The 72089-nt window shown below is 36.7% G+C and overlaps 2 protein-coding genes across 2 annotated transcripts; one reads left to right on the top strand and one right to left on the bottom strand.

Moving 5' to 3' along the window:
- The first annotated feature begins 7607 nt into the window (after window positions 1-7607).
- Window positions 7608-10944, top strand: LOC143550210 (protein ABIL2-like). The gene is made up of 11 exons (XM_077040906.1): window positions 7608-7741; window positions 8093-8147; window positions 8753-8860; window positions 8927-9012; window positions 9078-9228; window positions 9322-9421; window positions 9504-9596; window positions 9680-9722; window positions 9801-9889; window positions 10059-10204; window positions 10425-10944. The coding sequence occupies exons 1-11, from the start codon at window positions 7608-7610 to the stop codon at window positions 10596-10598; spliced, it is 1179 nt and encodes a 392-aa protein (XP_076897021.1). The 3' UTR covers window positions 10599-10944.
- A 23467-nt stretch (window positions 10945-34411) lies between these two features.
- Window positions 34412-37122, bottom strand: LOC143550211 (importin subunit beta-1-like). Its single transcript, XM_077040907.1, has 2 exons — window positions 34712-37122; window positions 34412-34626 (listed from the first exon to the last, which is right to left on the bottom strand). Exons 1-2 carry the CDS (start codon window positions 37120-37122, stop codon window positions 34428-34430), a joined length of 2610 nt encoding a protein of 869 aa, XP_076897022.1. The 3' UTR covers window positions 34412-34427.
- Between the last annotated feature and the right edge of the window lie 34967 nt (window positions 37123-72089).

Genomic DNA, 72089 nt, shown 5'->3' with positions numbered 1-72089 from the left:
ACCTTGTTGATCATTGAATAAAGTAATTCGACTGAAGATTATCTTATTAATCCTTGACCGAAGTTATTTTACCAAAGTTTACCTTGATAAGTTTTGACCGAAGTAAGACTATTTCGGTTAAGGGCTTTTTCCCTCGTGATCAAAACATTGTGTTCACCATGATTTCGATTACACATTCAATATTATCATCATAGCACTAATCCTCACATAACAGATTTGGATACATTATCCTTGAGTGATTTTTGTCCAAAACAACTTGGATTTATCTTGAAGGATGTTTTCTCATTATTCTGAGGCCATCTTGCTTTTTCTCCAAGATCCTTCATGGAAAAATTAAGCCATGAGTATCAACAGAGAAGCAATTCTCATAAATACATGGATAATCCTCATCCTTGTCGTCTTCTTCTTCGACTGTCTGGACATTTTGGTTGTTGAATTTTGAATAAGGCTTGGATTTGTTGTTTTTGAATGAGGATCTTTTTTTCTTGTCAGGTGACTCTTCTTTAGTTGGAGCTCCTAACCGTTCTGGATCTTCTTAACATCCTCTAGCCTTATAAACCTGAGTGCCTTGTTTCTTACTTCATCTAACGCCCTGCATGGGGTCATCACAAGATCGTCATAAAACGGGAAGCCCTTTTGTAATCCCATCATGAATTCCTCAACAACCATAGCCATATCAAGATTAGGGATCTCCAGGGCTTCCCTTCAAAACTTTGTAACAAAATGCCTTATGGATTCATCACGAAGTTGGATAGCTTTATATAAATTACTAGTTAACTTTTCAAATTTTCTACTACAAGAAAATTGGCTATTGAATAAATTAACTAAGTGCGAGAAAGAAGTAACAGAGTAGAGAGGAAGACTTAGCAACCATTTGAGTGCGGATCCTGTAAAAGTGGATCCGAAGCCCTTGCATAGCCAGGCATCCTTGAGTCTTTCAAGAATGGGGTTGTCCATCCTCTCCCTATACTGAGTCACATGCTCTTCTGGATCGGTTGTTCCATCGTACACCTTCATATTGGGGGTTTGAAACCGTTTCGGGATTTCAGCATCACATATCGGTGGAGCAAATCTAGACAACTTGTGGCTTCCTTCTGGTATCTCAGGAATTGGTCGGACCACTTCTGGCACGTTGGATATCATATCCTTAAGCTTCTGAAGTTCCTTAGCCATGGCCTGATTGATACATGTTTCCTGCATGAAACCAAGGTTAGTGGATATATGATTGTAAGGGTTACCTCTTTGTTGATTGAATGTTGGCATCCCAGAAGAGTAGCCAAGATAAGAAGCATCTTCTATGGTAGTTGGTCCACTAAAGGCAATGGTCTGCATGGGGACGATGTCTCTTTCATGGACCTCTGAAGACCTTTGATGCTGAATTCTCGAGGATCCTTTATTCTGCCAGAAGGATCCTTGAGGTTGGAAGTTGAAGGATCCCTGATGATGCAACCCAGAGGATCCTCGCTGAAGGATGGATGATCCTTGATGAAGAGACGAGGATTCTTGAGCTTGCTGACCCATGAACCCTGGTTGAAGGATAGATGATCCGTGCTGGAATATCGAGGATCCCTGAGCCTGCTGACCCATGGACCCTGGTTGAAGTATAGATGAACTAGCGGGAAGAATGAGGATCCCTGAGTTTGCTGACCCATGGACCCCGGTTGGAAGATAGATTATCCTTGCAAAAAGACCGAGGATCCCTGAGTTTGCAGGACCATGGACCCTGGTTGAAGGATAGACGATCCTTGAGCAAGTTAAGCCAAGGATCCTGGAGTGGTGAAATCCAGCATCCTAGGCACCAATGGAGTCTGATCCTCCACTGGCCTCTTTGTCTTCTTAAGATCCTTTATCTCACGTACGATCTTCTGAATGGTTCTATTTTGCTGCTCCATATACGCCTTAACCTGTGAAAACATAGCAGAAACATTATTGTTAAAGGTTATCACAGAAGTGTAAGCAATGGTCTTTGAGCTCTGGAAGACTAGATTTTGTGTCTTTTTTCCAGCAACGGTGGTCCTCGGTGCTCCTGCGAATGGAGGAGGCATTGGCAGTGAAGATCTTGGTGGGTGAGAAGCTGGTGAAGGCATGGTGGACGAAGCAGAGATTTGTTGAGAGGCCATTGATAGTGATATGGGTAGAAAAGGTTGAAAATAGATAGGAAATAATCTGGATTATAGCACCAATTACCCCACGGTGGGCACCAAATTGTTTTGGTCGAAAATCAATCAAGGATAATGTAACCAAATTTGTAAAGTGAGGTTTAGTGCTTGAATGATAATAATTATTATGAAATGAATGAAGGCAAGAACACAGTAATTTGTTGCGAGGAAAAGCCCTTGATATTGTTCTGATAGGCGGCACAAAAACCCCAGGTGATGACAAATCATCTATCACCTATTTATTAATCAAAAAAGGGTGTTACAAGATTGGAGATTATGATCAGTAATACAATGATTTCTATGTGTGTGTGAATTGCTATAGAGAATTCTGAGTATTGCTTATATGTTATCATTATCTCAATTAATAACAAAAATGAAAAATAACAGCTACTCCTATCTTTGCGCCACTCTCCCACTAGTTGCGTCCAACTCTTTGACCACGTGCTGAATGAGTCCAGTAGCGAAGTAATAGGTAGACTAGGTCTTCCAACCGTTAGACCTGTGGATTATAAACCTACACATGAGAAACAATCATTAGTAACAATAAATACTGAGCATCCCTGATCCTGGCTCAACTCTGGAACCCTTATCAAGGATAATTGATCCAGATGCGTCTCAAGGATAACATATCCTCAGTACATATTATCTGTGCCCTAACAATAGCCATACCTATAATTTATAAAACTCACACATATTTATATCAAACGGGCTAGAAATGCTCTAACCTGCTCAGGAAAGGCCCAAAGCCAATCCTAGGGAGAAGTGGAGCTTCATATATAACATTCATTAACATGATGTTCATACAATTCATATAAAAATTTCATGGATATTCGTAGTATCAATGTCAACGTAATCATACAGAGAAGATGACTCATTGTGTTAATCCTAGACAAATCCGACATCGACCATGATTAAAAGGGGTTCTTAGTTTATAAGGAATGTCATGCCACCTTAATCGCCAATGGTGCTTTAAACTTATGGGGTGTTTGGGATTCCTTATTTTTACCTCCTTATAACTTATAAGGAGAAGTCATAAGTTACAAAGGTGTAAGTTATCAAAATTTCCTCTCACATAATAAGGAAATCCAAATACTTTGTTTTAACTTATTATAAGTTATAAGTTATAAGGAGGTAAAGGTAAGGAATCCCAAACACCCCCTTAGTTGGCTATGAAGCAGATGAAATTTTGAAGGAGGCAAATCCTAAGACGGTAACCTGTAACGCGATTGATGTCTTTGGACACTCTAAAAACGAGAAAACGATGTATGTGTACAGTAGATAAAAACGAATAATCAAACCGAAATCAAGAAACTAATGGTTGGGTTACGAGTTTTTGAAAACTAATTTTATGATTTAATTATGATTATACGTGTATAGATAATCGAATTAATTTAACCACAAAAACAAACTAAGAACCATTCTTATTTTTTTAGTGGGTTGGTAAGGTGGTTTTGGTGGGAATTTAGTGGTTAATGGGTTCAATCCCCAGTGTGTATAATATATTCATCTTTTAAGAAGACCAAGAGAAGTTATGATCAATTATATATACACTAGATTTAGAGTCCGTGTAACACACAGGATGATCTAAATAATAAAGTTAAAAATAAATCAATAGATAATGTATATGGAAATATGTATTGCATCTATGCTTGTATCTATATATATGAATTGATTTTATTTAAATCACAAAATGAGTTTTTTCGAAAAAAAACTTAATAAAAAAAATAACGCACCTGCAAAAACATACCTAAGAACACTCCATCTATTGTAATTTCATTCTCGGTATCATATTTGTATAATTGAAAATTTTTTTGTTATGTATAAATTTCGAAGAATACTTCTCATATAATAATAGTTTTTAGCTAAATCGTGAAAAATATTTATATAAGTTTAAGGGGGCTTCTCGACCTTTCCATAATTACAAAACAAAAAATAACAGGTTAACCCTTTCAATTTTGTGAATGTTTTGCTTCACTTGAGCATATTATATATGGCATGCTTCACATACAACATTATGAATACTGTTCAAGGAAAAGTCAACGTTGACACAAATATTTCAAATTTGATAAAAGTTAGAATCATTGATAGGTTTGGAGGTTGCATGTCGGAAGTGTTGGTTATTTTTTCTTAAATTTTAATAGTGATGAGAAAAATACTCAATATGCAAAATCCCGAATCTTTTGACTATTTTCAAAAATTTTAAGAATATATTTTTAATTTAATTATTAAAAATTTATAAAATGAAAGCATATTAGAGTTTTTGTTTTTATTTTTTTATTTACAGTCTTCAACAATATATATAGTATAATATGTTAGGGTCAAATTATTCTATAAAGAGGAACAAAAATGAGAAAGATGAGAAGGATTTCTATCCACACAAAAAACCCCTCAAAAATATTAAAAATAAATAAATCATAAATCAAAATATAATAAAAAACGAAAAAAAGCAAAAACACAAAAATGTTTCCACCGTCTTTCTCGTTCTCATAAAAAACACACAATGGTAAGTGAAAATATATGTTGTGTCTTTTTGTTTATCATTGTGTTTTGTGCTTATTTTCGTCATTGACTGTGTCTTTTTTCCTTGACATTGTGTTTTTTCTTTATATTATGTTATGTTACTCAACATTGTGTTATATTTTGTTCAGCATTGTGTAATAATTTGTGATCTATTGTGTCATTTTTTAGTTATAATTGTGTATTTTGTTCATTTTCGTCATTGTGTCTTTGATCACACCATTGTGTCTTTTCGTCAATTTTTTTTTTAAGTTTTGAACGGGAAAGATGGCGGAAACATTTTAGTTTTTTTATTTTTTTTTTTGTTTTTTATTTATATTTTGAGTTATGATTTTTTTATTATGTTTTTTTGAATTTATTTTTAAGGGGTTTTTTTGTGTGGTCAAAAATCCTTCTCACACTTCTCATTTTTGTCTCCCTTTGTATTCTAACTTTACCCTAATATGTTAATGATAACATTTAAAATTATATTCGTTTTAATCTTTAACAAACACGGTTTGTTGTTGATTTTTGGATTTCACCAAGCATGTTATGAAATATACTCTTACAACATATAATATATATAATATGTAAATATTTATTTTTATAAAATTGTATAGTTATAATATAAATAGAGTTTAAAGAAAAACGAACAATTTAATATAAATTGAGTGTAAAAGGAAAGTGAATAATTATTTATATATGACATATATTAGTTTTTGAGAGAACAAAATTGTGAGGATTAACCAAAAAGTGACACGTATCTATATTTATTTTACTTTATTAAAATATATATGTAGATATATATTTTTTTTAAAAATCAAATCTATTTTTTAGTATATCCCTATTTTATTGGATTTTCATATCAAATATTTGGCGAGTTTAATTATTAATTTAATAAAATGTTATAACCCGTATAAGGGCTATCTGGGCTTGATGAGACATATACCCGTAAATTCGGGTCAAATGCATGAGAAACTTTCATTTACAAAATAAAACATTTTAGTAGATTGAGTCGTTACTATATATTTAAGATTATATATATATATATATATATATATATATATATATATATATAATATTTTAGTTTTTGCATAGTATCCTTTATATGATATTTGACCTATAATATTATTAGATTTATCAATTGAAAATAACTTTGAATCCATCAACATACAAGTTCTACAATTAACCAAACTATATTATTCAATAACTAAATTATTACTCAAATCATTTATAATCCATACGGACTTATTAGGCCTAGCGTAGTCGAACGTTATGTATGGCTTTTTGGAGGATAACGTCGGAGGCACACTGCCCCCCCCCCCCCCCGGCGTTTTGGTTTTTTTTTCAGCGTTTAATACATAACGCAGGTGAAGGCACGGAAATTAAAAAAAACAAATTCTTCTTCCCAACGGTCATATGACCGTTTAAAAAAATTATATATATTGATCAACTTCATCCCCAATCAAAACTCACCAAATTTATAAATCTTTCTTTCTACTCTATATTTCTTCACACCAACTTTCCTATAAATGGATTCTCCTATTTCTAAATATAATCAGTTTTTCGGGCCCGACCGACAAGCCGAAGACGACGCGAAGTAAGAGGCGGTTACAAGTGAGATTGTGCTCGCGACAACTTATATGAATTCTGTTAGCTCTCCTCCATCCCCCCCCCCCTCGCGTTTCAAAAACAGCATATATTGAACGAGATCGTATCGAAGCCAACAACCGGTTGATGGCGGATTACGTCGACGACTCTCCGAGATACAAGAATCCGAAGACCTTTAGGCGTCTCTTTCGGATGTCTAAAAATTTATTTATGCGCATCACCAATGATTTGGAGCGTGAGTTTGATTACTTTAAACAAAATTCGAACGGTCGAGGGATGCTAGGATTCATGGCTATTCAAAAGGTTACGTCAGTCGTACGCGTGCTCGCCTACAGAAACACGGTCGACATCAACGACGAGTTTTAAAGATGGCCGATAAAACAACTCGGGACACCTTTGAGTATTTTTGTTACGGTACGTTTCATTTTTTTTTAAATAATTATATCACTTGTTTACATTAATCAATTATTTTATAAAAGTTGTGTAAAATATAGGAATATTGAAACTATATGGACCGCATTATCTAAGAGAGCCCAACTGGAACGATCTACAACGTCTTTACGAGGCCCATACAAGGGTGCATGGTTTACCCGACATGATAGGGAGTGTAGATTGCATGCATGGGGAATGGGCTAATTGTCCAACTGCATGGCGAGGTCAATACAGACGAGGTGACCAAAAGGGACCAACGATCAGCCTTCAAGCGATTGCTTCATACGACCTTTGGATTTGGTCGGCATTCTTTGGTGTTCCCGGTTCCAACAATGTCATAACCATCTTAGAACAGTCGCTTGTGATAAAGAGTTACATATCTGAGACCATTCCCGTCGCTTCATTTTGGGCTAACGATAACTTCTACCATCATGGGTACTATCTGGGTGATTGAATATATCCAGAGTATGTGGTTATCGTGAAAACATTCAGAGACCCGTTGGATGAAAAAAGACAGTATTTTAAGAAAGTACAAGAGTCTGCGAGAAAGGATATCGAGAGGTGTTTTGGGGTTCTTCAACAACGTTGGCATTTAGTTAAAAATCCTTGTCGTATATGGTCTTTAGAAAGAATGAAATGTGCTATGTATGCGTATATCATAATGCATAACATGATCATCGAGGACGAGGGAAGAACAATATGTCCAACTTTCATACCGGACTCGGATCCACCACGAACTCCAACAAGTATGGAGCAAAGACTCGAAAAATCGAATTTCGTGTGGTCAAGAGAGATACATAACGCACTAAAGGGGGATTTGGTCAAACATTTTTGGATGAATCGGCGAATTTCGTGTGGTCAAGAGAGATACATAACGCACTAAAGGGGGATTTGGTCAAACATTTTTGGATGAAACGGTGTTTTCCTGGTGAAAATGAGAATCAAAACGAGAGCAACAATGAAGACGATGATGAAGACGACGACGGTGACGACGAGGTAGAAGACGATGAAGACGACGAAGGTGAAGACGATGGAGATGACTAGTTTTTTTTATTTTAATGTATTATTTATTTAATAAAATATTATTGTTATTTGATTATTCTTAATAAAAAATTTAAAAAAAAAACAAAAAATTGTAAAAGTGAGTGGGCACCACATGACGCATTACACCCATGGGTGGAAAGTTATGACTACACCCTGTTTTTTTAAAACCATAACTCTGACTGGGCGCCACGTGACGCATAACGCCCAGAGATGGACCTTATGACTACACATGGTCTTTTTAAAATTTAAAAATCAAAATGTTAGTTATGTAAGATGCCGAAATCACTACAAATACATAAATTATTGAGTCTTGTGACACATGTTATTTTTAATTGTTATAAATGATGCAGTCCTAAACGCATGCTAATTTTGTATTTACCTGATTCAGCCGATAACGAAAGAGACGTAATTTGTAATTTGTTAGTAGTCATATTTAGACGAACTGTTTGTGTAAACTTCTTTATTATAAAGTAGCGAGATTAAATTTGTGTGATGCTACCTAAGTAAAGTTTTGTCGGTTTCAATGTACTCGCTATAGAAAACGAAAAACGGTAATTTAAAAATATAGTCTAAGTAGTATAAATAGATACCGAAAGCGTTCATTTTGTTATTTTTAATTATGTAACGTCAAAATCGCGGCATTAAACCCGAGCTGTAGCAGATACCAATGAAATTTAATATCTAAAAATACAACGTGTTCGGTTAATTGATAACTTAAATATGTGAGTTAATTGAGTAAAGAAGAAAAAAAGTAATAACAAAGTAAAAAGGTAATTCATTATCTTGTAGCGTCCAAATACACTAGTTTGATAAAAAATTCGAGTTTTTGCTTGAAATGGTTCAATTCTTTATCTGTTATCAACCAAATCTTTAAAATAGTGTATTATTAACTAGAAACTGGAAAATGGCCACTAGGAACCTTAACCAACATCAGATGTTGGTTTTTCAACTTTTTTAAATTTGTGTATTTGGTTTGAAATTTGAAAACTCAGTATTTTGTATTGTTTTAGGGAATGGAGACACTAACCTCATCTGATGCGTTGACGGTCCCACGCGAACCAGCCAACTTCGATGAGATAGCGATGCAGCAAAGCTTATTATTTTCTGACAGTCTCAAGGCAATGTCATCATATCATTTTTATCGAGTTATCATAAGATTAATTATATGATTAATTGTGTTACAGGATTTGAAGAATCTGAGAAAAAAATTGTATGCAGCTGCTGAATATTTTGATTATCCTACACTAATGATGACCAAAAACAACTGTAAGTATTTAGTTAAAGAAAGTAATTATTTGGTTTGTACTTGTAATTACATCTTTGTTATTACTGCAGAGTGGTTGATACATTAAAAGACTATGCCATCAAAGCTCTGGTCAACACAGTTGACCATTTAGGAGCAGTGTCCAGTAAAGTTAATGACTTGTTAGGCGAAAAAGTTTATGAAGTATCCCAAACCGAGCATCGCGTGTCATGTATTCAACAGGTGTGGTAGAAACATACAATTCCATTATTATCTAAGTGCGCGTGGCATTTGGATTGTTGTTTTAAAGTATTTACAAGATTATTTGTGTTTCAGAGACTTAGTATATGTCAAGGGTGTTTTGATCACGAAGGTCTTGCACAGCAGTCTTCGTTAATTAATGTTCCCAAGTACCATAAAAGATACATTTTTCCAGGTAATTAACATTGGTTTTTTTATCTTTTTTTATGGTTATGAAACGTGGTAATTAATTAATTATTGTTGAATAAACACTTCAGTTGGAGAGACTGTGCAAGGTGGGATTAGGACTAAATCAAAGTACCAAGGGTGCAGTTTGGATGATGAAGATGATTGGCATGAATTTAAGAATGGTAAATAAATAATTTGGTTTTATAAATTAATTAAATACGTCAAAATGTGTTTATTTTCTCTGTTTTTGGTTGTTGATGTCTAGCTGTTCGGGCTACAATCAAAGAAATACCTCCATCTTCATTTAGGTATATATTTGTTTTTCTTTCATTTGTTTATTGTATTCAAGATTCAACTTATTTTTAATATTTAAAAAAAAAATGTAGAAAAGGGCGGTCCCTGTCACCGTCTCCACGAGGGTCCCACCAACCTGGATCGTTCGCCTTTACAGGCGCAGTGACCAGAAAAGATTTAGGTATGAATGCTTTCATTATTAAGAATTATCATAATAGAATGAATAACAGAATTGGAATATGTTTTATCTAAGTATTAAAAGCTTATTATATTTAATTGGTTTCTAAAGAAAATTCAAATGCCCTTTTACTGATGAATACATAGCTGATATTATTTGGATGATGAATCAGAAAAGAGATCGGTTTCACCACGAAGATTCTCTCTGCTGCGTATTGGATCTCTGTCTAGGCCCACAACGCCCAATTCGCGAGCAAATTCAAGGCCAACAACGCCCAATTCCCGTAGGCCCGTGACGCCTAATTCAGTACAGCAAAAGGTAAGTCTAATACTTTGGTCAAACATTCTAAACTCAACAGTCAACACTCAAATGGATTCGGGTATACTTTGTATAATAAAATAATTTAATCGGTTTCATTAGTCTAGATCATAGTTAGTTTTTGGTAGTTATGAGTTACTAGTTGAAAACTTAAGTAATGCTACTAATTTTGAAATTGGAAAGTAGTAATCTTTTGAATGTAACGGTTGGTTTTGTGTAGTTGTCGGAGTCTCCAAAATCAGTTTCGATGCGTATTATTAGTGATAGAGATAGATATAAAGAGAGCGATCAGAATCAGATACCAAGTAAAAGTAAACGTTTACTCAAGGCATTGCTAAGTAGGCGCAAGTCCAAGAAAGATGACACGCTTTACACTTATTTGGATGAATATTGAATCTTATCTATCATCGCATGAAGAAGAAAGTCGGGTCCCCTTTTCATTATCAGAGGGTAAGTGATGCCCGATCGGTTTTGTAGATGATTTCGTTATGGTTCAATTTACATGTTAAGTTTTCTTGGTTTGTAGACTGTAGAGCATATGTAAGATGTATTTGTTATATTTATATTGCAATTTGTGCATCTTGGTTGTTAGAATAGACATGCACAAACAAATAGTCTCAAATGGAATCTTGAAGCTTTGGTTTACTCAACAAGCATGGGATAAGTATATAATAATTGATAAAATACTTTTTAAGTGGATGTGTTTAATACAAAATAACATTTTAGTTAAATAAACATACAAGTGTAATGCTTGATAGTAGAAATATAAAGAGTGGATTATGTGGTTATAATCACTATACATTCAAACAATAGGTAAAGTGTACATATATAAGTTTCTTATTTAAAATAAATAAATTATAGTTAAAACCATAAAAAAGGTCACTGCAACTCAATTATGACTGTTTTCATTTATGAGGCCAAAATGCCAAATTATTGATCACCCAAATTGTTTACAAATGTGTAAACTTTTCACTAAGGTAGTTGGAAACAAAATGATGACAAATAAAGCAAAGCTTCAAGTACCCTCTTCTTTATATAGAAATAGTGTAATAATACCTCAAGCATGTATTAAACCCAATCATATCTGTTTGATAACAGTATCCTATTAACATAAATACTTTTGGTGTAAGGGAATGTCGGTTCAACATAGCCATGTCTTGACGAACGAGAACATTCAATAAAATTAACCATGTTGGTGATGGTGGTGTTGTATCATGCTAGTTCCACAGTTCAAAACTGCTTTTGAGTGATATTCTATACTATGATGTAAATATTGCAATTATTCAATTGTCTCAGAAGGTCAAAAGAATCGGTGTTATTGTTAGGAATGTTCAGTGGCTTGGTCTAATGGTTCCTACTAATTGATGGACAGAATATTTAATATGTATCCTTAATAATGACATTTAGTGTATGACTGGTTAAAGCTTAACAAAGAAAGCTCACAATTAATTACTTGTTGCCCAATTTAGCTTTACAAGTGTGATTTTTTCAACACAAATTACAACCAAGTGACAACTTCAACTCGAAATAATCTATGGACATCCAACTTATCATGATTAAACACCTAATTGTGGATTTTAGTTTAAACAACTTAATTTGTATTTATAGACAAGACAAGTCGTTATCAAAAAAACTAAAAAAAAACTATTTAGATGTGTCTGTGCATCTTCCCTACCACCTATATAAGTTAACTAAAAGATTACAGGGGAATACCCTAAAAAAACCAACCAACTGTTTACCTTTGCTTATAGAAGTCCTTGCACTTTTTTTTTTCTTTTTCTTTTTTTTTTCATATTAAAATACCTTTACTTAATGTTTTTTAACAAAAATATGAAATGACCTATATAATAGCATGTTTAGTGGACCCACCACAACTCAGGTACTTTATAATAATACATAAATTAAAATACGTTTGACTTTAATGACGTCATTTTTTTCTTTTCTCCCTGGGTCTCTCACTCACTATCACTCAATTTATCTATGCCCACAAAGATATTTAATTTAAATTATTTTTCTCCTCTATATTATCAAGTCAAGAAGCAAAGTACATATGTTAATTTCTGTTGACCAAAACTTTTAGATAGATCCCAAATGCTCCTGGATTGCAAACCCTTTCATGGAATTCACTTCTGCTCAATCATATATATGGGTGATACTTACATTAAAATCACCACTGGGGTTTAACAGGGGGCCCTCTTGGGCCTCTTCTTTTTGCCTTAGTTTTGCACCCACTTGTTCACCATATCAGAGATCGATGCAAGCTTCTCTTTCATACTTGGTACTTGAACGATAGAGCGGTGGCCAATGAATTTGATATTATCAGGTCCGAGGGGCCTCGTTTGGGTCTTGAATTAAATGTTAAGAAAACAGGGTTATTTTGGCCTACATGCAATGGGGTGAAGGTGCAGGATGGGTTGTTCCCTTGCGGGATTGGAAGGCCGGTGCTTGGTGTGAAACTCCTTGGTGGTGCTGTAAGCCGGGATGCGGGGTTTATTAGCAGTTTGGCTATGGAAAGAGCATCTAGCGCTGTGCGACTGATGAGCTGTCTCCCAAGACTTCGGGATCCTCAATGCGAGCTTCTTTTGCTTCGCTCATGTATGGGAGTCGCAAAGCTTTTGTTTGGTTTGAGAACGTGCCAACCTATGTATGTGGGGGAAGCTGTTTCTATATTTGACAATGGCCTTCGAAGGGCGATTGAGGACATCGTGGTTTGTGGGGGTCCGTTCTTCGGGGATCTCCAATGGAGGTTGTCGTCACTTCCGACCCGTTTTGGGGGGTTGGGTCTATGTTCGGCCAAGGATGTATCTACATATGCTTTTGTGGCTTCCAGAGCACAATCGTGGTGTTTGCAAGACCATATTCTTCGGGGTTGTGATATTTATGGGTTGGACTCTGATTATGGGTGTGCAATGGATCGTTTACGTACTTCACTTCCAGATTTTGATCTTAGCGGGTTCTCTAATAAGGACACGCCCCCCCCCCCCCAAGGCCCAACATGTTGTGGCAAATGCCTTATTTAGTGGAATCGTCCAAAGTTTAATAATCCCCTTGCCAAAAGGAGGTGTTTGAATGCCTTCGGGCTCCTCGAGCTTAGGATTTTCTAAAGGCCATCCCCATTGAAGGATTGGGGCAACATATGTCGGGTTTGGAGTATCGGGCTATCCTTAAGTACCGGTTAATGATACCTATGTTCCCGACTGATGAGCCTTGCCCAATTTGTCGCAAGATCTGTTTGGATTCTTTTGGAGACCATGCGGTGCATTGCAAAGAATTGTCTGGCTTTAAGTACAAACATGATTTGGTTAGGGATGTTTTGTGTGATGTTCTTAAACGAGTAGAGATTTCTACTAAAAAAAACGGGTCAACTACGAATAGTTGGTGAGTTTCACTAATTTAAATAAACAGCGACAAGTCATTATAATAATCATATATTAACGATGTAATTATGTTGAGCCCACAAGTGAAACCTCTGACTATCCACATACAACCCCGTGGCATACTCCGCCCACGAACCTGCCCCAAACCGCTATGCCTAACATTACATAGCAAAATAAATAACAACAAAATAGACATGTGCAACTGGCTGGGAAACATCAGCAAATCCATGCCGGACCAGTTGGGTTTGTCAGACCAATAGTACTATTCACACTCTACCGGCTTTTAGCTAATCACTCGTGTTACGGGGCCTTACAATGTTAGCAACTCAGACAATTACCATCTTAGTACATTTCCGTACGATTCCCGTACAATAAAATATATATAAATACACGCAAATCCATGCGTTCAGTATGTACTTAAACATTTTGATAATAACATGCTTCCTGCCCCGAGAAAATATTTAAAAACAATTCAGAAAAAGGGGCTCGTGAAACTCACCTTATCGCAAGCAAGCAGGTAACACAGTACGTGAGCTACTAGTCCGGATCTGTAATACGATCCCTAAGTTCGTTACTATACAATCACTATTAATATAACTTTAACCGTGTTAACCGGTACATCTGGGGACACTGTTAACCCAGTACTGTACCCGTTCCGGGGGCAATGTTAACCCAGAAACACTTCTCCGGACTCAGATTGTGATATCGTTTAGAGTTCAATAGTTAAAATTACTATTAGTTCGTTTTCCCCGTTTTGCGTGCCTAGCACGGTTATCCGTTTTTACGTTTCAAAAATGAGTTTGGTCACACACGACCCCAAAATAGTTGTTGACTGATAATTTAATTAAATTTGTGAAATTAGAGCTCGGTTTAGACGCCCCGATTGGCCGCGGGACCCGTTTCCGTCTTTAGTGCACCGGAAACTGTTAAATCGGATAAAATTACCCAAATCATCCGAATTATTTTCGGATGATTTATTTTTACCTGTTTAACTCAGTTATATGAAAATAGTTCATTTTTAGGGTTTTTATACACCAGTCAGCTCATTTAGGCGAACTTTACCGGTTTACGCGTTTTAAACTTTAAAAGTTTGTTTTTCACAAATAATTATCCGTTTAATCTCGGATCTTGAAATTTTGCACAAATCACTTTTTGACAGTGGGGAATTTTATAAAAATATTTCCAGAATTAATTTTTATATTTAAAATTTATTTATCTATTTTTAAACACCATTTAAACACTAAATATGTCGTAAATACCAAACGACCTTAGAAAAATCCCAAGTTTTTCCTGGATGACCCCTGCCATCCACATAGTCACCTGTAATTTTTCCAGAACCAAAATCTCTTTTTACATGCCATTTTCACTAAAACCGAGCTAGAAAACCCTAGAACTCGTTTAACCGAAATCCTACTTAGACTTCTCCAACTGACCTAAAATTTTGTGTGTGACTTTTACATGTTATAAAAAGCTTATCTGGAATTTTCCAGAATTTATCATGATATTTAAATATTTTTCACCATTTTTAGCCAAAACCGAGCATTAAATTCACCAAATATTCATCCTTTGTCCAAAAATTACCAAATTTTCACAGATCTCATATTTTCATGTGTAGATCATCTCTGTGAAATTTCGTAGCCTAACTCTAAATGTACCACAATCTGTCCAAAACACATACACCATAAAATAAACCGAACTACCTTGTGTTTTTAGCTTCAAATCGCAAGGATCTTGCTTTCTAGCCTTTGTTAACAACTAGATACAACACCTACAAGCACAATAATACCACACCAAGCAAGTTACACCCACAATCAAGCCATTTCTTTCATGGGTTCGGTTATGATTTAAAAACAAAGATTTAAACCGTAAAAATTCGTTTTTGGTTCGTTTAACTCCTTTCTTGGACCAAGATCCCTTGTATAACCCGTATACATCACTTGATCATACAAGAATCAGTTTTCATCTCGGGTTTTCACCCTTTTTCACTTGAAACCTCATTTTCTTGCAAATAAACTCAAGAAAAGAAGATGAAAACGTAAATAACTCGATTTTTACCTTGCTTTTCTTGCTACAAATCTGGGTTTTTAGATCATAATGTGGAGAGAGTAGAAGGATGTTGAAATACTTGTTTACAAAAAAGAAAAATGACAAGGGCAAGGGGTTTATACCCCTGCCGCTGCCGATCGGACAAGGTAAAGGGGAGGTGGGGTGGGACCCACCTTTCCATTTCTAGCCACTCATTTGGATTTTGGAAATCCGGATAATGTTTTGGATAATCTGGTTCAGTTCGTTTTTCGGTTAAATGTTTAATTCAGCTTAAAACGAGGCTAAAACGGTCGTTTTCGGCTTAAAAATGAAATTTATATAAAACCGATTTAAAAACTTTAAAAACCTAAACCATGACATTTATTAACTTAAAACATCATATTATTAATAATTGCGCATCTTTTTCGGCTTGATCGATCGTCTCTTGCTCGGTTTGGTATTAAAGGTTTCGTTTAACGTACCGACGTACCATTAAATCGAAAATTCTTATTCTGTGCTTTAATTCACTTATCCCGAAGCTTTAATACTTCGTAAACATCACTAAATATCATATATCTCATCTATAATGTAATCCTCGATTCGTTCGGGCTTCAATAATCGTTAATCGGTTAATCGTATTTCCAATACGATTAACTGCATAATCGAGTATAATCCGTACTGTGAATCATACATACTCGTATAAATGCATTATAATTCATATATTCATTACAAAATAACACATAAATAGTATATACCGGTTAGGGTATACCTGATTTTGCCGGAATCGTTACATTCTCCCCTCGTAAAAAAAAAATTTCGTCCTCGAAATTTTACGCGTCGACTACTTCCTTATGAGGGAATAGGTAGGGGTATTTCTTCCGGAATTCGTCCTTTCGTTCCCATGTATATTCTGGGCCTCGTTGCGAATTCCATCTAACTTTGACCAACGAAATCTTATTGTGTCTAAGTTGCTTGATTTTCCCGTCTACTATTTCTATGGGTTCCTCTACGAAATTGAGCTTATCACTTATTTGGACACCCTTTAAAGGTAACACCAACGTCTCATCCGCCAGACATCTTTTCAAGTTCAATACGTGAAACACGTTGTGAACTGCACTCAGTTCATCGGGTAGTTCTAATCGGTATGCTACGGGACCGATTTTTGCAGTAATATTGAATGGTCCAATATATCTCGGGGCTAACTTCCCCGCCTTTCCAAATCTGACTACACCCTTCCAAGGTGATACCTTCAAATACACTTTATCACCTTTCTCAAACGACAACGGTTTTCTACGGGTATCGGCATAACTCTTCTGCCGATCCCGCGCGGCCTTCAGATTGTTCCTAATTTCAAGGATTTTGCTGGTCGTTTCCTGGACCAGGTCTGATCTAATAACCTGAGTGTCGCCCACTTCAGTCCAGCAGAGTAGTGATCGGCACTTCCGACCATACAATGCTTCGTATGGCGCTGCCTTTATACTGCTATGGTAACTGTTATTATAGGAAAATTCAACGAGTGGGAGATGTTGATCCCAATTTCCCTTAAAATCCAGTACGCATGCACGAAGCAAATCCTCCAGGGTTTGGATGGTCCTCTCAGACTGACCATCGGTCTGAGGGTGGTAAGCTGTGCTTAGATCAATGCGCATTCCCAGCGCTTCTTGCACAGCTTGCCAAAGATTGGAGGTGAAATGGCTATCCCGATCGGAGATGATTGAGATGGGTATCCCATGACGAGACACAATTTCATTTATATAAATCTGCGCAAGTCTCTCAGTGTTATAATTATTCCTAATCGGGATAAAATGTGCCGATTTGGTTAATCGATCCACGATTACCCAAATTGCATCATGTCCTCGGGACGTCTTAGGGAGATGTGTCACAAAATCCATCGTGATTTGCTCCCACTTCCATTCGGGAATTTCCGGTTGTTGTAACATTCCCGAGGGTTTCTGGTGCTCCGCCTTAACTCTCGCACAAGTCGTACACTTACCGACATACGTTGCTATATCCTTTTTCATACCCGGCCACCAGTAGAACTCCTTCACATCCTTGTACATCTTATCCGATCCCGGATGTATGGAATATTTCGATCTATGCGCTTCGTCCATGATTAATTCACGAAGGTCATGGAGGGTCGGGATCCAAACCCGATTTTTGAAATAGAGAATTTCGTCCACGCGCTGTTCGAAATTCTTCTCATTTCCGTAAAGTCCCTCCTTTTCCAATTGTTCCTCTTTCAACGCCTCACGTTGAGCGACTCGAATCAGGTCCGAAAGGTTCGACTGGACTATCACCCCCAGCGCTCGCACTCGCAATGGCTTAACCCGATCTTTCCTACTCAAGGCATCGGCTACGACGTTAGCCTTGCCGGGGTGATAACGGATGTCACAGTCATAATCGCTTAACAACTCGACCCATCTTCGTTGCCTCATATTCAGTTCTTTCTGATCGAATATGTGCTGCAAACTTTTATGATCGGTGAAGATGGTGCACTTCGTACCGTAGAGATAATGTCTCCAGATTTTAAGTGCGAAGATAACCGCTCCCAGTTCTAAGTCATGAGTAGTGTAATTTTTCTCGTGTACTTTTAACTGTCGGGAAGCATAGGCTATAACCTTATTATTCTGCATCAACACGCATCCTAACCCTCTACGCGATGCGTCACAATACGCGACAAAACCATCGTCTCCATCGGGGAGACTTAAAATCGGCGCTTGGCACAATTTTTGCTTTAACATTTGAAACGCCGTTTCATGCTCTTCTCCCCATTCATACTTTCGATCCTTTTGAGTCAGGAGAGTTAAAGGTTGGGCGATGCTGGAAAAGTTCTTTTTAAATCGACGATAATATCCAGCTAAGCCTAAGAATTGGCGGATTTCCTTTGGCGATTTAGGCGCTTGCCAATTCTTAATTGCTTCAACCTTACTCGGATCAACGTGTATTCCTTGATGGTTTACAACGTGACCGAGGAATTGCACTTCTTGTAACCAGAAGTTACACTTGGAGAATTTTGCATACAACTTCTCCTGATTCAGAAGTTCTAAAATTATTCTTAAGTGTTGCTCGTGCTCTTCTTTACTTTTCGAGTAGATCAAAATATCGTCAATAAACACGATGACGAATTTTTCGAGGTAGGGTTTACAGACTCGATTCCTGAGGTCCATGAACACTGCCGGCGCATTTGTTAGCCCGAAAGGCATAACTAAGAACTCGTAATGGCCGTAGCGAGTCCGGAATGCGGTTTTTGGGATATCTTCTTCCTGAATTCTAACCTGATGGTATCCCGATCTAAGATCAATTTTTAAGAAATAGCTCGCACCTTGCAGCTGGTCAAACAGATCATCGATTCGGGGAAGAGGGTACCTATTTTTGATTGTTAACTTGTTCAACTCCCTGTAATCGATGCACATTCTAAGGCTCCTGTCCTTCTTTTTCACGAATAATACAGGTGCACCCACGGGGAATGACTAGGACGTATAAATCCTTTATCCAACACTTCTTGCAACTGATTGGATAATTCTTGCATCTCGGACGGTGCAAGTCGGTAGGGTGCTTTAGCAACAGGGCTAGCTTGAGGTATTAAATCGATTCTGAATTCGACCTGTCGGGTTGGCGGTAATCCAGGAAGTTCTTCTGGGAAAACTTGTTGAAATTCGCGTACCACCGGGATATCATCCACCCGTTTTTCATCAGAATCTGTGGCCGTCAAGCTCGCTAGATACGCCACGCATCCCTGGCGTATATATTTTAACACCTTGAGGTGGGATATAAATGGTATTATTGTGCCCGACTTCTCTCCTTGCACTAACACCTCTTCGTCATCCGACACCCGGATCTTGACGATTTTCTTTTCACAGTTTATTTCCACTTTGTTACGTGCTAACCAATCCATTCCCACTATTACGTCAAAACTACCTAATTCTACCGGTAATAAGTCAATCAGGAAGGATTGATCGTTCAGAATAAAAGGGCAATTCCGAACTATCTGATTAACTATCATGGTTTTACCGTTAGCGACTTCTACGGTATAAGGTTCTATGGTTTCACTAATCGGAAGGTTTGCTATCGATAGGAACTTAACGGAGACAAAACTTTTATCGGCGCCCGTATCAAATAATACAGAAGCGTAATGATCAGAGACGAGGAATGTACCTGTCACTACGCTGGGGTCCTGGTGTGCTTCGTTCGCCCCCATCACAAATGCTCGGCCTCTCGCCGGATTGGACGACGATGCCTGACCCACGGTTTGCCTCCCATTTCCTCCCTGGTTCGGTTTCGGACAGTATCTCTTGAAGTGATCTGTGCTGCCGCATTCAAAGCAAGCACGGCTGGTGGTCATCATTTGGTTTCCTTGTGGGTTTTGTTGTCGGGCTGGTTGGGTCCTAGGTGGCTGCGCACGGATAGGTTGCGGTTGTCGATTCAGATTGTTTAGGTTTGTCCTACAACTCGGTGCGTAATGCCCATTCCTGCCACACCGGTGGCACACTACCCCCTTGCACTCGCCACCATGCTGGTAACCGCATCTCCCACACTTAGGGAACGTCCCTTTCTGCGATTCCTGCCTTCCGCCTGAACTAGTCATGGCGTAGTTCTGGGCAGCGGGCCGAGCACGTTTATTTTGCTGCTTCTCTTGGATCCTATTGTCATACGTACCTCGCTTTCCCCCAGCAGACTCTCCTGCCACCTTCAGTGACCCACTCCTCACGAAATCGTATGTGACGATACCAGCTTGCGTCACCGCACCCTCAAACGTCTTATGTCCCCCAGAGTTGACTATACTCCTTACTACTGGAGTTAGTCCCCATATATAACGCTCAATCCTCTTTGACTCTGGGGTGACCAACCATGGCACCAATCGCGACAACTCGTTAAATCGGTTCGTATAACCCAAGTGGTCTGCCCCCTGCATCTCCAGGTTCCACAATTCGTTTTCTAACTTCTGCAGTTCGTTCTTCGGGCAGAAATGTTCCAGTACAAGGGCCTTGAGCTCTGCCCAGGTCATGCGGTTTGTCGCTGCCTGACCGCGAGTTTGCACTATTGTGTTCCACCATGTCAAGGCATGGTCCGTGAACGTGCAGGTAGCATACTTAACAACGTAATCCTCAGGGCAGTTGCTGATGTTCACAACAGACTCTATTTTCTCAATCCACTTAACCAACCCATTTGGTCCCTCAGACCCGCTAAATTCTAGGGGCTTGCACAACATAAAATCTTTAATTGAACATCCCTTTGTTGCAGGAGTCGGTTCAGTGCGGTTCGTTTCTACACTAGGTATAGGGCCATTACTGTCTGTAACGACCACCCTAGGCGGTGCGTCATTACTCGGAATCGGGTTACCGTTCGGTGGAAGGTTAACATTTTGTTCCCCATCATTATTGGTGGTCGTTTGATTGCTCGCAGGGTCTGGATTGGTCGTATTGTTAATACTGGCGGCGATGCGCGATACTATATCCGGTATCGCCGCCTCCAATTGTCGAGCAATCAGACGGTCCACATCCACTTCTGACATTCGAGCTGATCGTTTTGGTGCCATTCTACACAACATTAAGAAAAATACATATAATCAATACAAATTCCAATCTCGATACACAACACACATTCCATTCATTAATAAACATCAGTACATATTACATAAACATCAGTACACATTACATTCCTACCATCATCCCATAGATTAAGTTTTTATACATCGGTCCTACATCGGCATCATTTCGACATAACCCGCTATGGGTCAGTGCTTGAATGATACACCAAAAGTATCTACAATGACATCCCCAAAAGAGACCCCCTATGGGCTAGTGGCTGTACTATAACTACCCAAGATTCACTCTATGTAGCATCGCCACTAACTGCTTACACAGAGTATCAAAAAGCGGACCCTGACTATTACCACCCTAACATAACTAAGCCTGGTGGTATACCAACCACGCCGACACTGCCACCATCGCCACCAACACCGCCAGCAAACCCCGGATCCGTGTCTCCGTCCGGTCAATCATCCACTGGGAGTATGCGCCCTCCCTCCTCAGCTGGGCAATCGCATACTGGCTGTCCAGTACGCAGTCCGCCAAGTGCCTCCTCCTCTGGATCCCCACCGTCAAGGCGATGGTGTGCTCAACCACCTGCTCGGTGAGCACTCGGAGCCATGCAGCCTCGGAGGAGGGACGCTCATCCCTCTCCAGCCTAGGGGTACCCCACACGGGTGGAGGCACAGGCTCGGGCTGGGGGCGGGAGGACTCGCCCCTGTGGAAGGTAGGTCTGGGTGGGGTAGAGGTAGGTGGGACATAGGGGACACTGATCCGCGCTGTGAAGCGGGATCCGGGTCTAGGAGGGGTAGGGGTGGCCTGTAGTGCGGGTGGGGTGGGGGATCTGGCAACCCTAGTAGGGGAGGACAGGCTAGTACTCCTACGGCTAGTCTCACTAGGCTCAGTGCTGGATGCTAGGCGTAAACTCCTAGAGTTCCCGGAACTGGCCTCCTCCGGGTCCTCCTCCACTGACAGACTTCGTGATCTCGACATCCTTATCTGTACACAAGTTAGCAAACATATAGATCCTTCCATAATGTAAATCATAATTAATATACACATACTTATACAACTTTGTCACATAAAAATATTATCATATACTTACACATATGTTGCCGATTTTACCTTTTAATGTTCCCCGTGACTTCCCCTGAATTCCCTCGTGCGGACAAGTCTGTTATTATGTTCCGGACCATAATAACTCACTTGTCCATCCAAGTTCATCCAGATCTCGTCACTATAAATTATTAGTTGATATTCAGATCCTATAATACTTGAGCTACTGGTTATATTTTAGGTATCTTTTAAAGACATCCTAATTCTTTATAACCAATGGCTCTGATACCAACTTCTGTAACACCCCGTAACCGCAGCGGAAACGTAAACGGGATGCAACAGACACGTCTGATATCAACAGCATTGCTTATAAAGGAAACACCACTACATTAATTTACACCATATTACATTGTTCCGAGTTTAGTTACCGTCTAGGCGTTAGCACATAAGTTTTACCAACATTACATTAACATATTTAATACAAAAAGATCATTAAGCTTCCACAAAAAAAAGCACGCATCGTCAAGCATGTAGCAATTAATCCAGTTTGGGGTTACCTAGAAAGCATGTAAAGAAAACGGGTCAACTACGAATAATTGGTGAGTTTCACTAATTTAAATAAACAGCGACAAGTCATTATAATAATCATATATTAACGATGTAATTATGCTGAGCCCACAAGTGAAACCTCTGACTATCCACATACAACCCCGTGGCATACTCCGCCACGAACCTGCCCCAAACCGCTATGCCTAACATTACGTAGCAAAATAAATAACAACAAAATAGACATGTGCAACTGGCTGGGAAACATCAACAAATCCATGCCGGACCAGTTGGGTTTGTCAGACCAATAGTACTATTCACACTCTACCGGATTTTAGCTAATCACTCGTGTTACGGGGCCTTACAATGTTAGAAACTCAGACAATTACCATCTTAGTACATTTCCGTACGATTCCCGTACAATAAAATATATATAAATACACGCAAATCCATGCGTTCAGTATGTACTTAAACATTTTGATAATAACATGCTTCCCGCCCCGAGAAAATAATTAAAAACAATTTAGAAAAAGGGGCTCGTGAAACTCACCTTATCGCAAGCAAGCAGGTAACACAGTACGTGAGCTACTAGTCCGGATCTGTAATACGATCCCTAAGTTCGTTACTATACAATCACTATTAATATAACTTTAACCGTGTTAACCGGTACATCTGGGGACACTGTTAACCCAGTACTGTACCCGTTCCGGGGGCAATGTTAACCCAGAAACACTTCTCCGGACTCAGATTGTGATATCGTTTAGAGTTCAATAGTTAAAATTACTATTAGTTCGTTTTCCCCGTTTTGCGTGCCTAGCACGGTTATCCGTTTTTACGTTTCAAAAATGAGTTTGGTCACACACGACCCCAAAATAGTTGTTGACTGATAATTTAATTAAAGTTGTGAAATTAGAGCTCGGTTTAGACGCCCCGATTGGCCGCGGGACCCGTTTCCGTCTTTAGTGCACCGCAAACTGTTAAATCGGATAAAATTACCCAAATCATCCGAATTATTTTCGGATGATTTATTTTTACCTGTTTAACTCAGTTATATGAAAATAGTTCATTTTTAGGGTTTTTATACACCAGTCAGCTCATTTAGGCGAACTTTACCGGTTTACGCGTTTTAAACTTTAAAAGTTTGTTTTTCACAAATAATTATCCGTTTAATCTCGGATCTTGAAATTTTGCACAAATCACTTTTTGACAGTGGGGAATTTTATAAAAATATTTCCAGAATTAATTTTTATATTTAAAATTTATTTATCTATTTTTAAACACCATTTAAGCACTAAATATGTCGTAAATACCAAACGACCTTAGAAAAATCCCAAGTTTTTCCTGGATGACCCCTGCCATCCACATAGTCCCCTGTAATTTTTCCAGAACCAAAATCTCTTTTTACATGCCATTTTCACTAAAACCGAGCTAGAAAACCCTAGAACTCGTTTAACCGAAATCCTACTTAGACTTCTCCAACTGACCTAAAATTTTGTGTGTGACTTTTACATGTTATAAAAAGCTTATCTAGAATTTTCCAGAATTTATCATGATATTTAAATATTTTTCCCCATTTTTAGCCAAAACCGAGCATTAAATTCACCAAATATTCATCCTTTGTCCAAAAATTACCAAATTTTCACAGATCTCATATTTTCATGTGTAGATCATCTCTGTGAAATTTCGTAGCCTAACTCTAAATGTACCACAATCTGTCCAAAACACATACACCATAAAATAAACCGAACTACCTTGTGTTTTTAGCTTCAAATCGCAAGGATCTTGCTTTCTAGCCTTTGTTAACAACTAGATACAACACCTACAAGCACAATAATACCACACCAAGCAAGTTACACCCACAATCAAGCCATTTCTTTCATGGGTTCGGTTATGATTTAAAAACAAAGATTTAAACCGTAAAAATTCGTTTTTGGTTCGTTTAACTCCTTTCTTGGACCAAGATCCCTTGTATAACCCGTATACATCACTTGATCATGCAAGAATTGGTTTTCATATCGGGTTTTCACCCCTTTTTCACTTGAAACTTCATTTTCTTGCAAATAAACTCAAGAAAAGAAGATGAAAACGTAAATAACTCGATTTTTACCTTGCTTTTCTTGCTACAAATCTGGGTTTTTAGATCATAATGTGGAGAGAGTTGAAGGATGTTGAAATACTTGTTTACAAAAAAGAAAAATGACAAGGGCAAGGGGTTTATACCCCTGCCGCTGCCGATCGGACAAGGTAAAGGGGAGGTGGGGTGGGACCCACCTTTCCATTTCTAGCCACTCATTTTGATTTTGGAAATCCGGATAATGTTTTGGATAATCTGGTTCAGTTCGTTTTTCGGTTAAATGTTTAATTCAGCTTAAAACGAGGCTAAAACGGTCGTTTTCCGCTTAAAAATGAAATTTATATAAAACCGATTTAAAAACTTTAAAAACCTAAACCATGACATTTATTAAATTAAAACATCATATTATTAATAATTGCGCATCATTTTTGGCTTGATCGATCGTCTCTTGCTCGGTTTGGTATTAAAGGTTTCGTTTAACGTACCGACGTACCATTAAATCGAAAATTCTTTTTATGTGCTTTAATTCACTTATCCCGAAGCTTTAATACTTCGTAAACATCACTAAATATCATATATCTCATCTATAATGTAATCCTCGATTCGTTCGGGCTTCAATAATCGTTAATCGGTTAATCGTATTTCCAATACGATTAACTGCATAATCGAGTATAATCCGTACTGTGAATCATACATACTCGTATAAATGCATTATAATTCATATATTCATTACTAAATAACACATAAATAGTATATACCGGTTAGGGTATACCTGATTTTGCTGGAATCGTTACATTCTCCCCTCGTAAAAAAAAAATTTCGTCCTCGAAATTTTACGCGTCGACTACTTACTTTTGAGGGAATAGGTAGGGGTATTTCTTCCGGAATTCGTCCTTTCGTTCCCATGTATATTCTGGGCCTCGTTGCGAATTCCATCTAACTTTGACCAACGAAATCTTATTGTGTCTAAGTTGCTTGATTTTCCCGTCTACTATTTTATGGGTTCCTCTACGAAATTGAGCTTATCACTTATTTGGACACCATCTAAAGGTAACACCGACGTCTCTTCCGCCAGACATCTTTTCAAGTTCAATACGTGAAACACGTTGTGAACTGCACTCAGTTTATCGGGTAGTTCTAATCGGTATGCTACGGGACCGATTTTTGCAGTAATATTGAATGGTCCAATATATCTTGGGGCTAACTTCCCCGCCTTTCCAAATCGGACTACACCCTTCCAAGGTGATACCTTCAAATACACTTTATCACCTTTCTCAAACGACAACGGTTTTCTACGGGTATCGGCATAACTCTTCTGCCGATCCCGCGCGGCCTTCAGATTGTTCCTAATTTCAAGGATTTTGCTGGTCGTTTCCTGGACCAGGTCTGATCTAATAACCTGAGTGTCGCCCACTTCAGTCCAGCAGAGTGGTGATCGGCACTTCCGACCATACAATGCTTCGTATGGCGCTGCCTTTATACTGCTATGGTAACTGTTATTATAGGAAAATTCAACGAGTGGGAGACGTTGATCCCAATTTCCCTTAAAATCCAGTACGCATGCACGAAGCAAATCCTCCAGGGTTTGGATGGTCTCTCAGACTGACCATCGGTCTGAGGGTGGTAAGCTGTGCTTAGATCAATGCGCGTTCCCAGCGCTTCTTGCACAGCTTGCCAAAGATTGGAGGTGAAATGGCTATCCCGATCGGAGATGATTGAGATGGGTATCCCATGACGAGACACATTTTCATTTATATAAATCTGCGCAAGTCTCTCAGTGTTATAATTATTCCTAATCGGGATAAAATGTGCCGATTTGGTTAATCGATCCACGATTACCCAAATTGCATCATGTCCTCGGGACGTCTTAGGGAGATGTGTCACAAAATCCATCGTGATTTGCTCCCACTTCCATTCGGAAATTTCCGGTTGTTGTAACATTCCCGAGGGTTTCTGGTGCTCCGCCTTAACTCTCGCACAAGTCGTACACTTACCGACATACGTTGCTATATCCTTTTTCATACCCGGCCACCAGTAGAACTCCTTCACATCCTTGTACATCTTATCCGATCCCGGATGTATGGAATATTTCGATCTATGCGCTTCGTCCATGATTAATTCACGAAGGTCATGGAGGGTCGGGATCCAAACCCGATTTTTGAAATAGAGAATTTCGTCCACGCGCTGTTCGAAATTCTTCTCATTGCCGTAAAGTCCCTCCTTTTCCAATTGTTCCTCTTTCAACGCCTCACGTTGAGCGACTCGAATCAGGTCCGAAAGGTTCGACTGGACTATCACCCCCAGCGCTCGCACTCGCAATGGCTTAACCCGATCTTTCCTACTCAAGGCATCGGCTACGACGTTAGCCTTGCCGGGGTGATAACGGATGTCACAGTCATAATCGCTTAACAACTCGACCCATCTTCGTTGCCTCATATTCAGTTCTTTCTGATCGAATATGTGCTGCAAACTTTTATGATCGGTGAAGATGGTGCACTTCGTACCGTAGAGATAATGTCTCCAGATTTTAAGTGCGAAGATAACCGCTCCCAGTTCTAAGTCATGAGTAGTGTAATTTTTCTCGTGTACTTTTAACTGTCGGGAAGCATAGGCTATAACCTTATTATTCTGCATCAACACGCATCCTAACCCTCTACGCGATGCGTCACAATACGCGACAAAACCATCGTCTCCATCGGGGAGACTTAAAATCGGCGCTTGGCACAATTTTTGCTTTAACATTTGAAACGCCGTTTCATGCTCTTCTCCCCATTCATACTTTCGATCCTTTTGAGTCAGGAGAGTTAAAGGTTGGGCGATGCTGGAAAAGTTCTTTTTAAATCGACGATAATATCCAGCTAAGCCTAAGAATTGGCGGATTTCCTTTGGCGATTTAGGCGCTTGCCAATTCTTAATTGCTTCAACCTTACTCGGATCAACGTGTATTCCTTGATGGTTTACAACGTGACCGAGGAATTGCACTTCTTGTAACCAGAAGTTACACTTGGAGAATTTTGCATACAACTTCTCCTGATTCAGAAGTTCTAAAATTATTCTTAAGTGTTGCTCGTGCTCTTCTTTACTTTTCGAGTAGATCAAAATATCGTCAATAAACACGATGACGAATTTTTCGAGGTAGGGTTTACAGACTCGATTCCTGAGGTCCATGAACACTGCCGGCGCATTTGTTAGCCCGAAAGGCATAACTAAGAACTCGTAATGGCCGTAGCGAGTCCGGAATGCGGTTTTTGGGATATCTTCTTCCTGAATTCTAACCTGATGGTATCCCGATCTAAGATCAATTTTTAAGAAATAGCTCGCACCTTGCAGCTGGTCAAACAGATCATCGATTCGGGGAAGAGGGTACCTATTTTTGATTGTTAACTTGTTCAACTCCCTGTAATCGATGCACATTCTAAGGCTCCCGTCCTTCTTTTTCACGAATAATACAGGTGCACCCACGGGGAATGACTAGGACGTATAAATCCTTTATCCAACACTTCTTGCAACTGATTGGATAATTCTTGCATCTCGGACGGTGCAAGTCGGTAGGGTGCTTTAGCAACAGGGCTAGCTTGAGGTATTAAATCGATTCTGAATTCGACCTGTCGGGTTGGCGGTAATCCAGGAAGTTCTTCTGGGAAAACTTGTGTAAATTCGCGTACCACCGGGATATCATCCACCCGTTTAGGCGAACTTTACCGGTTTACGCGTTTTAAACTTTAAAAGTTTGTTTTGCACAAATAATTATCCGTTTAATCTCGGATCTTGAAATTTTGCACAAATCACTTTTTGACAGTGGGGAATTTTACAAAAATATTTCCAGAATTAATTTTTATATTTAAAATTTATTTATCTATTTTTAAACACCATTTAAACACTAAATATGTCGTAAATACCAAACGACCTTAGAAAAATCCCAAGTTTTTCCTGGATGACCCCTGCCATCCACATAGTCCCCTGTAATTTTTCCAGAACCAAAATCTCTTTTTACATGCCATTTTCACTAAAACCGAGCTAGAAAACCCTAGAACTCGTTTAACCGAAATGCCTACTTAGACTTCTCCAACTGACCTAAAATTTTGTGTGTGACTTTTACATGTTATAAAAAGCTTATCTGGAATTTTCCAGAATTTATCATGATATTTAAATATTTTTCCCCATTTTTAGCCAAAACCGAGATTAAATTCACCAAATATTCATCCTTTGTCCAAAAATTACCAAATTTTCACAGATCTCATATTTTCATGTGTAGATCATCTCTGTGAAATTTCGTAGCCTAACTCTAAATGTACCACAATCTGTCCAAAACACATACACCATAAAAAAAACCGAACTACCTTGTGTTTTTAACTTCAAATCGCAAGGATCTTGCTTTCTAGCCTTTGTTAACAACTAGATACAACACCTACAAGCACAATAATACCACACCAAGCAAGTTACACCCACAATCAAGCCATTTCTTTCATGGGTTCGGTTATGATTTAAAAACAAAGATTTAAACCGTAAAAATTCGTTTTTGGTTCGTTTAACTCCTTTCTTGGACCAAGATCACTTGTATAACCCGTATACATCACTTGATCATGCAAGAATCGGTTTTCATATCGGGTTTTCACCCTTTTTCACTTGAAACCTCATTTTCTTGCAAATAAACTCAAGAAAAGAAGATGAAAACGTAAATAACTCGATTTTTACCTTACTTTTCTTGCTACAAATCTGGGTTTTTAGATCATAATGTGGAGAGAGTTGAAGGATGTTAAAATACCTGTTTACAAAAAAGAAAAATGACAAGGGCAAGGGGTTTATACCCCTGCCGCTGCCGATCGGACAAGGTAAAGGGGAGGTGGGGTGGGACCCACCTTTCCATTTCTAGCCACTCATTTGGATTTTGGAAATCCGGATAATGTTTTGGATAATCTGGTTCAGTTCGTTTTTCGGTTAAATGTTTAATTCAGCTTAAAACGAGGCTAAAACGGTCGTTTTCCGCTTAAAATGAAATTTATATAAAACCGATTTAAAAACTTTAAAAACCTAAACCATGACATTTATTAACTTAAAACATCATATTATTAATAATTGCGCATCTTTTTCGGCTTGATCGATCGTCTCTTGCTCGGTTTGGTATTAAAGGTTTCGTTTAACGTACCGACGTACCATTAAATCGAAATTTTTTTTTTCTGTGCTTTAATTCACTTATCCCGAAGCTTTAATACTTCGTAAACATCACTAAATATCATATATCTCATCTATAATGTAATCATCGATTCGTTCGGGCTTCAATAATCGTTAATCGGTTAATCGTATTTCCAATACGATTAACTGCATAATCAAGTATAATCCGTACTGTGAATCATACATACTCGTATAAATGCATTATAATTCATATATTCATTACAAAATAACACATAAATAGTATATACCGGTTAGGGTATACCTGATTTTGCCGGAATCGTTACATAATCTCAATTCCAAAACCTCACATCCATCCCTACACCACCAACGACAAAACACTCTCCGACGATGCCTTATTTCACCATCATAAGGTGCACATGTTGCTCCGTCTCCGGCGATGTAAGGGTTGATTCGGTCTTTACTCCGTGGAGCGGCAGCAAAAGCGGGGGGAAAGATGTCGGATAACTTTTGACGGCGTGTCATGAGTGGTCGGAGCTTGACACACTTAAAGGCTAAGAAGGTATGGGTGATGATGGCGATGTAGGTTACCGGAGTACAGGAGTGATGTCATTAAAGTCATAAATATGTTTTAGTTTATTTATTTTAAAAATAAATGAGTTGTGGTAGGTCATTATTATAGGTCATTTCATATTTTTGTTCAAATTAAGTATAGGGATTTTAACATGCAAAATAAAGTAGAGGTACTTTTACGAGTAAAAGTAAAAAGTTAGTTGGTTTTCTATGGTATTTTTTCAACATTATCCATACCCTTATAATTGAATTAAAAATCATCATCCCTTATATTTATATCTCATTTTCTAAAAACCTCCCACATCTCATTCCTTATTACTATCTTTATATTCATTTTTTATTTTTATTTTCTCTCTTTCTTTTCATCTACAATTTATCTATCAACTATATTATCTTATTGTCATTTCCTTTTAAAATTGATATTTAATAAATATTATAGAACAATGAATTCGGGTTAGACTGGGTTCAGATCGAGGCTAGTCCATCTAAAAATGATCACTTTCTCTAGGCCTAGACATGTCAAGATTCATTTTTCAGGTTACAATATTCATTTATTGGCAAATTTTCGAGGTAAAAGATTCATTGTTCGGGCGAGTTTTTTTCTAATATAGTGTTAATAGATAAAATATTTACCATAATGGTGTTAGTTTAAAAATATTTACCAAAATGGTGTTTTAGTTATTTATTAATTTCTCTCTCCTAATTTTATTGGATTACATTAACTAAATAATTATTAACTTAATTATTATATTAACTATACTATAATTACAATTTTCTAACCACTTTATTTATTTAAATAAAAGGTAAAGCGAATATAATTATTTATTACACGACTTTTTTCATATCTTAACACTAATATTTTTTTACACGTAGTTACTTTTACATGGATCAAAGAATATATATTATTTAATCAGAATATTATTTATTTCACATTGTTCTTTTCATGCATACGTGATACAAAATAACTAAAATTCTTAAATATGCAGTAAATAACTAAATAATTTAAAAATATTAGTTAAGTACAGGGGCGGCTCGGGCATAACAATTTTAAGTATGTATTTTATACGAATGTATATAAACGATTATTTTTGTAATTATAAAACATGATTATAATTTCTCTTTTATGGTATATTTTAGCACCGTAGGTTTAACTTTGACAAAAAACATATTTTTAAAAACTTTTTATCAAAGTAAACTTGTACATTTCGGGTTATATTTATATCATGTCAAGAAAATACGCTCCAGTTAGGTTTATCAAATTTGATGTTTGTATGTTAGAAATACGGGCTCCTAGTTGGGTTTGTTGTTGAATATTTATTAAGAGATATTGTAGCATACAAATTATTTAAAATATAACAAATTCTTATCTTATTTTTGATGTGCACAGCAAATTTATAAAGATTTTTCTAATAAGCTGCCACAGAATTACAGATTAAGTATTTAAAAATACTAAAAGAAAATTCATATCTTAAAACTAAGATATTTATAGTGATTCACTTTTATTTTATGTATATAAGAATAGTAATATTTATGAACTTGATGTATTTTTATGAAACCAGTAAAAAGAATTATATTTTACGTATATAATAATAGTGTTGTTTTGTTCCAGGTACAAATTTAGTATTAAGACACCATGACTTAAACAATAATCTAATTACTTTATAATTAAATAATTCAATAGTTATTAATTAGTTGAAGTTATCTAATAACATTAGGAGAGAGAAACTAACATATAACTAAAACACTAGTTTTGTAAATATTTTTCATTTAACACCATTTTGATAAATATTATTTCCACCAACACTAGTTTGGGAAAAAAACTCTTGTTCGGGCTACTATATAATAGCAACTTATTTGTTGAATTGAATATTTGAGATGCCCCACACACATATATGCGTGTAATTCAAGCAATTTGTAATAGGTACATGACAAACTAGAAGAGAGATGCAGCTAATGAAACTGAAATAATTTTCACGTGTCAAACAATCTGCAACAGATAGATTTATGTAGTTCAGAATTACAAATATAACCTTTTTAACCAAGTGATTGCAATCTGTAGTAGCTTCTTAAAAATATTGCTATGACTTTCATTTGACTTTTGAGATCATTTTCAAATTGATTCTCAACTTGACCTATAATAATCAATCTGAATTCCGTTGTATGGCCAATTTACCTTCAAATTGCCTATTGTTCTACAACTTACAATTTCTTGTCTGCCAACTCATAATCAACACCACATAACACCTTACTTATTTAATCCTTTCGCAGAACAACTAAGTGATTTAACAGCTTACTCGTAGGCCATTTGCTGTTAGTGGAAGCAACATAGAGCAAAAGAGGCGGGGAATGGAGGTTGTTGGTAAATATACCAATTCACTGTAGCAAACTTAAATTTAGTTAAAATAAAAAAGATAAGGCTAAGTTTAAAGTAGAAGGTGAGCAGAAAACAAAATTAACCGAATAACCAAAAAAAGCGAATCAAAGCATAAACCAACAGTTGACTTTTTAGTTTTTCGAAAAACTGATTTTTGGGTTTAGGTTCGGTTATCCAATTTAAAAAAACTGAACCGATCCGATTAATCGAACCTGTGTTTTCTACGTGTTTTTTAAGATGTTATGACCGGAAACAAAACACCAAAAGAATCTACTATTGACGGTAATGAAGATTGGGTCTAAATTTTCATAATATATCAAAATATAATATAAAGATAAAACCAGGTATACAGATTGGGATGTGAATGCTTAACATAAGTAAACCTTTCATAAATTTTCACACCAACTCAAATTCGCTTATGAACATCGATACTCATATTTCATAATTAAGTTATGTTATTAAACATTTAAACCTAAGCACCTAACCAAAGCATTCACATTAGATGTTTCTATGCTATTGGTGGCATACATGAACTTAATTTCTAGAAATTTGTGTGTTGGATTCAAAGCCTACTAGAACTCAACTACACGAAAGACTGATTGCTAATCCAAAGATTAGTTCTTCACTAGTTCACTTCTAATGATTAATAAAGGTTTTATTTAGGATCATCAAATTGCCAAAGCACATATAGCAACTCCAAAGGTAAAAGCGTCTACTTCACTTTGTTCTAGCCAGCCCTCCTAGTGATGAGTCTTTTTGTTAAATACTATGTAGAAATCATTTCTTTCCTCCCATCTTAAATTTGTGCCAGATAATTGTTAGGCTCAACTAAACAAAATTAGACAAATATGATTATATATATATACAACAAAAGTCAATACATATATGAACACGTACAGAAACTAAATGAGTTTGGATACTATCATATAATAGGAAAGTAATAAAACAAAAACAAAAAAAACAATAAATATAATGCTTGCGTTCACAGAAATCTATATCTGATAGTTGTGAAGTTTCAGTTCAGAAACCAAAAATTAATAAATAATAACAGCCACAAACAAGTTTTACAAAATGAAACGATGAAGATTTCAAATCCTACTTCAATGACAAGTTGTGACACACACACCACTTGCGTCGTGACGGTGATGATAAAACACTATATTTACTTCACCTTTGACCAACAACCCTTTGTATGACCCGTTGACTTGAAAAAGAAGATGCAATCTGACTTTGGCGGTAACAAGACACCGACTGATGCATGACTCAAAATTGCTCCATCCAAAAAATGAGAAAAGGAGAAACATAATAAAATAAACTGATGCGGTAAAAATGAGGGAATAACCGGCTTGTGTATTAGTGTATATAACAAACAGAAGAAAGACCCGAGTGCAAGCTCTCACAAACATGACAGCCGACTGAACCCGATGCAACACTCAAAATTGACCAGGATGACACAGATGAGTTTAGTTTCAAATCAGACATTACTCACCCATATGCATGCATGCAGGGACAAAGAAGCAAGAAAGTATGTACCGAATGCTCAAATGGCAATAGCCCGACTGATTGCCAACTTGGCCCACTCAGCAGATTCCTTAATCAGATGATCGTCTGAAGATAAACATTCGTTCAAGAAATCTTTGCTTGAAAGTGACTGCTGAATCAACGGCCCGGCATTAGTTCCAAGTGTATCAGCTAAATCTCCAAGCACCCCAATTGCAGTTTTCATCACCAATTCATCCCTAAGAAAACCCACATAATATTAAGTCAGAAACAAAATTAAAAACAAAACTTTGCCATACATCACAAATAAACACAACTACTCACATGTCTTTCTCCATATAAATCAGATCAAGAAACTGGACAATATGAGGAGCATAAGGAATCAGCAGCTGAGTTTTAGGAGAGTTCTTAAAACCCTGAAAGATTCCAGAATATGCTTCCAAGATTCCATTTCTCAAAAGATTGGTGTACTCGATCATTTCATCATCAGCGCTTGATGTGTGAGCAGATAACTCTGCTGCGCTTTGGAGCATAGGCATAGCGTACATCAAATACTTCTCAAAGTTCTCACCGATCGCCATTGCAATATCACCAAAACATGAAAAAATTGGCGGTTTGACCGATCGGTGCAACTGGTTGCTCGAAAGATCTTTGAGAAGCTGAGTCATGATCCCGTCACACCATGGCAATACCTTATCTTCCAAGGCCCGACATATGTCACCCACCACACCTACAGTTACCGCACACACTTGATACTCTTCAAAATTCTGAAGGCCCATCTCCAGATACTTGTAAAACTCAGGCGTATACTTTGCAAAATCCGGGCCTGTTGAATAAGCTAAAGCTCCAATGGCAAGCATCGCTTCTTCATGAACGGTTGCACTTCTGAAAGCAAAAACCCTAAGGAAAAGATTCATGATTTGATCCGCGTACTGCATGAAGAGAGCCTTGGTATGCTCAGACGATCCTAACTTCTGAATAATCACCTGTAAGCACCCACAGAGTAAGCCTTGTAGCTCATTCTGTTTTTGTCTTTCTTCCGAAGAAAGGCTGTGTTCTTCAAGGGTTTTATGAAGTTCCATCATGATAACAGGAACAAGCTGTGAGACAATGTTCGCTGTTTCATCAGTAGAGCACCTCACAACTTCATTCAATGTTTCATAAGCAGCGGTCCTTAATCTAGACTCACCAGCATCTTCCCTGTGAGTAACCGACAATAAAGATTGTGCTATTTCTTGAAAGTAAGGGGTCAAAGGAGAAGTTTGACCGATATCCCCAAAACCTTGTGCGAGAAAATAGAGGGCCCCACATGCTTTCTCAGCAACATTCGGGACATCCTTCATGCTCTGGAGAAGAACTGCAACGATCGGTTGGCAGTTCGCTTGAGTAATAATAGGTGTCTCCATAGTTGAACCATGAAGAAACTCAAATATTCTTCCAAGAGTCCAAGCAGTTGTGTCTTTTACATGGTTGTTCGGGTCTTTCGTTAAAGCTGTAAGCATGAAATTAAGAGCAACATTAACAAGCGGAGTTAACTTATTAGGCGATGGGCCATCCAAGATTGAACCAAATGCATAGGTGGCCGCTTCTCTTTGTCTCCAGTCAGGTTTTGTTATATTCTCTTCAATGAAAGGCATCACAAGTGGAACAATGTCATCCCCAACCGTTCGAGCCACCAACCCTAGGCACGTACCACCAGCCATAGCTAGATTCCAAGCACCTTCATCTAGATCTTGATCTTCCTCTTGCTTCAATAACGTCTCCAGCAACATCGGTACAAGTGCAGGTAAAGCTTGCTTTATAAAATAAAAGCAAGGAATATCAGAATCACCGGTGAAATCACCACCATAGTCTTCCAATATATCAATTTCCTCATCACATATCGAGCTCCAGAACTCAATAGCTTGCAAGGCAACCGGTTCTTCATCTTCTTTCACCGCTTTTGCAGTAATGTTAAAAATATCCTGCATGTACGGAGCTATTTTCTCATAGTAACTGGATGAAATAGAGACCAAACACTCAAAAGCCGCCTGCCTAATCTTCACTTCCGGTGATAACGTCGCCTCACAAACAACTTTCATAATATAGTCTCGCTCCATATCGTTTGAGAAATTCGCTTGAGCGAAGCTAAGGGCGTTATACAATGCATGCGTGGCGGCAAGCCTGACATCATTACTAGCCTCAGACGGATTCATACCTTGAACGACAGCCGTAAGTATCTTATTGACGTTATCTTGCTCAACAGCATCCGGTGAAACCTCTTCACACAAATATCCAAGTGTTTCTAAAGCCGCCTGCTTGACATGAACCGGAACCTGGTGAATACTCGATAGAAGGGAAGCGATAAGTTCAGGCCATTGCTTCTGCGGTAGCTCTATAGCAGCAACTTTGGCAATCACTTGCGAAGCAGTCGATCTGGCGTCATAAACAGGGGAAGACAGCGTCTGCAACAAACAGGTCTTTATCTGCGTCTTAACGCCCGCGTCAAGCGACAGCCATCTTTGAACAAGCTCAAACTTCCTATGCTGTTCTTTTGCATCCAAGGCGTTTTTAAGTATCAAACCGGCCAGCTTCCGGCTGTCAACGGGCTTATCCTCACTAGAGAGCTCTGCGGAAAGAGAGAGGAGAAACGTGGCAAGATTTTCGTCCTGGAAGCGCTTGATGCTTTCTTCGGCGTGCTTGCGAACGGACCCATCAACGGATTGTGCGTTCAACAGAATTTGAGTAACTTCCATTGTCACACACTCTTTCTGATATAACTATTAATAATCACAAAGTCAACAACTGATTAGTCAACGCATTTCATGAAAACTTCAATCAATCAATTGTTCTGTGTAAATGAATTAATTAAGCATAAATCAATTTAAGAAAAGAGATGATTGAATAAAAGCCATGATCCAAAACATATTACAGAGATGATTGAAGGAATATTAATTACTTACGGCGGATCTAAAGAGAGAGAGGCGAATGATTGATTGATCGAAAAGAAAAGCAAAAGGAAGAAGGAGAAGAATTAGTTAGTTACCTGGTGATGAATTGAATGAGAATTTGGGATCCGTAATAATAAACGAACAAAACGGCGCTTCTAGAAACAAACCCTAGAGAGAGAAATCATTTTGGTTATAAGATGTGTACCAATATTCTTACACTGGAACATCGACAAAAATAAACACGTCGTGATTGTATGTTTGAAATCAATTAAAACGTATTATATTCAAAGATATAAAAGAAAAAAAAAACCAAGAAAAAGAATATAGATGATTATATGGGTAAACTTAAGGTGATTGAAGAGTAGTTATTAATTAAATTTACAAAAGAGAAGTATAGATGAAGGGTTAAATTTGTAATTATAATTTAGGTTCATAATTGCATATTTGAGTTATACTCTTATGCTTAATTGACTTGTACATTATAATAAACACCTCAAAATAAAACAAAATTCACATTGAAACGTCAACAAAAATAAGCATGTTGCAATGGTAAGTTTGTTTTTGTTTAAAACACAATATATTAAAAGATATTGAAGAAATAAACATTTTAAATGAACTTGCCAATTAAATGGGTAACCGGCTCCTCGCTGTCGTGCCATTTGGCGGGCGTGGGGTTGGGTTTTATCCGGTGAATCCCTCAATAGGTGGTCCTCAAGGGGCTCCGTCCGTCCGGACTAGTGGCCAGCTCGGGCTACCTTTAGCCAATGGGGGCCGCGTACGGAGCACCCGGCGTTACTTAGTTGGTCGTTCAAAAAAATGGGTAAAGATAGAGGGTTTATGTGTAACTACTTTATAAATTAATAAAGTTCTATTGAAGTTGAAGGATTATTTTTGTAACTATTTTCTAAATTAAGCATTCTTAGCCGTTTAAGATGTCAAAGTTACAATATTGTCCTTAAATTTCTAAAATTTTATGCATTAGTGATTGTATTTATACAATAGTGATTGTACCTCTTAAAATTTAAAAAGTCATTCACTTATCTTTATATATAGTATAGATTATTATTATTATTATTATCATTATTATTATTATTGGATTCGGAAATATATGAGTAATCATAATCTTAAATATATATAAACGAAAGCTCCCTAAATTCTCTCAACCCACCAGATTGCTTTATTCTTAAATGAAGGTTTCTCATGCATTTGACCCGAATTCATAGGTATGGGTATCACCAAACCCATATAGCCTTTAAACGGGTTATAAGATCTCATTATATTAAAAATTAATCTTATTAAATATTTGATATGAAATCCTATAAAATAGGGATATACAAAAAAGTAAAATCCATTTTTTTAAAAGATATTATTTATAACTAAGAAACAATTTTATAGTAAAAGAATAATAAGCGGGTTATGGGTCTCACTAAACTCAGATAACTTTTAAACCGGTATACCCTCTCATTTATTTATGAAACCCTTTTATCATTAAATCCTAAGTATATTATTAACTTCCTTACAATAAATAAAATTAAAATTCAAAAAATATATAAATATTATAAACGAATAATATAAAACAATATATGAGTGTCACACCCCAACCTATGGCGGAAATGTCGGGGTGTGAGCCGATTGCCCATAGCTCTGAAGGTACTATCTTGAAATTATAAAGCGACAATATCTAATTAATTTATTTATTATCAAACAACATTTAAGTACAACAAAAATACAGAAAATTACAAATACAAAACCAACTATTCTTGTATATGTTTATTATCCTAAAGTAATCTCTACGTGAGCTTCAGTTCGATAGGCAATCCAATCTATAACCTGCAAATGCGTACAAATATATATTTGCCAAAAACACATGTTGAGTGAGTAGATCACCAGTTATGACGCAAACAAAAATGGTAATATATAATGATATAAATGAATGAATAAAAATAGGCAAAACTGTTATCTATGAGTATAAACAATGAAATCGTTAAGCAAGTAATGAGTGTCGGTGAAATCATTGCCAATGCGATCGGGCTCCGACCACGACGACGGTCGTATGATCATACTATAATGAGATTATGTTGGACCTCTTCGAATGCGATTCAAGTAAGCAACTAAGAAAATCAGATTGAAGTTTAGAAAAATCTTTTTTCTGTTTGAAAGCTTTTTCATTCTTCTTAAGAGTAAAATTTTCAGATTATATTCCTTCCATTTCTCTAAGCAGGTTACTATTATGTGATTTGTAGAGATCTACTTTATTAACACAAGCTTGAGAACATAATTGGGAACTTATATTTCAGATGAGTTGGAGGGAGTGAAAGCCATGAAAGCAAATTGAAGCTCCTTAATTTGTTTCTTAGCAACATTTTCTTCTTCAGCAATTTCAATACGAGTAAAGTTTGCAGTCTGATTATCAATGCTGAAGGGTGCCATCTGATCGTTCCAGGAGAATTGTTGAGCTACATTACCTAGCTCTCCTTCAGCCGTACCTACCCTTTCTCTGTTTCCTTCCTTTGCTGGGTTAGTGCATTAAAGAGAAAAATGACCCGACTGGTGACAGTTATAGCACCTCAGAGTATCCTTGTTAAATCCTACTTTCTGAATTACTGGCACATTCCAGTTGTTTCTGCCTATTCTCTTAGTAAATTTCTTTGCACGAAACACTACCATGGCTATTTTCCAAGAGATGTCCATTTCCTCTACATCATCAGGATGAATTTGATCCAGCTCAGCAGCTACTACAAGTTGAACCATATTTCCAACAAACAAAAAGTGTTGTAGCAATTCATGAACCCCACATTAAGGCGATGTTTTCCTAAGTTTCCTTTAAAATGGAGCGAATCATACTGGGAGATGGACTAGAATATGCAGCCGAAGGCTGGGGCTTAGCAGTTGAAACAATTGGTTGAGAAGACTGAGGAAAGAACACGAGAGTTGGTTGTGGTGGTACCTGTGAGAATTAACCCTGAGTAGACTTGAACATTGAGAAATTATTCTGAGGCTGATGTTGCTGAGTATATGTAACGATTCCGGCAAATCCAGGTATACCCTAGCCGGAATATACTATTTACGTGTTATTTAATACTGATTATATGAGTTATAGTACGTTTATACGAGTATATATGATTCATAGTACGAATCATACTCGATTATATAGTGAATCGTATTGGAATTACAATTAACCAATGAACGATTATTGAAACCCGAACGAATCGGGAATTACATTATAGACGAAGTATATAATGTTTAAGTGATGTTTGCGAAGTATTAATGCTTCGGGTTAGGTGAATTATAGCACAGAAAAAGGATTTCGATTTAATGGTACGTCGGTACGCTAAACGAAACCTTTAACACCAAACCAAGCAAGAGACGATCAATCAAGCCGAAAAAGATGCGTAATTATTAATAATATGATGTTTTAATGTCATGGGTTAAGTTTTTAAAGTTTTTAAATCAGTTTTATGTAAATTTTATTTTAACCCGAAAAACGACCATTTTATGCTCGTTTTAAGCCGAATTACGAGTTTAAACGAGAAACGAACTGAACCAGACTATCCACAACATTATCCGGATTGTGTAATCCAAATGTGTGGCCATGGTTTGAGATGTGGGCCCCCCCCCACACCACCACTTGGCCGGCCTTGTTATACACACACACATTCCATTTTTCTTTTTTTTACTTCACAAACTCTCTCAAATTCTCTCAAGTCTTCAAGTATTCTTCCAAATCATCAAGTTTTAACCAAAATTTTCAAGGTATATACATGTTTTAAGGCTTGATTCTTGTTTATAACTCTATAATCTTGAGAAAAGGAAGTTTCATGTGAAAAATGGGTGAAAACCCGAGATGGAACCGATTCTCGTGTGATCAAGGGATGTATACAAGTTATACAAAGGATCTTGATCCAAGTGATGAGTTAAAAGTGTTTAGAACGAAATTTTACGGTTGAAATATTGTCAAATGAGTTTTCCATGTGAAAGACGGGTGAAGCTCGAGATGAAACCGACTCTTGCATAATCAAGAGATGTATACATGTTATACAAGGGATCTTGGTCCAAGAAATGAGTAAAAAGAGTCGAGAACGGATTTTTACGGTTAAAACCTTTGTTTTTACTTAAAAACCGACACTATGAAAGAAATGGTTTGATTGTTGGTATAGTTTGCTTGGTATAGTGTTATTGTGCTTGTAAGTGTTGTATCTAGTGGCTAGCAAAGGCTAGAAACCCGGATCTTTGCGATCTAACGCTAGAAAACACAAGATAGTTCGGTTTTCGTGTGTATATGAAATTTGGACAGATTGTAGCACGCTTAGATTCGGGTCACGAAATTTCACAGAGATGATCTACACATGAAAATATGAGATCTGTGAATTTTTGGTAATTTTTGGATAAAAGATGAATATTTGGTGAATTTAATGCTCGGTTTTGGCCAAAAATGGTGAAAAATAGCTAAACTTGATGAAAAATTCTGGAAAATTTACGATAAGCTTTTTATAACATATAAAAGTCACCCACAAAATTTGAGCTCAGTTGGAAAAGTCTAAGTAGGCTTTTCGGTGAAACGAGTTCTAGGGCTTTCTAGCTCGGTTTTGGGTGAAAATGGCTTGAAAAATGAGTTTTAAGTTCTGGAAAAATTCCAGGGAGTTATGAGGATGGCAAGGATCATCCCAGAAAAATTTGGGATATTTCTAAAGTCTTTTGGTATTTTTGACATATTTAGTGTTTTAAAAAGGTTTAAAAATAGATAAATAAATGTAAATATAAGAAAATAAATCTGGAAAACTTTTATAAAATGTCTTACTGTCAAAATAAGTTTTGTGCAAAATTTCAAGACCCGAGACTAAACGGGTAATTATTTGTACTAAAATGAACATAAAAACAAATTTTTAAAGCTTAAAACGTGTAAACCGGCAAAACTCGCATAAGCGAGCTGACTGGCATATAAAAACCTAAAAATGGACTATTTTCATAAATCTAAGTAAATTAAGTAAAAATAAATCATCCGAAAATAATTCGGATGATTTGGGTAATTTTACCCGATTTTACTGTTTCCGGCACCTAAATGACGGAAACGGGCCCCGCGGCCAAACGGGGTGTCAAACCGAGCTCTAATTTCATCACTTTAACTAAAATAACATTCAAACACCATTTGTGGGTCGGGTGTGGCCAAACTCATTTTTGAAACTTAAAAACGGATAACCGTGCTAGGCACGCGAGTCGAAGAAAACATAAAAATGATAATTTTGACTGTCAAACTCTAAGCAATGTTACCATCTGAGTCCTTAGAAGTGTCACGGGGTTAACGTTGTCCCCGGATCGAGTACAGTACTGGGTTAACAATGTCCCCAGATGTACCGATTAATACGGATTTAGTTTATGGGAATTATATAGTAACGACTAGATATTATATTACAGATCCAGGCACGTAGCTGTTCATTGTATTACCCACAGACTCACAAAAAGGTGAGTTTTCACGAGCCCCTTTTAATGAACTGTTTTAAATATTTTCCCGGGGCGGAAAGCATGTTTGTGTTAAATTATCTAAGTACATACCGATCGTATGGAAACACTTGTATATTTTTATATATATATATATGGTATGATGCATAGAATAGATAAATTGTTTATCGGGTGGAATTGTTCTGGGGTAACTTAGTTCCCAGAGGGTTATTGGATATATTTCTGGGTTAACAGTGTTCCCAGAGGGTATTGGATATGTTTCTGGGTTAACAGTGTCCCCAGGGGTTATTGGATATGGTTCTGGGTTAACAGCGTCCCCAGAGGGTATTTGATATGCTCTGGGTTAACAGTGTCCCCTGAGGTTATTTGATATGTACTGGGTTAACAGTGTCCCCAGGGGTTATTGGATATGTTCTGGGTTAACAGTGTCCCCAGGGGTCATTTAATGTGTTTTTGGGTTAATAGAGTTTTCACTTACGGGCTTAGCATAATTTCATCATTAACATATGATTTTTATACTGATCTATGGTTTATTTAAATTAGTGAAACTCACCAACTATTCGTAGTTGACCCGTTTTCTTTACATGCTTTCTAGGTATGCCCAAGTTGGAATGATTGATATGTGCTTAACTATCTGTGCTACCTGTTGGAAGCTTGCTGCTCTGTATTTTGTAATGAATATATATTAATGTCTTATCGGTAAAACATGTATGTAACACCTAGACAGTAATGAAACTCGCAACAATGTAATATGTTATAAATTAATGTAGTGGTATTTTCTTTATAAGCAATGCTGTTGATATCAGATGTGTCTGTTGCATCCCGTGTACGTTTCCGCTGCGGTTACGGGGTGTTACAGAACTTGGTATCAGAGCCATTGGTTATAAAGAATTAGGATGTCTGAAAAAGATACCTAAAATATAACTAGTAGCTCAAGTATTATAGGATCTGAATATCAACTAATAATATAACGTGACGAGATCGGGATGAACTTGGTTGGACAAGTGGGTTATTATGGTCCGGAACATAATAACAGACTTGTCTGCACGAGGGAATTCAGGGGAAGTCACGGGGGACTTAAATAGGTAAAATTGGCAACATATGTGTAAATGTATAATAATATTATTATGTGGCAAAATTGTATAAGTAAGTGCATGATTAATTTAATTATGAATTACACTATGGAAAGGGACTATATGTTTGTTAACTTGTGTGCAGGTAAAAATGACAAGAACACCTAGTGTGTCGACGGAAGAGGACCCGGAAGAGGTCAGTTCCGGGGCCTCTGGAAGCCCAAGTTTAGAACCCAGCTCCGAGCCTTCAGAGGCTAGTCATAGTGCCTCTAGACAGACCACCCTAGCTAGGAGTGCTAGTTTACCCTCCCCTGCTAGGGTTACCAGATCTCCTACACCACCCGCACCACAGACCGCCCCGATTCCCCCCAGACACGGTCCCCGCCTCACGGCGCGGATCAGTGCCCCGTATGTCCCGCCCACCGTTACCCCACCCAGATCCACTTACCACAGGGGCGAGTCTTCCCGCCCCCAACCCGAGCCTGCGACCCTACCTGTGTGGGGTCTTCCAAGGCAGGAGCGGGACTTGGCGGCCTGGCTACGTGTGCTCACCGAACAGGTGAACGAGCACTCTGCCGCCCTGGTCGTGGGGGTACAGAGGCGGACGTACCTCGGGGACTGCATACTGGATCACCAGTATGCTATTGACCAGTTAAAGAGGGAGTGCTCATACTCCCACTGGTTGATCGGCCGGATGGAAACCCGAATCCGGGTTATGGTGGCGGTGTTGGTGGTGCTGGTGGCGGTGTTGGTGGGGTTGGTTTACCACCGTGTGTAGATGTGTTAGATGGTAGAATCTTGAACCGCTTTTTGATACTCCATGTGAGCAGTTAGTGGTGATGCTAACATGGAGTGAATCTTGTTTAGTTATGATACAACCACTGGCCCATAGGGGGTCTCTTGTAGGGCATATCATTATCGATACTTTTGGGTATCATTCAAGCACTGACCCATTGCGGGTTATGTCGAGGATGATACCAACATAGGCCCTTTGTATTAAAACTTAGTTATGTAATGATGACTGGGAAGTATGTAAACGGATGTTTTTGTAATATGTACTAATGTTTATTAATGTATGGAATGTGTTTTGTGTTTCATAATTTGGAATGGTATTAATTATATGTGTTTTCTTGATGTTGTGTAGAATGGCACCGAAACGATCAACGAAAATATCGGAAGTAGATGTGAGCCGTTTGATTGCTCAACAGTTGGAGGCGGCGATACCGGATATAGTATCGCGCATCGCCGCCAGTATTAATAATTAGTCTAATACAACCCCTCCGAGCAATCAAACGCCCATAAATAATGGCGGGGAACATAATGCTAATCCTCCACCTACCGATAACACGATTCCGAGTAATGACGCACCGCCTACGGTGGTCGCTACCGACAGTAATGGCCCTATACCTACTGTAGAGACCAACCGCACTGGACCATCCAGGGGTTGTTCAATCAAGGACTTTATGTTATGCAAGCCTTTAGAGTTTAACGGGTCGGAAGGACCGAATGGGTTAGTGAAATGGTTAGAGAAAATAGAGTCAGTGGTGAATATCAGCAACTGTCCCGAGGATTGTGTCGTTAAGTACGCCACCTGTACGTTCACAGACCATGCCTTGACATGGTGGAACACCATAGTACAGACTCGAGGTCAGGCGGCGACAAACCGCATGACCTGGACAGAGCTTAAGGATTTTGTTTTGAAACATTTCTGCCCAAAGAATGAATTGCAGAAACTGGAACATGAGTTGTGGAACCTGGAAATGCATGGGGCGGACCACTTGGGATATACCAACCGGTTTAATGAACTGTCACGATTAGTGCCGTGGTTGGTCACCCCAGAGTCAAAGAGGGTGGAACGTTATATTTGGGGACTTACTCCAGTAGTGAGGAGTATAGTTAACGCGGGAGGGCACCAGACGTATGAGGGTGCAGTGACACAGGCTGGTATTGTCACGTATGATTTCTTAAGGAGCGGATCGATAAAGGCGACAGGAGAGTCGGCTGGGGGAAAGCGAGGTACGTATGACAATAGGATCCGAGAGAAACAGCAAGGTAAACGTGCTAGACCCACTGCCCAGAACTACGCCATGACTAGTTCGGGCGGAAGGCATGAACCGCAGAGGGGAACGTTTCCTAAATGTGGGAAATGTGGTTACCACCATGGTGGCGTGTGCAAAGAGGTGGTGTGCCACCGGTGTGGCAGGATTGGGCACTACGCACCCAGATGTAGGACAAGCTTGAACAACCTGAACCGTCAACCGCAACCTATCCGTGCGCAATCATTTAGGAACCAACCAACCCAACAGCAAAACCCACAAGGAAACCAATTGGTGACCACCAGCCGTGCTTGCTACGAATGCGGTAGCACAGATCACTTTAAGAAAAACTGTCCGAAGCTGAACCAGGGAGGAAATGGGCGGCAACCCGCGGGTCAGGCATCGTCGTCCAACCCGGCCAGAAGCCGAGCTTTCGTGATAGGGACGAGCGAAGCACGTCAGGACCCCAGCGTAGTGACAGGTACATTCCTTGTTTCTGACCATTACGCTTCTGTATTATTTGATACGGGTGCTGATAGAAGTTTCGTCTCCGTTAAATTCCTGTCATTAGCAAACATGCCGGTTAGTGAATCCATAGAACCCTATACTGTAGAAGTTGCTAACGGTAAGACCATGATAGTCAATCAAATTGTTCGGAATTGTCCTTTTATTCTAAACGAACAATCCTTCCTGATTGACTTGTTACCAGTAGAACTGGGTAGTTTTGATGTGATAGTGGGAATGGATTGGTTAGCACGCAACAAGGTAGAAATAAATTGTGAAAAGAAACTCGTCAAAATCCGGGTGTCGGATGACGAAGAAGTATTAGTGCAGGGTGATAAGTCGGGCAATATGATGCCATTTATATCTCACCTCAAGGCGCTAAAATATATGCGTCAGGGATGTGTGGCGTATCTAGCGAGCCTGACGGCCACTGATTCTGAGGAAAAACGAGTGGACGATATTCCCGTGGTACGCGAATTTCCACAAGTTTTCCCAGAAGAACTTCCTGGATTACCGCCAACCCGACAAGTCGAATTCAGAATCGACTTATTACCTCAAGCCGGCCCTGTTGCTAAGGCCCCTTACAGACTTGCACCGTCCGAGATGCAAGAACTATCCAACCAGTTGCAGGAATTGTTGGATAAGGGGTTTATACGTCCCAGTTATTCCCCGTGGGGTGCACCTGTACTATTTGTGAAAAAGAAGGACGGAAGCCTTCGAATGTGCATTGACTACAGGGAATTGAACAAATTAACCATCAAAAATAGGTATCCTCTTCCCCGAATCGATGATTTGTTCGACCAACTACAAGGTGCGAGCTATTTCTCAAAAATTGATCTTAGATCGGGATACCACCAAGTTAGAATTCAAGAGGAGGATATCCCAAAAACCGCGTTTCGGACTCGCTACGGCCACTACGAATTTTTAGTTATGCCTTTTGGGCTAACAAATGCGCCAGCGGTGTTCATGGATCTCATGAACCGAGTCTGTAAACCCTACCTCGACAAATTCGTCATTGTATTTATTGACGATATTTTGATATATTCAAAAAGTAAAGAAGAACATGAGCGACATTTGAGGTTAATTTTGGAGCTTTTGGATCAGGAGAAGTTGTATGCAAAATTCTCCAAGTGTAACTTCTGGTTACAAGAGGTGCAATTCCTCGGTCACGTTATAAACCACCAAGGAATACACGTTGATCCGAGTAAAGTTGAAGCAATTAAGAATTGGCAAGCGCCTAAATCTCCGAAGGAAATCCGCCAATTCTTAGGCTTAGCTGGATACTATCGTCGATTTATAGAGAACTTTTCCAGCATCGCCCAACCTTTAACCCTCCTGACTCAAAAGGATCGGAAATATGAATGGGGTGAAGAGCAGGAAACGGCGTTTCAAACGCTAAAGCAAAGGTTGTGTCAAGCGCCAATCTTAAGTCTCCCCGACGGAGACGATGGATTTGTTGTATATTGTGACGCATCCCGTAAAGGGTTAGGATGCGTGTTAATGCAAAATAAAAAGGTCATAGCCTATGCGTCTCGACAATTAAAAGTTCATGAGAAAAATTACACTACTCATGACTTAGAACTGGGAGCAGTTATCTTCGCGCTTAAAATCTGGAGACATTATCTCTACGGTACAAAGTGCACCATCTTCACCGATCATAAAAGTTTGCAACACATATTCGATCAGAAAGAACTGAATATGAGACAACGAAGGTGGGTCGAATTATTAAGTGACTATGACTGTGACATACGATATCACCCCGGCAAGGCTAACGTTGTAGCCGATGCCTTGAGTAGAAAGGATCGAGTCAAGCCACTACGCGTGCGAGCGTTGGGGATGATAGTCTAGTCGAACCTTTCGGATTTGATTCGAGTCGCTCAACGCGAGGCGTTGAAAGAGGACCAATTGGATAAAGAAGGACTTTTCGGGAACGAGAAGAATTTCGAACAGCGTGTGGACGAAATTCTCTATTTCAAAAGTCGGATTTGGATTCCGACCCTCCATGACCTTCGTGAATTAATCATGGACGAAGCGCATAAATCGAAATATTCCATACATTCGGGATCGGATAAAATGTACCAGGATGTGAAAGAATTTTACTGGTGGCCAGGTATGAAAAAGGATATAGCCACATACGTTGGCAAGTGTACGACGTGTGCGAGGGTTAAGGCGGAGCACCAGAAACCTTCGGGAATGTTACAACAACCGGAAATTCCGGAGTGGAAGTGGGAACAGATCACAATGGATTTTGTGACGCATCTCCCCAAGACGCCCCGAGGTCATGATGCAATTTGGGTAATCGTGGATCGATTAACCAAATCGGCACATTTTATTCCAATTAGAAATAATTATAACACCGAGAGACTTGCGCAAATTTATATAAATGAAATAGTGTCTCGTCATGGCATCCCCATCTCGATCATCTCCGATAGGGATAGCCATTTCACCTCCAAACTTTGGCAAGCTGTCCAAGAAGCATTGGGAACACGTATTGACCTAAGCACAGCTTACCACCCCCAGACCGATGGTCAGTCTGAGAGGACCATTCAAACTTTGGAGGATTTGCTTCGTGCCTGCGTACTGGACTTTAAGGGAAATTGGGATCAACATCTCCCACTCGTTGAATTTTCCTATAATAACAGTTACCATAGCAGTATAAAGGCAGCACCTTATGAAGCATTGTATGGACGTAAGTGCCGATCACCACTTTGCTGGTCCGAAGTGGGTGACTCGCAGGTCATTAGATCGGATCTGGTCCAGGAGACGACCAGCAAGATTCTTGAAATTAAGAACAATCTGAAAGCCGCACGGGATCGGCAGAAGAGTTATGCCGATACCCGTAGAAAACCGTTATCATTCGAGAAAGGTGATAAAGTGTTTTTGAAAGTATCACCGTGGAAGGGTGTGGTTAGATTTGGCAAGGCGGGGAAGTTAGCCCCGAGATATATTGGACCATTTGATATTATTGCAAAAATCGGTCCTGTAGCTTACCGATTAGAACTGCCTGATGAACTAAGTGCAGTTCATAATGTGTTTCATGTGTCAAATTTGAAAAGATGTCTGGCGGATGAGACATCGGTGTTACCCTTAGAGGGTGTTCAAATAAGTGATAGGCTCAACATTGTAGAGGAGCCCATAGAAATAGTAGACGGGAAAATCAAGCAACTTAGACACAATAAGATCTCGTTGGTCAAGGTTAGATGGAATTCGCAACGAGGCCCAGAATTTACTTGGGAACGAAAGGACGAATTTCGGAAGAAATACCCCCACCTATTTCCTCAAAAGGAAGTAGTTGTCGCGTAAAATTTCGAGGACGAAATTTTTATAACGGGGGGAGAATGTAACGATTCCGGCAAATCCAGGTATACCCTAGCCGGAATATACTATTTACGTGTTATTTAATACTGATTATATGTGTTATAGTACGTTTATACGAGTATATATGATTCATAGTACGAATCATACTCGATTATATAGTGAATCGTATTGGAATTACAATTAACCAATGAACGATTATTGAAACCCGAACGAATCGGGAATTACATTATAGACGAAGTATATAATGTTTAAGTGATGTTTGCGAAGTATTAATGCTTCGGGTTAGGTGAATTATAGCACAGAAAAAGGATTTCGATTTAATGGTACGTCGGTACGCTAAACGAAACCTTTAACACCAAACCAAGCAAGAGACGATCAATCAAGCCGAAAAAGATGCGTAATTATTAATAATATGATGTTTTAATGTCATGGGTTAAGTTTTTAAAGTTTTTAAATCAGTTTATGTAAATTTTATTTTAACCCGAAAAACGACCATTTTATGCTCGTTTTAAGCCGAATTACGAGTTTAAACGAGAAACGAACTGAACCAGACTATCCACAACATTATCCGGATTGTGTAATCCAAATGTGTGGCCATGGTTTGAGATGTGGGCCCCCCCCCACACCACCACTTGGCCGGCCTTGTTATACACACACACATTCCATTTTTCTTTTTTTTACTTCACAAACTCTCTCAAATTCTCTCAAGTCTTCAAGTATTCTTCCAAATCATCAAGTTTTAACCAAAATTTTCAAGGTATATACATGTTTTAAGGCTTGATTCTTGTTTATAACTCTATAATCTTGAGAAAAGGAAGTTTCATGTGAAAAATGGGTGAAAACCCGAGATGGAACCGATTCTCGTGTGATCAAGGGATGTATACAAGTTATACAAAGGATCTTGATCCAAGTGATGAGTTAAAAGTGTTTAGAACGAAATTTTACGGTTGAAATATTGTCAAATGAGTTTTCCATGTGAAAGACGGGTGAAGCTCGAGATGAAACCGACTCTTGCATAATCAAGAGATGTATACATGTTATACAAGGGATCTTGGTCCAAGAAATGAGTAAAAAGAGTCGAGAACGGATTTTTACGGTTAAAACCTTTGTTTTTACTTAAAAACCGACACTATGAAAGAAATGGTTTGATTGTTGGTATAGTTTGCTTGGTATAGTGTTATTGTGCTTGTAAGTGTTGTATCTAGTGGCTAGCAAAGGCTAGAAACCCGGATCTTTGCGATCTAACGCTAGAAAACACAAGATAGTTCGGTTTTCGTGTGTATATGAAATTTGGACAGATTGTAGCACGCTTAGATTCGGGTCACGAAATTTCACAGAGATGATCTACACATGAAAATATGAGATCTGTGAATTTTTGGTAATTTTTGGATAAAAGATGAATATTTGGTGAATTTAATGCTCGGTTTTGGCCAAAAATGGTGAAAAATAGCTAAACTTGATGAAAAATTCTGGAAAATTTACGATAAGCTTTTTATAACATATAAAAGTCACCCACAAAATTTGAGCTCAGTTGGAAAAGTCTAAGTAGGCTTTTCGGTGAAACGAGTTCTAGGGCTTTCTAGCTCGGTTTTGGGTGAAAATGGCTTGAAAAATGAGTTTTAAGTTCTGGAAAAATTCCAGGGAGTTATGAGGATGGCAAGGATCATCCCAGAAAAATTTGGGATATTTCTAAAGTCTTTTGGTATTTTTGACATATTTAGTGTTTTAAAAAGGTTTAAAAATAGATAAATAAATGTAAATATAAGAAAATAAATCTGGAAAACTTTTATAAAATGTCTTACTGTCAAAATAAGTTTTGTGCAAAATTTCAAGACCCGAGACTAAACGGGTAATTATTTGTGCTAAAATGAACATAAAAACAAATTTTTAAAGCTTAAAACGTGTAAACCGGCAAAACTCGCATAAGCGAGCTGACTGGCATATAAAAACCTAAAAATGGACTATTTTCATAAATCTAAGTAAATTAAGTAAAAATAAATCATCCGAAAATAATTCGGATGATTTGGGTAATTTTACCCGATTTTACTGTTTCCGGCACCTAAATGACGGAAACGGGCCCGCGGCCAAACGGGGTGTCAAACCGAGCTCTAATTTCATCACTTTAACTAAAATAGCATTCAAACACCATTTGTGGGTCGGGTGTGGCCAAACTCATTTTTGAAACTTAAAAACGGATAACCGTGCTAGGCACGCGAGTCGAAGAAAACATAAAAATGATAATTTTGACTGTCAAACTCTAAGCAATGTTACCATCTGAGTCCTTAGAAGTGTCACGGGGTTAACGTTGTCCCCGGATCGAGTACAGTACTGGGTTAACAATGTCCCCAGATGTACCGATTAATACGGATTTAGTTTATGGGAATTATATAGTAACGACTAGATATTATATTACAGATCCAGGCACGTAGCTGTTCATTGTATTACCCACAGACTCACAAAAAGGTGAGTTTTCACGAGCCCCTTTTAATGAACTGTTTTAAATATTTTCCCGGGGCGGAAAGCATGTTTGTGTTAAATTATCTAAGTACATACCGATCGTATGGAAACACTTGTATATTTTTATATATATATATGGTATGATGCATAGAATAGATAAATTGTTTATCGGGTGGAATTGTTCTGGGGTAACTTAGTTCCCAGAGGGTTATTGGATATATTTCTGGGTTAACAGTGTTCCCAGAGGGTATTGGATATGTTTCTGGGTTAACAGTGTCCCCAGGGGTTATTGGATATGGTTCTGGGTTAACAGCGTCCCCAGAGGGTGTTTGATATGCTCTGGGTTAACAGTGTCCCCTGAGGTTATTTGATATGTACTGGGTTAACAGTGTCCCCAGGGGTTATTGGATATGTTCTGGGTTAACAGTGTCCCCAGGGGTCATTTAATGTGTTTTTGGGTTAATAGAGTTTTCACTTACGGGCTTAGCATAATTTCATCATTAACATATGATTTTTATACTGATCTATGGTTTATTTAAATTAGTGAAACTCACCAACTATTCGTAGTTGACCCGTTTTCTTTACATGCTTTATAGGTATGCCCAAGTTGGAATGATTGATATGTGCTTAACTATCTGTGCTACCTGTTGGAAGCTTGCTGCTCTGTATTTTGTAATGAATATATATTAATGTCTTATCGGTAAAACATGTGTGTAACACCTAGACAGTAATGAAACTCGCAACAATGTAATATGTTATAAATTAATGTAGTGGTATTTTCTTTATAAGCAATGCTGTTGATATCAGATGTGTCTGTTGCATCCCGTGTACGTTTCCGCTGCGGTTACGAGGTGTTACAGTATATTTCCCTTGAGAAGCCTTAAACATTGAGAAGCTGTCCTGTGACATAAGTGCATTGTTGAAAGAAGCACTGTAGCCAGCTGCCGTCTTGTCATCCATGTCACAAGCCTTGGTGATTGCCATAACTTCAAAGTTAGCCAGTTGAGATTTTTTGTTTTCTTAATCACCGCAACATTCATATACCAGCTTTGAGGAAGGGAATTTACTAGTTTATTGTTTGTTTCAGCAGCAGTCATATTGTTATTAGCCGAACTCATCTGAGTCAAGAGAGATATGAATTTCTGCAGTTGAGTTTCCAACGATTCTCCCAGTATGTGATTGAACATGTTGAACTTTTGTCGCAAGAGATCTTGACAACTTCTCCTCATGTCCTGATTACCCTCATACACTTCAATCAGGGCTTCCCATAGTGCCTTAGCAGAATGTAATTCTCTAAATCCCAAGGCAATCTCGGGTGAAAGTGCCATGGTTAAAGTAGAAAGCGCCTTGTCGTCTTCTTCAACCTTTTCAAAATCAGCATCATCATACAGTTCAACAGGTTTCACAGCAACTTCTTCAGAGTTTTCACGTTGGTATGTGATAACTTGAGGGCCTATAACAATACTTCTCCAAATCTTGGCATCTATCATTTTCACGTATTTTCAAACTCAAACTTCCACTCGCCAAACCCCTAATGAGACAGCAGACGGGGTATACGAGTAGTAGTTCCCATTATAGAGTTAAGTTCTTGATGCATTGTAGCATTAGTTGACCCATTTGTTATTTGGTCAATTTTGGATAAATATTACTGGTCTAGTCCAGAAAATAAGTCCAATTAAATTATCAGTTTCTTAAGGCCCAATAAGGGCAGCGCCAGACGTATAATTCCAGCAGAGAACTTAACATTGACCGAGAACCAAGAAAGTAAGCCGAAAACACTCTTAGTTGACCGATAACAGCCAAAGTCAACAGAGAACACTAAAAGTTGACCGAGAACACTTAAAGCTAACCAAAAACACTTAAATCTGATCGAGAACACTTAAATCTGACCGAGAACCCTGAAAATTGACTGAGAGCAGATAAAATCCACCGAGAACCTAGAGTTTTTGCCCAAAAACTCTTAAATGATCCCGAAAACAGTCTAGAATGCCCGAGAACAATCAACCAAGGTAGAGAACACACACAAGATGTGTTTGACCAATTAAGTTTGGTAACAACTAAATCCCGTAGATAATGGGATTTGAAATTTTTACCAAAGATAACTCAATCTTTGACCAAAACTATCTCTTCCATTCTCCGATGAATAATTCACCGGAAAACACAAACACCACGTCCACCAAAATGATCAACAAACCACAATTCTTGAATCTATAATAGGTCAATAGGCTCGGATACCAATTGTAAGTCCTTGGAACGGATCTTTCAATGTGATATCAACAATCTCGTTGTTAAGCGGAAATTAACAAGAGATGATTCAATATAATACGGTTACACAAGTAAATAACACGAGCAAGATGCTTCAAAACACAAGTATTATTACGTCTGGTGCTTAAGCACATTATTACACAATAACTCGTTCAATAAAAGTTATGAATGGCCAACCTTCAATAACCTAAATACAATGTATATATAGGTACTACACCCTAGCCCAACATAGACCAAAAGCCCACCGAGATCTCTTGGATCTCGGTTTACATACAAGCCCAACAAAATACAAACCAAACCAATGCTAGCCCAACAGTTTGTAAAATAGAATTCTTTTCAAAAACTTCAATAAAATCGATAAAAGAATATGGTTTTCCACCGAAACACAATAGAAACATTTTATTTAAAAACAAGGGGGATTTTAAAGAAACTCACTGTCGAAACTTTTCGTCCAAAATCGCGTGTCTTATATTAGTACATGTTTGTTATTAAAACTTGGTTTGATTTTTAGTTTGTAAAAATATTTTATTTATTAATCTTAGTCTTATGACCACACAAGCACACAAGTAAATAATTTCCTATCTAACAAGTTAACAAGTAAGTATATTTCGGATCTTGTTAACTTTTGTCTTAATAACTAAATTAATTAATTAATAAATAAAGTTAATATTTATATATGATATAATATTAGAGTTTCAGTTACTGGAAAGTTTTAAGAAAATATCTAATTATTATTTTTAATGGATTTTGTCAGTTTTGCGTTTAAAAACGAACCGGTTGTATTTTCGTATAAAATATTACTTTTAAATCTTTGAAAACACTTGTACATATATATTAGTTAAGCTTTAGGAGTTATTTTACAAAAAATATGTTATTTTTCATTTTAGTTAATATTTTCTTAAAATATCAACTTTTATTGTTTCGGTGTCAGTTTCGCCACACGAACCATTTAGGACAAAGTTTGTTATCTTGTCCTCTTTTCATATATTAAACTATGTTATATATGAGTATTTTACAACTTTAGGAGTTGTTCTAAAACAGTCCCTGGTCGTCATGTCGGTTTGCTTTTAAAAGCCGATTTTTGACTGTTAAAGTTACCGACAAGTAAAATAAACCAAATAAGTCCACACCAATTATCTTATGAACTAATTATACACATTATAACATATAACTTACTATTATTTCCAAATTTGATCACATAATTTCATATAGCACATTTCAATCAATTTAGACTCCTAATTCATAACTTATGTTTACTAATAATGGTAATAATTAACTTAGCAAAATATAATATAACAAACATCTATCATGACATCCTAATATCCAGATATTTATCATTGCCATGGTCTCTATAATAATCCAAACTTATACTTTTCAAATATATTCCGTATTCCTATTGATAATGTTCTAACATGCATGCCTAATCATGTATGTTCATTTTAAATCAAATCACCAAGCATATGATCATTCATATCATCATCAAATCATCAAAATATCTTATTATCTATGTACAAGTTCAAGTATTTCATCATTAACTAATCAACTTATGAATTTCCTTAGTGTTCACTCAACAAAGTTTCCGATTATAGTAACTTTTAATTTTTAATAATTCTATCTAATCCAAGCTTTCAATTATGATCAAATATGATTCTTGTTTATCTCATTCAACTAGTTTGACAAGGTTTCATGCATCCTATTTTTCTATTTAGATTTTGATTCTTTCTATTATTCAATCTACAAAGTTTCTATTTCTAGCAAGTATGTGACAAGTAATTCATACAATACTCCAATAGGTACTTAGATGATGTATTCTATCCTAATTCAAGTAAGTAACTTATTATCTATAATAATCATATATGTTAAGTATTAATATAAAAATCAAAGATTCAACTATGTATCCAACAAAGTTTCCTTATTTAGCAATTTACCATTTTCAACAATCATCTTCAAACAATGTCTTCCAAATAAATAATTTATGAGTTTTTCAGCATACAACCTATCATCAATATCACTCTCTAACTTCATCAATCACCAATAATTATCAATTTATCCAAGAAATCCAAGAATCCCTAAATTGCAAAATTGTGAACAAGTTCTTGCCAAATTCAATTTCAATTCTAGCAATTCAATAGATTATGTTCATATCATTACTCTTATGGATCATTAACTACCTAATATCCATTCTAAAATCAAACTCAATCACCAAATTCATCCATAATTTCACCTAAATATCCAATATCCTAACAACATTTCTATCAATCTCAATAATCCAAATATGATATTTAGTATGAATGTATGCATGTATGTGAGGCTTCAACACTTCCCCACACACATGCATACATACGGCTCATACACACACACACACACACAGACATGCATCCATAATTTTCAACCTTAAGATCAATCTCAACCAAAGAACACATGATATTATCTATTCAATCATAGAAATCAACTTATAACCACTACTTACTTGGGTTTTTTTGAAGATCCGAAGATGATGTAATGTATGATATTAATGTGTGTGATGCTTCCTTAAACTTGGATCTTCCTCTTAGATGCCTAATTTCCACTTTGATCTTGATCTAGCTTATGTGATTGTGATTTGAATGTGAATATGTGATTGTGTGTTTGTGATGTGTGTGTGTGCCATGTATATAGAGAGATTGGGAGGGAGTAGAGTGGTGAGTTGTTAAGTTAGGGTGTAATGTGGATATTCTCTTGTGTTTACAAGACATAATCTAGTACTAGGGAGGTAATCATTGGAGAGGTGTGTTGGTGTTTGATGATTGGAAGAATAAGAGGTGGAGGGGTGAGGTGGCAAGGGGGGTGAAGGTGAAGGGTTGGGTGATATTATAATTAGTTTGGTGATTCGGTTTAACGTATTGCGAGTTTTGGATAATCAATCAAGTTCCATATTTAGTAATTTTTGTCAGACTTTGAAAGAAATTAAATGTAACAACCTCATTTTCAGGGCCATTTTTTTTCCTTCTTTTGTTGACAGGCTTATTATTATTTATTATTATTGTCATTGTTGTTATTTGAATTCCTATTTTGTTAGGGCACGAGTTAGGAAACTATATAACACGACTTAAGACATGATTATATAAAGTGGGCTTGGACCACTTGTCTGAACTTAGCATTAATAGTTTGGCTCGGCATGCATGAACACAAAAGAAACACAACAAATGATTAAATCTACATAATCCATGACACATCTACATAATTATTTACGAACATCATATATAGGTATTCAAGCTAAGCTATTCGAAAGTGAATAAACCGATATATACATATCACGCATCATATCTTATAATATATAAATATGATACTGTTCAAAAAAATAAATAAATATAAATACTTTCAAATATTTAATGTGAATGTCACATATACAAAGTAAACAACATCCATATATATTACTCATCTAACAAGTTTATGTACTTATAAATATCAACTAACTAAATTTATTTTAATAGTGAACTTTTTTTTAATTCTTATTATCTATGGGACTTGAACCCATGACCCCTCCCCCCCCCCACCCCCCAACCAAGGTGGTGTTTAAAGACATTGTGTTTGCCTTTGTCAATGGACCACCACCCCATTGATTAACTAACTTGATGCTACTGCTACTGCTACCGCTACTGCTACCGCTACCGCTACCGCTACCGCTACTTCTACTGCTGCTGCTACTACGTCTACCACTACCGCTACCACTACTACTACTAATAATCCAAATAAAAGTACGTTCTCCACAAAAGTTATCACATGTAACAAGATAGATTTATCAAAGTATAGATAATAGAAGTTTTATTTAGTTACCACATTTATGTCAAATACTGTTAGATCCGTAGAAAACATTACTATAGAGGGGAGGAGGGGTAGAGGACGACCGAAATTGACTTGAGATGAGAGGATTAGGCATGATTTGATAGACCTAAACCTCTCCGAGGACATGGTTGAGGATAGGAATTCGTGGAGAAGTAGAATTAAAGTTAAGGATTTTTAGAGAGAATTGAATACCTTAGGGCTTAGACTTAACTTATTTAGGTCACATACCATAATGGTATTTCCCTTACATCTTTTATTATTATTATCATTAGCTTTATATTGCGGTTAAACTGTGACCTTTTTATTAATATTATTATAATTAGTAGTAGTTTTTTATATAACTGTTAAACTTTGATTTCCTTTTTTTTGCTTCATACACATGTTCTTAGAGCCGAGGGTCTCTCTGGAAGCCACCTCTTTATTCCTTTGGATAGAGGTACGGTGTGCCTACATCCCACCCTCCCCAGACCCTACCTATAGCTCTACTGTCGGTGGGATTTTACTGGATATGATTGATTGATTGATTTATGTCAAATACACACACAGGTGATACTTAGTAATAGTAAAAAGTTTCAACCATTCACATGGCCATCAACCTATGTCTTACACAGGCACAAACTTATACAAATATCTTTTATAAATACTCTATTTTTATAAAATCTTTAGTTAATTCTATCACTCAACCACTTAATTTAAAATCTCCAAAAACTCTAGAAAACCCCTCTAAATCTTTTAACTGGATCTCATATGATCTTACCAAATCTTATCAAATCTTTACATGATATTCCGCACTCCCTTTTTCTCTCTGGTTTCTCACCATACAAAACACCCATACCTATTGCATGACATACAATCCCATTTCACATTCTAGTAACTTCCGTTTGTTCTCAATCCCTCTTCGGCCATCTCTCTCCTCACACACACAAACCTTTAAAATTTAAGAACATCCACCCATAAACAAGTTCAAGGCTAAAAATGTCCAGAACCATCATCTCAAATATAGAATCAACACATCCAAGTGCTTTCTGAGAAGATTCCACACCTGCAACACCCGCCATCCGATTTTCATGTGAACCTTTGAAAAAAAAAACTCCTCAAGACTCAATCGATTTTCGCAGGTATTTACTTACCATCACTCTTGCGCCATGGTCCTATTAAAACACAGCAAAAACACTCACCTTGGGACATCCATCCTTGGCTGGAAGCAGTGAAGGTGAAGCTCCTGTTTGACCCACGACACTTCACGATTCAGAGGTGCAAAATCGTGTCCTTGTTTTTAAGTCTCTGGACAGATTTCCTTTGATTACATTCCAACACCCCCATATCATTCATGACAGTGGATTGCTAGTCATTAGGACATCCTACATAATTCTAATTATTTGGTTCCTAATCTCTCACCCGTGGTAAGTCAAAATCCGTTTTCGTATTCTTATTAATTCCACAATTAGAAATCTCCATTTTATGTAACATTTTGTTATGATCTATTCTCAGTGCAAGATACATGTTTTTTTACAAAAATGTGGACTCCCTTGAAGCTTCTCATGACCGACTAAGAGCAGCACTGAAGCTTGGTAACCATTCCTAATCCCGTTCCTACGTTTATCTCGTGTAAAATCACGAATTTATACACACTATAGGCACCCATGATATCATACACATAGAATACGTCATAAATAGTTATTTTAGTCTTTGTATAACCCACTATAGTAGATGAAATAAAAACAAAGATAAAAGTCATTCATATTAAGGTTATATGGTATTTGATGTAATCCTTTCCATGAAAAGAAGGGACTTTAAAAGCATACAAATATCAAAAATAAAACAATCGGATATATCATCAAAATATACAAAAGGATTCCTTGTTACACAATATATGCCATATTAAATAATATAGAGATAAAAATCGGTAATAGCTACTTCTAGCTAATTACTGTAAACATAAACCGTAAACGGTAAATCCCTCAAAGTATCGAATTCGAACTTTCAAATAAACTTAATATTTTTCAAGTAACGTACATGATAATAAAACAAGATAAAAGCTATTTTATGAGTCATAAATTGATGGTCTAATTATTTAATATTTGATGTATTTACATAATAAAAATTTCCATTTTTGCAATAACCGAAAAGGTAAATTTAATATAAAGATATTTTTGCTAGAGATTATTCAAACTCAGATTATGTATTTCTTCACATTGCATGTTCTAATAACAATTATTCTGTTAATAACTTTTTGTGAATAAAAGTGTATTTTAAATATTAATTAGCATTTTTTTTAAACCAACAAAACCAAAACAAAATGTTTGAATTTCATTGCAGTTTATATTAGACACAAAATATGAACAACAATATTATATCTATGCTTTGTTTTGGTGATCCTATCATATGGATAACAATAATATATAAATAATATATAGTAGTAAAACATAAATCTAAAACACAACATATAGAAAACTTTGTATAAATTTTTACATGTTAATTATATAATGAAAAACATATGTGATCTTATTACTTATAAAGGTATTACTACATATTCGTAAGCAAAGTTTATAATTTAAAATGGAAAACTTCACACAATGACACTTGCATGTATGAGTTTGGAACTGAATGTTACGATATCACTTAGGTCACAAGCACTTGTGATGCAACATATATTACTATTAGTGACATGTTATTTGTATTTAGGGATGCCTATTACATGAAGTTGTTTCCGATATAGCTTACAAGATTTCTTTAGTATTTTGATCTTCACGCATAGATCCAGGTGAGTTCATGCACTACCATATTTCTTAAATTTTTGGGTGGATACATGCTTCTATATGTTTTTAAACTTATTGGTGTATTATTAATCAAGACCGATTCAGGTGCTTTAAGCAATCCCTGACTTTGTAGCACAATCATTAACTCTGAAAGGAGACACGGGATATATGGGTAGTACTATCTGGGAGACCCACGCACATAGAGGGCCTACATCATGGGACGACCACCCGCTGAATGATAAATTGTATATCTTGTCACATATATCCGCGCCATTTGTAACTTATGTTGGGCAGACATAAGTGTAATTTGACCCATAACAATAAGGGGTATGGGTAAGGGGTATTTATTTTAGATGTTCACGGGTCGTGGACACAGGTTTGATTGTGAACTTGCTTAATGTTCACCATACTATTTAGATCATTTTTATATATATGTTTTCATAACTTAAACTCATGAACTCACCAACCTTTTAGTTGACCCGGTTATTTTAAGCATGTGTTCAGGTACTTTTATTAGGATATGGAGATTTAGAGTCTTAGACAAGAGTTTTCTTGAAGATAGAAGATCCTTTTAGAATACTTATGTCGAACCGTAGAACTTAACCCGAAGAAGCCATGATGGATAGTAGAACATTTTCACCTAATTAGATGGTAGTTGAATTTTTAGTTTTGTATTTGTATTAGACATTTGATTGTAACTTTGACCCAGTGTCTTAATATAAATTTGTTACCTTATTTCCGCTGTGATTTGGTTGGTATTCAGTCGTCACGTCTAACCCCTAGTCGGGGTGTGACAGATTGGTATCAGAGCCAACGGTTTTAGCGAATTAGGTTTCCTTAAAGATTCCTAGGCTTTAACCAACGACTCCTTAGGGACCCAAACTGTTAAGATACCCACATTACTAAGGCTTTTACTTCCTCTTAGTACTTTAAAGAAAACCATAGATTCCTAAGCCTTGATTTCTAGGATTTACAGATAAGTAAAAACGTTAGTTGATAGGACAACTTGTATACTATAGCTTGTTGCACACACAACTAGTGTAATTACCTAACAAATTTGATTCACAATAAAACTACAAATACAAAACAACACACACAATATTACTAAAATGGGAGAATACTAGAATTCCATGAGAGGTAAACTAGCAATTATGGTCGCGAATATTTTGTTGGAATATTATCATCCATAGTGATACACGAGATGTTTCAACTACTTGTGCTTGAGTTCGTTTATTCGTTATTTAGTTTGGTCGGCCAAATCATTATGTAACACTCATGGGCCGACAAACTCAATTGATTCATAGATTCGTTAATTAAGTTGGGTCATTCAAATTTCCATGTAACGCTCATGGGAGGCCAACTAACCCATTTGTTTTGGTTTTGGTATGCTAATAAGTTGGGAAAACAAAATGCCATGGAAAGCTAATGGGAAACCCAACACATAGAAGAACATTTGTTATTTGTTTATTTGTTTGTTTTTTTGATTTTATACGAAACGATTTATGATTTAATTTAATTATTTAATTATTCTATTATTCAATTACTCAATTATTTACTTACTAAATCATTTTTAAATCAAGATCTATTGATTCGATCTATTTATGCACTCAAAACATTTTTATTCTCATGATCGGATACAAATTCCTCATTCATCAAGACTCGGCTATTATCGAGGCAATTTAAATAATTTTCACCTCCTTATTAAATCGGTTTTTCTCATAATAACCTTATCACTCTCACAAGTTATCAAGTTATAAATTAACATTTTTATTTGGGTTACTCATACAAATCTTATCACTTTATAATATTATCGAATTATCAAATAATTTAAAGATTTTTATAGTACATTCTAGTAATCAAATGGTTTCACATTCACAAGCCATCAAACAAATTTCAGATAATCTATCATATTCACAGACTATTAAATATGTTTTCATGTTCAACCTCAAATTTGAAATTGTTAAACATTTCAATCTTTTATGCTTTGATAAAACTCATCACATTGTTCAATTTATTTTAATTCTAACTTATCCTTAAGGTATAAACATTAGCATAACATATTTAAGTTCGTTTTACACAATAACTCATATGAAATCTACATAACTATCCAACCTTCTCATTAAACCACATCCTTATTACTCATAGAATGTTTTCTCAACATCAAACAACATCAATCATTTATTTTCTATAACCGTCTCATGACCTCATGTTTAGTCAATGAGTTAGATCCTGCAAGATCTAAAACATAAACTCAATTTCCAAAACATGAATCTTGTTCATTAAACTAATTGTTGGAAATTTTGACTCCTTTACCCCTACTCATTCTCATAGAAACAACAATAAGAAACACGCGCAAGTCTAAACATCAACTATATGCTGTCAATCAAGTTAACAATCAATCCAAACAAATCATAGCGTCTCAAACAAGAAACTTTACGTCAATATTCACCCATTATGCTTCACCTGCCACTATCACTGTTCAATTCAATCCTCATATCGCTTTATACCCAATGTAATCACTTGCCTCGTACCACGAGACGTTCCACAACGGTCTATGCCGTCTAATTCAAATAAAAAAACTATGCTACGACATTTGCTCAAATTTTAAACCCTGCTACTTTATTTGCTACAACTATGGAAAACCTAGTCACCTTCGCCATGCGTGTTCTTAATTCAATCATGCTCATCGAGCTCAAAATTCCAAAACTCATTTTATTAAACCATACTTTGCAACCTAATCAAAATATCTCAATTTAATCAACTTCAAATATCTAAATTTTTATAGATCCAATTAATCAAGTTATTTCAAATCAAAAATCAAATCAATTATAACTAATTATATCAAAGAAGATGTTTTTGTAAATTTTATCTAAACATATTTTGTTTTATTTTTCTCAATCGTTCATTATAACAAATATTTATTCGATTTTTGGATCTAAACAATTTTAAGGTTAATAGCTTATCAATTTTAAGTGATTATGATCATGCAATAAAAACTATTTTTTTTTTCAAAAGACAACTTCCTATAATATTGTACTCCTAGTTTATCTCTTGACCTCATTCATCCTGACTCGATTCACTCCCAACCCTAAGGAATCCTTTCTTTTTCAAACCTACAAGATTTATAACTTTTATCGAAAGAAATTTTAGAAACTTTAACATTTTAATAAATCAACTCAAGAGTTTAATTCATTTTTTAGCAATATTTTACGCCATGACCATTTTCTATTCATAACCAAAACATATTAAGATTATTGTTTCCTCTAAAAGTCATGTCTTTAAAATGTTTTGTAACCCACACGATGAGACGAGTTATGTGGACCATCCGACGAGTTATGTGGACCATTCGACGACCTAAGTAATTATAGAGGCCTACATAATTATCGAAGTCCTCGCATGAAAATCATAATGCGTGCAATTGTGTGTCATAATATGGAATCGAAAGTAGTTGGGATAACAGTACAAATGTGAAGATGATAACGACATGGTGGATACGCCGCTGGTACATCCTATATATAAGTGTCCTTATCGGAATTTCATTTGAAGCGTTGTTTTAACTAATCAAAGTTCTGTGTCATGATAAATTTTTGTATTATATTTTCAAAATTTCATTTCCTCAAAATTTAATGGTTTTGTTATAGTATCCTTTTATTTCGGGACGAAATTCCCTAAAGTATGGGAGACTGTAACAACTCGAATTTTTATATCATTATTTTAGTAATCGTTACCCGACCTGCTTATACGTTCGGGAATTTTATCAATAAAATTATCGCATCGAGTAAACTAATTATTATAATTTTTATTTACTTATTTAAAATATATCTCTCTTTCATGTTATGGCAATTTTAACCCAAACTAAAACTATTACCCCATTATGTTCCCACTTTCATTCTTCAGGGACTAAAGTGTAAACATATATTATTCTTATTATTGATTCGATTCACTTGACCCGTTTACCAACAACCCGTAACCCGTATTGAGTAACCGAGACCCGTTTAACAATCTTGGAGCACAATTCTCGTCATATATTTGGAAATTAAATCATGGACTTTCTAATCTTGCCCAACGCAGCCTATATACGCCCTTAATTACGTTAAATCGATCACACATTTACGTATTTCCTATTTTACTTGGCCGCCTATACCCGTTTCTGATTTGACCTTGTAAAGAGCATTATTTTTCAATTAGACTAGCATGCATAGTCACACCATCTTCGCAGTTCCAAACCCCATACATAATTGTGTTTTCATGGTCTGCCGATATGCGTATTTGATCAAGCTTGGGCCGTCACACTTGGTTCGTCGTTCACCATACATCCCTCATCGTATCGGGTAATTAAACATATCATTCTGTTCGTTTTGATCCGCTAATCAATAACCCTAACAATACTTAATCAAACAATAACAATATTAAACGAATTGAGTTGTTAGGGTTCTTATTTGAATATGTTGCCCAGACTCTGTTTATATTTTCTTTAGTTCCTGAGTTGTTAACAAACTGGTAGCCTATTACAGTTGGCTTGTGCTGGGTTGTTGTTTCTTGGGAACGGCTGCCGGCGCAGGTTCGAATCCCGGCAACATGATTTTGTAGGAGTTTATTTATTTATTTGATTTTAATCATTTTTATTCATAATTTTCAACATAAGTAATACAATAATGATAGTTAATTAATGTTTTCGTTATACTTGATCTACTTAACTGTAATTGCTTTATTTGAAATTATTAAATAGATATTGAAACGTATAATGTTGCAAGATAGTAACCTTGTGAGCTGTGACAATCAGTTCACGCCCCGGCATTTCTGCCCTAGGTTGGGGTGTGACACTGCAACTCTTTAATTTGTATTTATATATATAATAAAAACAATATTAGCCATACAGATTCGTTTCATGCTACAAATATAAATACATGGGCTGCTTCGGGGCGTTACCAAGTAGCCATATAAGCTCGATAACGTCTCAAACACCATGCCGCTAGCCAAATCATATGTGTTAACGCCCTAAATCAATGATGATGTGTTAACGCCCTAAATCACAACCTAAATGTGGTCCACATTCAAATGCACCAATTAAACCTTTTTCAATTCAGTTAATGGCTTTATGCCCATATGAGTTTGACAAGATGCTTTAACTAGAGAAATCTAGTTAACCCACAACAAATGATCTTACTAAGAAATTAAATGTTGCAATAGGTTTAAATTCTTGATGAATTGGGAATGTAGAAAGAGAGGTCCAATATTCCATCAATTTTAGGTGGTGTTGATTGTTAATTAAAATTTTCAAATTCTATAGATTCGTCTGGTCGACCCAAAGACTAGTGTGGCTTGAGTCCCTTTCGAAAACTGATAATTGGTTTTATGCAGGGTCATCTAAGGAGAACTCTCAACAATACATGGTATGTTGATAGTGGGTGTTCCGGGCATATGACAAGGTGTAAAGATATCCTCGTTGATTTCGAATCGATAAATGGTGGATACGTTGCATTTGCTGGTGAAAAGGGAGGAATAATCAATGGTGAAAGAACTATTACAATGGAAGTCTAAGATATGACCATGCCCATTATGTTGAAGAATTGAAGTACAGCTTGCTAAATGACTCCCAAGTATGTGACAAAGACTTTTCAACTCATTTTATCAAGACTGAGTGTTTGATTTTGAAGCCAAGGTTTGTTATTCCTGAGGAGTGGACTCTAACAAGGGCTAGCATGAGGAATGACACTTATATCCTCGATATGGGTGCCAAGCAAACAAAAATTGATGTGCCTGCCTGTTTAATTAGTAAATCATCAGAGAAAGAGTCTATTTTATGACCTTGTGGTTGGAGTTCCCAAACAATCATTCTCCTTGAATGATCACTATATTTCGTGCAAGATGGGAAAGCAAAAGAAGAAGTTTCACATGTCAAAGCTTGTTAATTCTATTAATACTCCATTGGAACTACTTCATATGGATCTATTTTGTCCTATTGGTGTCCAAAGTACTGGAGGCAAGTCTTAATGCCTGTTTTTTTGACGATTATTCTCGGTTTTTGTGGGAATACTTTCTAGGTACCAAATATGAAACAACTGATATTCTAAAGTATTTGATCGTGAAGCTGTAGAACCTTAAGGATTTACATGTCAAGAAAATCAGAAGTGACAACGTCACGAAATTCCAGAATCGTTTGATGGAGCTGTTTTGCTTACAAAAGGGAATACATTATCAGTTCAGTGCACCTTATATCCCTCTGCAAAACAGAATGGTCAAATGGATGAACAAAACGTTAGTTAAAATGGCAAGGACAATGCTAGCTGATTCAAAGTTTCCTATCACTTTCTGGGCAGAGGCGGTGAACACAGCTTGTTATGTGTTAAACAAGGTTTTGATTGTTAAAAAGGCATAACAAGACTTGTTATGAGAAATCTGTCAAAGAATATTTTATTGGATATTCTTCCAACTCACCAAACAAACGAACTTTCAATAAGTCGTTGTGAACAGCAAAGAAGGCGTATCATGTTGATTGCAGCAAGTATACAATTCCTAAGTTTGTCACTGGTCCCGATTGGTTTTTAACTATGATGGCTTGTTTAATACCTTTATTTCTCTTCTTAAGTTGTCTACAAATGTTAACACAGATAAGCCTGCTTGATATTCCAATGACGACATGATTCATGATGCACCGAGTTTTTCTACACGTTCAACATTTCCTTCATCATCTATCATTGCAACAACTTCTTCTCCATTTGATTTTGATTAAAGCCTCCCTTCAAAATCAAACGTTCTTGAAGTTACCGCACCTAAAGGAAATCAGAAAACTGAAGTCTTACATGATTCTAATGCTGATTTCTAGGCTGAAGAGGGTGGCAGTTCATCCGATCAGGCATTCTTGAAAACGTTAACAAATATTAATGCAAATCTAACTTCAGATCCTATTCCAACTCTCAGAATTAACAAGAATTATCCCAAAGAAAACATAAATGGCGACCTGAATGTTGGGGTTCTGACTTGTCATGGTGTGGTGAACAAGTGATTATACACTTGTTTCATCTCTTAAGTTGAACCTAAGAATGTTGCAATGGCTCTGAAAGATAATAGTTGGGTAAAATCTATGCAGGAAGAGCTTCAACAATTTGACATATTGCAAGTTTGATCATCCTCCAGGGGTTTATCCAGTTGGTAATAAATGGGTATTTAAAAACAAGAAATATGATCGTGGAATGGTTATACGGAACATAGCTAGGTTGTTCGTTAGAATATTTGATCAATAAGAAAGTATTGATTACACATGGGTTTATGCTCCAGTTGCTCGTCTTGAATTGATTAACATATTCTTGTCTTATGCTTCCTACAAACAGTTAAGGTTTATCAGTTGGATGCAAAAAGTACATTCCTACATGGGGAATTTTCAGAGGATGTGTATGTCAATAAACCACGAGGCTTTGAAGATTCAGATCATCCAGACAAAGTTTACAAGCTTGACAAGGCTTTATATGGTCTTCATCAAGCTCCTCATGCGTGGTATGTCAAACTATCCTCTTATTTACAAGAGAATGGTTTCACTCATACAGATTGATAACACTCTCTTCATCAAGATAGTGGGTAATGACTTTTTATTGGTTCAAGTCTATGTGGATGACATTATTTTCAGGTATACATATGATAAGCTGTGCAAAGATTTTGAGGTCATCATGAAATCAAAGTTTCAGATGTGTTCTATGGGGGAACTTACTTTCTCATGTACTTAACCACATCAAGACCGGATATCATGTTTGTCGTCTTCATTTATGCAAGATATCAAGCTAGTCCGAAGACATCACATTTGAAAGCAGTCAAGAAAAATTTTCGTTATCTGAAGGGACAACCAAAACTTGGTTTATGGTATCTAGTAAGTGAAGACTTCTCATTTGTTGCTGATACTGACTCCGATCTAGATGGTTGTAATCTTAACAGGAAATCAACTTTTGGGGATGTTAGCTAATGGGAAACAGATTAGTGTCATGACAATGCAAGAAGCAAACCATCGTTTCAATTTATTCTACTGAAGTTGAATACGTGGTTGCCTCTAGTTGTTGTTTACAAGTATTGTGGGTGCAACAGCAAATGCGGGATTACAATGTGAAATTCTTAAACACATCCATTTTCACTGATAATAATGCTTCCATTTATATTGAACGCAATCCTGTGTAACATTAACATACGAAACATATTGAAATTAGACATCATACAAAATTGTGTGGAAAAAGAAACTGATTAATCTAAAACTTGTTGACATTCTAGAAAATCTGGCTGGTCTTTTTACCAAGCTGTTGAAAAAACCCATTTAATTACCTATTGAGCTTAATACGTTTGAAGAATCACGAGTAAATATATTTCTTTAACAACTTTGAAGGATTTATAAATACAGTTTATTTGCGTCTCGATAAATACTTGTTCATGGACAAAATAGGCTAAAAAGAACAGTAAGCTCATAATATGATGTGCTTGATAGGCTTGACATGTCAAGTAAGAACCAATGTGATATAAACTAAAATCTGCTAGATTTAGTGGTCTCACTCTTTGAAAGGGTATGCGAGTCTCAAGATACATCTTTCCGAATGCAAGGCAGAAATGTGATTATCTAGTCAAACACAAGCCCATTAGTGGTTGGTCCCTGAAAATGTAAAATGTGTATTGTTTTTATTCTCAAATGTTAAAATCTATAAAGGAAAAGAAGAAATAAACTATTGAAGTGCTTAAATGTTTTAGTCAACACAAAATGTTGATAAAATGTAAACATAAAGGGGTTTATTAGAACTACTTGAGGCGGGGGTAATAAGTGTGACAACATTAAGTCCTAAACACCTTAAATGAGAGACATGTAAGACCGAACTGCGTGGCATATAAGTCCACGGTTCAACCTTATTGTTTGTAAAATTCTGCGAATATCTTAAAAGATTATTTTGTTCTAAAAGTTTTTGACAAAACACTAGGGGTTGAAGTCAATTTGAGGTGATCTGGATAAAACATAATATGCCTTGAGAATGCTTTTCTTTTTTATTTTGTTTTACATTATTTTATTTTATTTTGTTTTATTTGATTAGAGTTGTTAAAAATGTCTCCCAAAAGGATTTTTTTTGTTTTTATATTTCTGAAACATTCAAAAATATTTTCCTTCTCTTCCAAGTTTGTTAAATTTTTATTGATTTTTCATACTTATGTTTTTGAAATAAATTGATAAAACTCGGTAAAACAAAACTAAAACTAGAGCTAACATTGGAAAGATTTTGTGTGCTTGTTTTTTTGTTTTTTTTTGCTTGTGGGCAGTTATGGCTGGTTCGTGTTCGCTTGAAAATAGTAATGAATTCTCAAAGATTGCTCCTACCGGCTATTATCCAATGGGGTTTGTCCTCCTCATTTGGGTGTTTCTCACCAATGACTACCTATGATCAAGATAATGATGCTGACTTTAATGCTTACATTTTAGATCTCAATTCATGATATTTGGATCTATTGATCAAGGGGAGTATTCAGATTCCAAAAATGACAATAATGACAACAACTCTAAAAATAAAGGTGGATAGAAGCAATCAGAACGATGAACAATCAGATATGCTCAACAAACTAGATCATTAATTATGTTGTTGCAGATCGTCTGGTTGATCAAGACAAGACTGATGCTTTCTCAAGACTGCCGAGCTAAAGTCGAGGGTGGAGTTTGTTGAGAAGCTTCTATCATGAAGAGCTGAGGCTGAAGAATATCTTGCAGACGTCAAGAAGAGTTTGTTGATAACATTTTTGACGCCGACTTAGTTATTTTTCGTCGTTGATATTTTGTCATTGACAATAATTTTCCATCGTTTTAGTTTATTCATTATTGTAATTATAGTTAGTTTCATAAAACGGCTTGTTAGTTAGTTAGAGTGTTGGGTTAGCATATTATATTGTTAGGAGCTTAGGGTGGTGTACCAACACTTCATTTATAATATTTGCTTTTCAGGTTCTCTCACGAGAACCCGACTAGACCAACGAAAAAAATCCAAGAAGTTCTTTTGGTGATTGCTTGTGTTCATCTTTTTATATTTCTTAAATTTTCTTGTTACTACTCGGTTTTGATCCATACTTGTTTCAGGTGATTTCCGCTCACCCGAACACGTTGGATCCGAAACTTGTTAGATCCATACACTTCACGTGGACCTACAATAAAGAATTCTTTTCAAGTATAAGGGATCAAATCTTATAAAAGTGACATACATAATTATCAGAAAAAAATCACTTTTACTCTGTCACAAAATATTCAATTTCAAGTTACTCCAAAATAGTTTATATTTTTGGTTTTTCATAGTAGTTATTCATGAGTGATCTTCAATTATGAAACGTTTAGTGTATTGAAATCTCCTCCATGTTCGGCTCTATACTATTTTAAAGCAAACTCCATCACGTTGGCATCACTAATTCCTATGTTTCTGCCACTGTTTTCCATGCGGTTGTACGTGTTGGTGAAGTTGGTTATTTTTGTTTGCATTGATTTCCATTTACTATATACGGAATCGTTGTTGCGGTATTCACCTAGACCCATTGTTGCATAGTACTTTGAAGATATACTCGCCCAAAATGTCGAGGAAGGTTTACCATCACCTTTGATTAAAATAAAAAACCTAACATTAGTTCCCAAAAAATAAAAAAGAGTTATATGTAAATATTCTATTTTATAAATTACCTTGAACCAAGTCTCGGACGAGTCAATCCACGCACATGCCAACACCATCTCCTCATGTAACACCCCGACTTAAACGGAAACGCCCTGTGACACTATTAATTGACAACATTATCATTAACTCATTCATATCTCACATACACAAGTTGTTCGAATAAACAATTACAATGTAAGGAAATAACACGAACATCAACTTTGTTTATTATTTAAATAATCCAAATTCTAGTGTCTTAATCCATGTTATCATCTAATAATGGTACCTATAGAATATGTTTAAAATAATGTCAACTTACTTATAGTTGGTGAGTTCACATAGTTTGATATAAATATATAAAAACCAAACTATTCTATGAGACAAGTGTAATAATCACGCAAGTAAGGTTCTTTTCAGTTGGTAACAACCAACGTA

Source organism: Bidens hawaiensis, unplaced genomic scaffold (assembly GCF_021521415.1).
Source record: "Bidens hawaiensis isolate Kalapana, Puna unplaced genomic scaffold, B.hawaiensis_p1.1 tig00015956_1, whole genome shotgun sequence".
In the NCBI taxonomy this organism is placed as follows: Eukaryota; Viridiplantae; Streptophyta; class Magnoliopsida; order Asterales; family Asteraceae; genus Bidens; species Bidens hawaiensis.
The sequence above is the reverse complement of the archived record's forward strand: the minus strand, read 5'-3'. Positions and strand labels throughout refer to the sequence as shown.

What these genes read in the sequence shown, in the direction of transcription:
- LOC143550210 (XM_077040906.1), top strand. Translation starts at nt 7,608, where the DNA reads ATGAAACGGTGTTTTCCTGGTGAAAATGAGAATCAAAACGAGAGCAAC. An exon ending in TATTTTCTGACAGTCTCAAG is followed by an intron (nt 8,861 to 8,926) that starts GCAATGTCATCA and finishes ATTGTGTTACAG; the next exon opens with GATTTGAAGAATCTGAGAAA. An exon ending in GCGTGTCATGTATTCAACAG is followed by an intron (nt 9,229 to 9,321) that starts GTGTGGTAGAAA and finishes TTTGTGTTTCAG; the next exon opens with AGACTTAGTATATGTCAAGG.
- LOC143550211 (XM_077040907.1), bottom strand. Translation starts at nt 37,122, where the DNA reads ATGGAAGTTACTCAAATTCTGTTGAACGCACAATCCGTTGATGGGTCC. An exon ending in ATTTATATGGAGAAAGACAT is followed by an intron (nt 34,627 to 34,711) that starts GTGAGTAGTTGT and finishes GGGTTTTCTTAG; the next exon opens with GGATGAATTGGTGATGAAAA.